Raw genomic sequence first — 72,089 nt, 5'->3', positions numbered from 1 at the left:
GAATGTTTTTTGGGGTGATATGGGGTTAGATAAGTTGAATTTCTTGGTTAACCCTTTAAGACCTACCATAGAACCAAGTCCGCCAGAGCTTATATTATATTTTTACATAGTGTGGTGCCATTTTTGGGAGCATTTCAAGTTGCTATACATCAATACAACAATTATAGCCCAGATTTTTATTAATATGTATTCATTAAGTGCATAGTAATTACATAAATTGCAAAAAAGTGCAATAAACTACAAAAAAATTGAAAATCATTACAAAAAAGTTGCACAAAATAGTTTCCTACCATAGGAAATTTATTTTGAGTGTCTTCATAGTTTTATTTTTGAAATACACCAATTTTTATATACTGCAGGAAAAACGAAAATAAATATTATACTGCAAATTTGCAAAAAAGCAGCATATGCATCAAAATAAACTATTTCCAGCAGTGCAATATGAGTCCTAAGCATCCCAGAAACGACACAGAAAGTCATAAAGTCAAAGATAACTTTTAAAAACACCAGTATAGGCCCTGAGGCCCTGATGGTAAAAAAAAACTACATTTCCGCGAAAATGACGTCACTTCCGGTTTCGGGCAGGTAATGGCGGACATGCAAAAGTTCGCGCTGACGTCTATTCCAACGTAGGAAGTGTTATGAACAGCTGATCGGATCGGCAAAGCGTGTTTCTGGAATATTATGTTTTTGTTGCTGCAAGTGCTTTTCATGCAGTTTTTGCAAAGCTTTATGTGGAAGGAAACTGTGACCTAGGACAAGCCGATGGCATAAGATGTAAGTACAACTTCTCCGGTTTCATATGCAAAAAAAATTATTGCCCTAGCTTGGTTGCAGTTCTGCCGGGATTTAAAAGTAGTTGCGCAAAACAGAGCGTGCCTGCTCCGACCGGCTCTAAAGGGTTAACTTTATTTCTTTATATCCAATGGCATTTTGTGTTAAATTGGAGTGAATGTATTTGAGGATTTGGAGTGTCCAGTATGTTGGTTGGATTTCCACCAGCTGCCAGAGTTATTCCTATGAGTTCATGTAAACATATTTATGTTTTTAAATTAAGTAATGGAAATTTTGATACTGATAACTCTTCATAGTCATATTCTTCTGTATTGAGAATGTGGTTATTGTTGTTGTGTTTTCTGCACCCGCATGTACAAATATTGCAGATGATTACACAGTTGCGGGACAGGCAGGATTGATGATTCATTGTCTGTAGGATAGATAATTACATTCATAGTGTTTTATGTTTCCAGTTTTTAAACCAAGAAAATAAAGTTTAAACCAGAGTTAATCATCAGTCACCAAAATAAGTAACTTATTCAAGTCACTAAATAGCTGGGTGACATACCATTTAAAACTTCAAAAGCAGGTAAAATAATCTTCAGATCAATTCAAAAATGGACAAGGGGGCATTCTGATCATGCTCTGGTATTCAACAGAGCCGTCCAAAGGATGATCATGCTACAAACATGATTCATGCCAGCTCTGTAGGACTGCATCCAGTGCCAAACAGGTTACAGGCCCGGCCAGCAGGTACAAAAGAACAGGAGGGCCAGCAGGTGGGACCCGGTGATGACGTCCAAATGCTGGAGAGTAGAGAAAGATGGCAAGATGGTAGTGGTATGACAATCAGTCAGGCCAACAGATTTAAGGTAAGTCTTGATGCATATCAGGATTCCATCTTATTTTCCTCGTCTTTTTGAGTGTCTCCTACAGCGAAATGTGAGTGGTACCAAGCTTAATCTGGGCATTCACTCTGCGATTTTTTCAGTCGCGTTATTCAGCTCCTGCTCAAACTGAACGACTGAATCACAGGGGTTAGAAGTTCATAGGTCACGATGCGGGGTCTCACACTATGGCCTGATGCTCTGATGCGAACTGAGTGCTCACACTGTGAGTCCATAACATGAAGGTTATAACAGAAAATCTGTCTCTCGCTCTCCCTCTCTGTCTTTCACTCACACAGACACACACACACACACACACACACACCACCATCAACTTTGCTAAATTGCTAATGAAAAACATCGACCAGACAGCTGCAATCAAGCAGCAACGTCCATCCAACTCTTTTCACGGTTGCTGCGGTCGTGATCATTTTGGTAGGCCATATCGAAAAGGGTCGGATGAGCTTGCCAAAGTTCTACAATTTGGGCCTCCATCGCTTGTGTCCAGATCACACGCTGCACTGCCGTGCTACTCTGCCTTTGTCACTTCCATTTCTGTTTTTGCCCGTTAACAGTGTGAGAGGCTGCGTTAAATCAGCTCGTACCACTGCTTCAACAGTGCGATATTCTCACGAGGGGTGACCAGGATTTCAAACAGGTTTGATTTTCATGCGACAATTGCTGATCGGGAGCTGGTCATGAGGTGTTAATCACTTCTCATTACCCCATGTATACTACACGATGCAGAACACACGATTAAGGTGAAACTCAGGCTGATCCCCAAAACAGTTGCACAACTGAAAAATCATCTCAAAATGGGCCAAAAATCGTGTATGCCCAGCTTCAGGCAGACAGGTCTATCTCCCACTAGCTGAGTAAGACTTCCTGGCTTGTTTCTCGTTTCTCAGTTTACCTGGTTTAGTGTTTGGCAATCATGGAAAATAGAGCAGAGCCATTAGGACAACATAAAAGAGGAAAAATAACAACAAACAATAGGAAGAGAAACTGAGACAGAAGGCTTGTTGTCCACACTGCTGCCATCTTAGATAGAAATGGAAACGTCAAAGAGGACCAAAATCTTTTCCTTCCTGAACTCTCTAGAAGCCAGCAAATTGACCTCTGAATACTACAAGGGTAAAAATAAGACGCTGCACACTTATTGATGGTTTGCGCTTCAATAAAATGTCAACAGCAGGCTGCTGCCAGTTTCTCACAAACAAGAATACTACAGCAAAATAGTCTGTGTGGCCTGAAAGAGACTTGGTTTCTAATCAATACAGCAGCCTTCTTAAAATGCAGGACTCAGTCTTTAATGTGAACCACAAAGTCAATATATGATGGATGGGACAGATTTATTTGGACACTGGTATTTCACCTGCAGTGCTGGCATGTCAGGGGAGGTCCAAAGCCTCCAAACCTAAAGGGAAAATTGCATTAACTTTAGACTGAATAAAGGACAATTACTCTTTCACAGAAGAATGATTAATGCAAATGTTTTCAGCAAATCAAGAATCTACCTTAACACCAGTGTGCCTTCAAAGTACACAATCAGTTATGCTGTATGAGTTTTACTGTCCTTTACAGCATTGCTTCTGTTCATTTAAGTTTGCAGACATTCTTAAGGTCTGGACTTTAAGTGAGCGATTGCGACGCCTCGATTCTTTTCTTGTTCAGCCATTCTCTCTGTGAGGTTAAACGCACAGCGACTGAAAAAACAAACAAACAAACAGATGGCCTTACATTTACTTACTTCAATTTAGTTGTATTTATCTAGCGCCAAATCACAATAACAGTTGCCTCATGGCCTTGTCACCCTGGAATACTTTGGTACAGAGAGAAATTTATGGTCAACTCAATGACTTGAAGGTGCCCTGGCTGTGAGGTTAAAAAAATCAGACCAAGTCGTAGTCTCTCTATCACTGTGCCTGAAGTTGGTATGAGATGTTTCATGAAATGTGACACTGTGTATTATAGCCAAACATCTTCACTTTAGTCTGATCTGTCCCCCTAAAATTGTGTTATTTTCCAGGTGAAGGAAGTTCTGAAAAAGAAGAAAACACACTGGGTCGAAACCAAGTTTCCATCAGGAATATAAAATCCCACTCTGAAGAGGGAAAAAGTGATTTAAGACTACGGCCATACCACCCTGAGCACGCCCGACCTCGTCTGATCTCGGAAGCTAAGCAGGGCTGGGCTTGGTTAGTACTTGGATGGGGGGCGGCGACGTCTCAGCACTCAACAAGTGCTGCTGTGTTCTTTGTAGAGAGAAGACCCTGTCTCCTGACAGCACGTCAACAAGTTGTGCTTGTTCTGTCTTTTCCTAATTTTACTGTCATGAATTTAACATGCTACTTAACATGGTAGCTAAACAAGGCCCGTAGAGCATTGTGTAGTCGGGCTGTAGGGTGAATATGGTGTGACATCCACTCCTGGAAAGATTGTGGCATTGTGTTAACACACGCATAAATGCTCCAGCAAACTGCCAAAACCTCTTTTCTGGAGATGGTCACACTTGCCGATGATCAGTTAATCAAGTGCATAGCACCTGGCAGCTACTTTCCATCTTCATTTCTATGGATGTACATAGTGTTTCATATGACTGCATCTACTGCCTATGAAATTGTTTTTCACATGACTGTAGATGCACTCTAGGGTCCAAATATGTGAAGCACAGAGTTTACACATTTTAACTGGGTCAGGCACTGCCACAGGCCTGTTTGACAGTGTGGCTAAAGCCCATGTGGATCCAAGTGGAATCAAACAATAGCCGTAATATGTTATATATTTTGTTTGAATGAGATTCTTTATTATGTTAATTGCGTTACAGTTTTACTGACTGTACAACGTTGTTGATCTATTGCCTAGTTTGACACAGAATGTTTTTTTCTTACTCTCATTTTCACCTCCTAAAATCTTTATTTGTTCTATTTTTTGTACGTATAAATGAATTATTTTTAACTTCAGTTTGTATTATTACATTCATTTTAGTACATCATTATATTTCTGCTTGACTGCAGCTGCTTGTTGATGGATGGGCACAACATACTGCTTGCTGCTGGCTCACTTAGTCTATTTAGTCATGCCTGGCTGTGTCAGGGCATTTTTTAATAAACTCAATTTACAAATCGTGGCATTGGGTAGGTTTTCCATGGCTTCATCTCAGATCAGGTCCAATAGTTTAGAGCTGAATAGAACTACTAGTTTTGCAGGTTGTGATTTACAGGTTAAAGGGATGCAAACACCAGAGTACAACTTCTAAGCAATTTTAGACTAAGTTCTTCATAGTGTTCTCACATTTATGGGCTCAAAATAGCAAGTGCAAGTATGGAAATACACAGTTTGAGACACAGCATGAGTTTGGAAGGAAAGTAGCCATCAGTATTAGACAAAAGGTCAGGTGAAAATTTATTAATAGCCACTGTTATTCTTTCACAGTTTCGTATTGGGCCAGTACTTTCCCAGTTATTTTGTTCCAAGGTATGATTGCACTAACAGTCCCAGCTAATAAATCCATAGTCTCCACCTTTACTATTTTAAAGGTTTGCTTTTATTTCCTGTTTATATTGTAATGACAAGTAAAATAAAATCAACAGTGTTCTTTTGGAGTTTCATTGTTTTTATCTGATCTTGCATTTCGGTGATGAGTCAATGCAAGTTAAACATGTTACAGCTTTCATTACTTGTCATCTCTCTTTCCATAGAATTTCCATTTGTACAGTTGGCAAGAATGTGTCTAAAAGACTTAACGAAAAGTGTGTCTCCTCATATATTTTCTCATTTTAACTTTTACTCTAAATGCATGCAGGTGTGAACAAAATATGTTGTGACAGAATGTTTCTCAGAGCAATGCAAAGATCAGAGCTGTGATATTAAGGGTTGAGGGGGAATGCTGTAAAATGTTTGGCCAACAAATTTAGCACTGTCACCCCACATGCAGCAGTTAATCAAAGTATGCCTGTATTTGGCAAAGGGTGGTAATACATAACAAGATTATCAGAATTAGCATATACATCAAACAAGTATTTGTTGGTGTCTGCAGAGCATTCACCATATAATTTTATTAACACCCTCACTCATCATCTACATGTATACAACCATCTTTTCTCTTCCACTCATGCCATGAGTAGAGTCAGAAAACTATTAAAAATGTATTTTATTTTTTTTGTTTTAGAGATCTTACAACATGACATGACATACATGGACATACACTTATATCAAATCTGGGGTGGGATCTGGTACAAAGGCCTTGGCTGGAAAAAAATAACAGTAATATAAAATCTCCCTTGTACAATATTTCTGTGGAAAAAACATATTTGCCATTCTATTCAAATTTGTTAATTACATCACAAAATTTCACTCTTTGGGGGGTGGATGGCTTGGTTAGGAAAATGAGCTACATAGATGCTTTAATTTTGGGTGTCAGTGGGAAACGTTTTAGCTCAGCTGATTGGAAGAAACTTTTTTTTTTTTGCTGAAGGTGCTTGTAATCAATGGAGCCCTGGATTAATAAACTGGAGCTCTTTTTGTACAGAAAAAAAGAATTAGCTACTGCCAAGGCTGAAATTTCTCTCCACATCATACATGATTTGGGACAATGAAGATGCAGAAGGTTATCTGGATTAGTTGTGATATTTTCTTGAGAACATCATGAAGATTTTTGACATTTTTCTTATTTCATATCCATGAAATAACCTGGGAAAGTACTAGCCTAAAGCTCTGTACAATAAAATGAATGAAAGCTACAAATAATCACAAGAAAAAAAACAATAGAAATGTATAATACCATTAATAATGATATCATGCCAAGTAAAAGGAAGGCTGGTCTTCATTCTTGGATGAAGAAGAAACTTACGAAACTATGAGCCTACAATCAGAGACTGCAAACAGCAGTGCGTTCAGTAAGAAGCTAAGTCTGGAGCTCATTTACTGCTCTATATGTACAGTGAGGGAAATGATTATTTCATCCCCTGCTGAATTTGTATGTTTTGTTCAGTTTTTACTCTCATGGTAGTTTCACTTTAATGGATGGAGAATCCAGACAAATCATATATTTATATATTTTATATATTATTTTATATAAAACTTGCATGACACTGAGTGAAGTAAGTCGCCTACAACCCACCCAGAATTCTAGCTCCTGCTGACTGGTTGTGTGCCTGTGGCACATAGAATCAATCAATCAGTCAATTACAATACATCATGCACTGTCTATAACCTTTTAACCAAAGCTGCTAACAAAAAAACAATGCTGTGTTTGTTTCTCAGAGCTCACCATCAGTTCAGAAATATTTCGCTTGTGTTTTTGGTTATTGTTGAAATTCTTTGGATGCTGCACAGCTGGGGCTAGAACTCTCAAACTCTCCAAGATAAAGATGATTCATGACTGCAGATTTCAATAAGAAATATTCAGTGAAGGATGTCCTCCTGCAGGTGCTGTCTTACAGCTTAAATCATCTACAAACAGCTCCGATGCCAGACAGCGTTTTGTGTGAGTAGGTGTTCACATTATATTCACTTTTGCACATCCTTCATGTATCGTGTATCCTTCTGATCTGAGCAAACATATGAAACCAGACATGAATAAAGGTCATTTATTGCCAGCTGTGCCTCACCTACAACACATAATCACACGTCCCCTCCCTGCTGCACCTCTTCAGCCTAACGTGACACAGCAAAGAAGGAAAAACACACATTTGACCTTGTGTTTGCTGGATGTGGGCTGGTGGGGACACTGATGCATCAACACATTGTGCCACAATAGTGTAGACTGATAAATTGACACTGAAAAGCCAGTAAGCATAGCCACCCATCTACAATGACTCTCAAGGATTAGATTTGCAGTCTGCTCAGTCTGGGCATTAAAGAATGCTTTAATGCCCAGACTGAGAAGAGATGCCATTAGTCTGGACTAACACAGACAGAACTATATGTCTTCCTATATATTTTTAAATAAATTTCTCTGTCAGTACTTTTATGTGTACTTCACCGACTTGCAGGCTGAAATTATCTTATTGAGTCAAGCTTCAATAAAACTGAAATGCATTCCCTTCAAATAGCTCTCCTCTGTAAACACATTTTTCTACCTATTTTATCTGCAATCATTCAGACACAACTGAAAAGGCTGATCTCATATGAACCAGTCAGCAATGTGGGGAAAAAAAACAGCACCAAGATTTCTGCCACTATGAACAGTAGTTTTCTTTTGTTGTTGTTGTTTAGTGGAATAAAAAACACTTCAATACAACTATTCATCTTTAAAAATATTTCCATATTTCTTTAATGAAAATGAAAAATATCCGTTGCAAGCTGCTGCAGCTCTAGCGTCAGTGCCAGGTGATAATCACTTCAGTGACACAAATACTTTATATCCCTTGCTATCAACTTAAGTGAAGCATTAAAAACCATTTAAACTTTTTAGCAAATTTCCCTTTGTTCCAGATCATTTAAGACAGGGATGTCAAACTAATTTTACATACTGGACCACATCCAGCCCACTTTGATCTAAATTTGGCCGGACCAGTGAAACTGGTTTCTTCTGAACAGAAACCCACAATGCACAATGGAAAAATGTTGTGTTGACAGTTTAGCATCAGTCACACAGGCCTAGAGAGCAGTTGGAGATATGTGCGTAGGTTCTGGTCATAAGGGAGAAATGTGCGCTTGCAGACCACTTGGCGAGCAGTTCCTGGACGTTGTGTGTGAAACTAATGACAATGAGCCTGCTGCACCAAAACCCTCTTATAAGTCTTCTTCTTGCAACATCTCTAGCTTATTGATAAGAATGCCTGTTTTTTGCATGTAAGATGCTGACTTGTCTGCACTCAATAACCACATAGTGACTTCAGTGATGTGCAACACGAACCAGAAATGGAGACCATTCAAATTAAAAGCTGTACCTTATCACTGAAATCAAAACATTTCAAAATCTGCACGTTTCACTCTGAAGCTGGTTTGCATCTCACTCTTTACAGTTTCTCAACCATTCCACTCAACCGGTTACACATTTTTCCCTAGTGACTAGTGATTGCATGGGGTCTCTAACCTGTCTATACTTCTCATCTAGGACAGCTCAAAATAAGACACTGTAGTTTTCACCAGGTTTGACATATGTAAGGTGATAAATGTGAGGTGATCTTGTGGTTCCCTGGAACAGACTCCATTATATTTCTTTCTCACTCATACATTTGTGAAGCCCAGTATAGTCTTTTCAAAATTAAAGGATTTAGGAAATTGCCTTTTTTTTTGCAATGGTTAACTAACCAAATTAAGTATTTTAAACCATCCAAATAATGACATGGATCATTAGGATTATAAGTATGGGTACGGTTTTAAAGGAACCATTTAACGATCCCTTGAGAATATCTCCTCTGGGGGGGATTAAATGACTCCCAGAGCTTTACATTTCAGCAGTTACTTATATAACGACAGAAGTTTATGATATATAAATAATATTAATGAGAATCACTTTAGAGTTTCTCTATTGTACCCCCGTGTGATGTTTAATTAGAAAAGGAGCTGTTGTAGCTATTTATTATTCAACATTTTATTACAAAAGATCTGCTTTCACGTCGACTTCTTTCTCTGTCCTCACCATTTCTATCTCCACTCTTTATGTCCTTTGTTTTTTGGATTTGGACATTTCATTTTCCCACCTGTGTGAAAACACTACAAATTTCTTTGCAAGCTCCTTTGACTACAAATTGTATTAGCTTTGTGCTCGTCTGTTTTCTAAGCACACACTGCGGCTGCTCTGCCACACGGAGCGTGCCGCTGCTCTCATCTTCAACATTTTCCGGCAATAATGAATTAAGCTTAAGAACCAAAGTGCAGTTTTACAGCTAGATGGTCCAACATGTCCTTTCACAAATGTGTTATAAAAGTCAGAAAAAAATCACTCAGAATTTTATCAAGCTAAAGTATCACTCAACACAAGGGCTCTTAAACTGCTTCTAGCCAGGGATCAAAATGAAATTCAGCCTGGGACCAAAAGAAAAATATGATTCTGTCACCACAGCACTCTGTCTCGTTACAATTTATTAGCTCTCGCATCATGCGGGAGCACTGCTGAAACTACAGCTTAGGCAGACAATTACAAGCTTTTTCAATGGGTGAGCAGGAGTAGCAGTTTCAATTTAAATGCACTGAATTGTACAACAAATTCAAAACACAATATATCTCTTCAATAATTAAATTATGGATTTATAAAACAGAAGAAGAAAAACACAAGGTGTTTTTTTATGATTATGGATATGTTCAGTTTTTACTGGTGCTTCAGTTTTTATTACTGGAGAGACAGTACATCACAAGTATCTCATATGTTTTCAGTTTAACGGAACAGGTGACTTTGAAACCCACAGCATACGATTCACATCATTTCCAATAAACCATTCAGTGAGTCACGGTGGTTTTCTCTGACCCTAATCCCCAGATCAGATGACAGCTGGCTGTCTGAGTGGGAGTTTTGCTCTGTGTGATATCACTGAATGTTTTTCCTTAACTCATCTCATTTCAAGATTACTGTATTTATTACTGTGATTACTGTGGCTCCTATATCCTTTCTCTGCTCTCTTTCCTTTCACCCTCAACTTGTTGCGGTGGATGACTGCCCCTCCCTGAGCCAGATTTGGCTTCTACAGTTTCTTCCTGTTAAAAGAGAAATTTTCCTTCCCACTGTTGCCAAATGTTTGCTCACACGGGGTCATATTATTGTTGGTGTTTCCTTCTAATATTCTAGGGTCTTTACCTTACAATACACACCACCTTGAGGTGATTGCTGTTGTGAATTGGCGCTACATAAATATAACTGAATTGAATTGAGCCCTTGTGTACAGAGGAAGGAGGTTTTGTCAGTCTGAAAGAGGACATCCCCTTCAAACTGGATTTGATAATAATATAAAATGATTCCTAACAAAAACCTGGTCTTGATTTTCTTACCCTTCCCCTCCCTGTAAATGTCATGGTTTCAAGAGTTTTGGGGGATTTGTGAAAAAAAGAAACAAGCAAATGTGGTGACGATGCATTTTTTTGTTTGCTCATATTAAATTTATCTTTGTGTGTGATCATCTGGTTCATTTAACCAGTGTGCTCGAGTACAGTTAAACATATCATGCACTGGACCACTTGAAACGATGAACCCAGGTGCAGTTCACCTGGCCTCTATGCCCAGAAACACAAGTTCAAAGCTACCTTGAGGACAGTTGCATCTGTGAAACTGAACTGCAAACTGGAAATATGTAAGGCTTGTGAGGCAACCATGTTTAGTCACTAAAAGCAACCCCAATTAAACCAGAAAACACATAAATCCAAAAACCTCATCCTCTGTGAGAACGCCTTTCAAATCTGTGTGTGCATGAGAGGAGATGCTCAGGATAAAGGACACTTGAGCTGTGTCCCAAAACGTCGGCTGCATCCTCCGGAGGCCGCATTTGAAGGCCGATTACGTCACAGCCAGGCGACAAAGGCTGTCCCAATTCGTCGACTCCTTCAAATGCGGCCGACAAATGCATCCTTCATTTCCCCGAATTTGAAGGATGGGTCGGGTGTGTCCTTCGTGGCCCACCATATCCCAGAATTCATAGCACGGCCCAGCCAAATTTCAGCTGCCAACAATGGCGGCCGCTACTAAGTTTTAAAATTACTCCTATCAATCTTTCTGGGCCACAAAATAAACTTTTAACATATTTTAAGGCGAGAAAGTAGCTGTGTAAATTACAAATATCTGCTTGGTTGTGCCAACGTTTTCGGAGACGTCTGTTACCCACCAGCTTGATAGCAAGCCGGGGGGTTCAATGGTCACTCCAGCCGGCGAGAGCAGCGGACTCCTGGCTTCATCGTTTTCAGACCCCCCGCTCTTTCACTACTCAGGTTAAACATGATATAAGTCACTCGGATAACTTAAAAATGTAATTGTTTGCCTTTTTTCTGTGTTTTATTTGTTCCGGAGTAAATCGGTTTGGCTGTGATCAAAGTTATTAGATTATTAGATTAAATAAAACTTTATTAATCCATCGGGTGGGTTCCTCCGGGATTTTCACACAGCTGAATAAACGTTAAACAGAAAACTGATTAAACAGAAGTGTGAGACGGTCGAGAATTTACGCCAGTGTTCTGTTATATTTTAGATAGCAAGGAGCAGACGGCCGAGTTTATTAAACTCCCCCGACACAGCGGTGACGCAAATCTGAAGGCTAGACCATCCCATTTCACAGCCTCGCACTTCTGGCCTTCTTGGTCTTAGAAGGACCCAGCCCACGTAGACCGCGAAGGCCGGGTCCTTCAAAGGATGCAGCCGACGTTTTGGGACACAGCTTTGGTGTGACTTGGTGTGGTAGAGTATCACTTCCTGTTCCTGCTCAAACACAGTGGTGTTTCTGAGTAGCTTATCTGCTTAGCAATTTAATTAAAAACTTTTTAATTCATTCTTTTTTCATAGTATAATCTTCACGTGCTTCATCCGAAGCACACTTTCTGTGTACTCACTGCCTAATTTATAGCCAAAGTATTCACTCATTGTCTCTGTACTGTTTCGCTAGCTTAGCTTAGATCGTAGCCGACTCGTTAGCACCATGGCTACTTCACTTCACTTTCTTGCTCATTGTGTCAGATGTTTAGTTACTCCTCGGCCTCCTTTAGCACCCAGCCAACATGTATATATGGGCCCCACCTGGTTTTTGCTCGGGCTGGATGGGTACCATGTGGGCATGGTCTCAAACTGGGCTTTTTGTATGGGGCCTACTTGGGTTCTTCACATTAAACCCATATGGGCCATCCCAAGTGAGCACTTTTAGTAGGTCCTAGCTGGGTCAAACATGGGAAACACTTAACTTGGTCCAAAATGGGAAACACATGTTGGACCCACTTGGGTTTTCCACCTGGGATAGAAATGGGCAAACACAGTCATTTAAGGATAGGCTGTTGTTGTGTGCCCCAGGTGGGGCAAAGTTAGGTAATCAATATATGTTTTAGTATCGATGACACAGGTGGGGCCCACCTGGTCGAACTACATGGGCCACACATGGGCAAATGCAAGTCAGACCCTGCATTGAGCATTGAGAACCAATTTCAGCTCCAGAAGTGTGTGCTGAACCACGTCAAAACTTTCTGCAAAGATTCTATTGCCTTTTCAAGGTTTGAGCCAAAGGAATAAATAACTCTCTTTTATAACCTGCAGACGGCACCCATGGGGTACCATTCTCTAACAAATCACCCTAACTTTAACATATTTGGCACAACCTCAGTCTATCACTTTTGCTACCCTTACGCACAGTCAGATGTTCTTTACCCTTCATTTTTGACCCTCTCCGTATTTAGCCTTGGCTGGCAAATGTACTCAAAGTCCACACTGAGACCTCAAGATGTTATGTGTTATCAGACACTACAACCCAGCTGTCAAGTGAGACTATAGGAACTTTGGTGTTTTTGAACATTCAATGTTACTCAAAACACTCTGCACACTATTCCAAATAACTGGTTACTTTTTAATTTTAGATTTCATTTTAAGTACTTAATGTGAACTTTCAGCACTCTGCATGGTAGGCTGCATGGTGAGGATCAGATAAGATAAAATAAGGACTTCATAATTCTTCTTAGGTAAATTCACTTGTCACAGCAGCAATAATAAGTGATTAAAACGGACACAAGAGTAGAAAAAAAGAAAAGCAAAAAATACAAATAAAAAACCTAAGATAAAAGTGAATTACACAGACAAAATCCAGATTTTGCATTTGCAAATTAAGGATTACTGGTTGTTCAAACAATTAAGACTATTTACTTGAGCAAACATGCAGTTGAGGATTTTTAGTAGATCAGACACACTCTACTGTATTAGAGAAAAGACAGTTAGCTACATGGAAGATGGAAGTTTTGGTTAATCAGATCCAGTAAAGCTCCTGAAGTATATTACCAATCTGTTAAAATGTTACTCTTCAAACTTGTGCCCTCAAATTATATAACCAGAAATAATTTATATTATCTTTGAACTAGTGGAAAGGAGAGGGAATGGGGTCTTTCAAGCAGTCACACTTCAACTGTGAAACTCCCTTGTCCTTATGGTGTATTGACACTATTGAAACTTTTCAAAAGCAGTCTAATGTTAGAAGAGCTTTTAGGTAAACTGTTATTCTTCTTCTTATCATTATGATATTTTTATTAATTATATTTTTATTATGATGTTGATTTGGGTGACAATTTTTGATAAATATTATATATTAATTTTTTAAACATATTAACCATCCCTATGCTTAAACTTTTAAAAACAAAATTGTTCTTTTAAACTTGTGCATTGTTTGACTTTTAAAATTTTTGTATCAGGTGTAAAACGACTTTTTAAATAAAGTTGTTTTTAACGTGAGCAGCTCCTATTGGCTCGTTTAAAAAGAGGGCGGAGCAGATTGCACCGCCTAGCGTCTAGTCTTCGCGGTCTTTCGTCTGTTGCGGCCTTTTCTCTCCCTGGTGTTTGAGAACATGGAGGACAAAAGGATACCAAAGAATCGAAAACTATGACAAAGGTAAATACTTAAAGTTTGATACGTTTTCATCAATGGTTATTTTAGTAACTTTCTATAGTCGTCCTAAACGGTATAAGGGGGAGAAGCATAACATCTTTAGTTAGCAGGTAGAACTGGGTTAATTTACTGCATTGTCTTTGGCAAACATAATTTAAAGTTAATTACAAAACTCTTACTGCCTATGTCTGTGAAGGTTCTCAGTTATCCAGGTCATCGTAGTCAAAGGAGCTCTTTGCAAGCTCCTTTGACTCTTACTGCCTATATTCTACTCAATAAAGTTCATCTTATCTTATTCTGTTTTCATTGCACCATTCTCTCTATACAGTTTTTGAATTTACACACTATAACGTACACGGCAGTTTTTTTTTCTGTGCTTCTGCAACTGTTTCTTAGGTTTTCCTATAAGGTTTTTGTAATTAATTTAAAAAATGTATATTATTTTTTGGCTTTAGTGGATTCCCGCTCAGCTAACTCGGCCATTATGCACTACCCAGTAAACAAGATGGCTGAACAGTATTTTAAATGTCTGAACATGAGCTAGTCATACCATGTTACATAATATTCATGTGCAGTGTAGCAAGCTCACCTTATAGGGGTGTAAAACATGAGGCGTATGAGGTGATTGTTTAAATTACAGGAGTAGATGTCTGCAGCTGAAACGGTTTTCTGATCTGAACGTGAACCTACTGGTCACGTTTACGGTAATGTTACCAGATATGCATTGTACTATAGGAAAACGGTGGTGGATCAGTGTGCAAAAAGCCCCCAAAAGAAACACACAGCTTCTTTAGCTCAAACACTGTCTGATCTCTTAGATACTGTGCTGTTCCATCTAGGTATTGGTTACTGAGAAATGTTAGGTCATTAATTAATTAAGAGAGTGCAGCTGTTCAGATCAGATGGTGAAGTAGGAAAATGCAGAACATGAATTACAATTACAAAGCTTAAGTTTAAAACAATTATTATATATTAAGCATTTTTTTTTGCTCTTTTTTAAAAAATTCTTTTTGCTAATAATGGACTCAATTTTATTATCAACTTCAAAGACCTATTAAACTTTTAAACCATTAAATCCAGGAAATTAGATGCCCGTAAATGTACAAGACCCTCTTTATGGCTTGTATCCCCAAATATTTAATAATCCTTTCTAAAAGTACACAAATTTTGTTCTTTTCAGTTAAATAGTGCATGTTTAATGTATTCTTGAGCAGGTAAAAAATCCACTAAATTAGTTTTTGCATATTTTTAAGTATAATCAAATTTTTATAGTTTGCAAGTACTTTTAATTTGGAGATTTTGCCACTTGATTTGAAGTTTGGATAGTGCTTTAGTGTATAGTGGATAGTGTAATTTGTAAATGTTTTGAACTCATCTGGATTCTTAATAATTTAATAAAAAATTAACAAGCCATGTGATAATTTGAAAACCACTAGGGACCACGTATTACTATGTCACCAATTTTTTACTTAAAGGAATTTAGGATTTATGTCTGTCAAGTCACTTGACAGTCACCATGTCAAGTCAAGTCATAAGTCACCATTTTGATATATCTTCCTGTGACTTTAAAGTCTGTCAGCTAGTTGGATACATTTTTGCACTGCTAGTGTTTGCTGCTTGAATTAGTCAGTTTATCATATAAACACATGCAGTGCCTTTCAAACTTTTAATTACACTGTTCATTTTGTGCATTAGTAAGAGAATCTTTTATATTGAATTATCCTGGGAAAAAACAAAAATGTTTTTATTTTCTCATGCACTTTCTTTCATTTCCTTATCACGTTTAGATTCTTCAAGATCACAAGCACCATCTTTGACATGTAAGTAACTTTCATATTATTTGTATTACTTATTATTATTATTTTTGAAAAGTGATGGTCTTTGGGGCATCCTTTATTTTATTTTTTACTGGTATTCAATGTGTATGTATGTATATATACATATATATATATATATATATATATATATATATATATATATGTACACACACACACACACACACAGGTGTATATGATCAATTTTAAAATTTAACATTTATTTAAATTTCCATCTTTTATGCTAACAATAATGCCAACAGTGTTCTCTTCACTTGTCCCACAACTCTGACAGTTTTGGTCCTCTGCTCTCCTCACAATTGGCTGATTTCCATCTGAGCTGCTACTGTCAACTGCATTAAACTGATTTTACATTGCCTTGTTATTCTAATCTTTATCTGCGTTTTGGACTCCAAACATTCACACCTGCTGTTAGTAACCAGAGCTCACAAGAGTGTAAGGCGTGTTGTTCAATAAAGTGATCGATGTGTTCACTAGCTGATTTAAATAAACCGGTAACTTATTAAATCCATATTTTATAGGAAGTACATTACTGATAAAAGTGGTAATAAACACGGTGACCAATAAAAATTAAAATTTCCTGTTATAAAAAAAAATACTGCTGTGAGCTCGGTTTTCTAACACCAGGTGTGAACATCTACAGTCTTTAAGCTCTGGTAAAGATTTAAAAATAAAAGCATTCAATAACATACCATTAAACACTAAATTAGTTTGATGGTGTTGACTGCAGCAGCTCAATGTTAATCAGCTCATGGTGATGGGAGCAGATGAGCGTTTTTCATCATGGTTGTTAGTGATGTGTTGGTCAAAATGAAACGGCTCTTTGAAGTGAATGACACAAGCATGTGTTTTTGTTTTTTTCTCTCACTCTCTCTCGCACTTTTTCCCCCGCCTCACTCCGCAGCAAGCCTAGTGCTTTGTGCTGGGAAGAGGGGGGAGGGGCGGTAGTTACACACGCAGTAGCACAGGAACAGAGCGGGAGGGAGAGAGACAGAAAGAGAGCCAGGGACAACAACGTCACATTACAAAGGTATAGTGATCATGCACAACCATTTTCAATTGCAGATGATAAAGGACTCAGAAAGTTTATTCATGCAGGCCCATATGACAGAGAATATGCATGTTCTTTTTGTTTTCATATTATAATTTATATTTGTGTTGTGGTTTGCAGTGTTTTGTGTTGTTTCACTTTAAATTAGTTTAAAAGGAAAAAGCTGAAAATTTAAATAGTTAAAAGTTGAAATGTAAATAGTTGTTTTTTGTATTATATGATTTATTTATTACATTTTATGTGGAGAGAATAAATAAAAGTATATTTACGGTGCCCGATAGAGACAAAGCACGTACAAACCCCAAAACATGTAAAAACTCTATAGCATGTACAAAACACAACAGAAGTGCTCCAGGATGCTAGGCACAGTGTTGAGCTTTTGTTACCTAGTGGCTACACAAGCCAGGAAGTACCAACGACCGGATTTGGTGTGTGGTAGTAACAGGTAAATGAACAGTTTTTGGAATTTTTTATGAATATATATGAGTGCTTGTGTATAAATACACAAACAATACACATATGATTTCAATTGTGTAAATTAAGTGATCTAGATAGCTCTGTTTTGGAAGTTCAGTTAATGCTAGAAATGGGTTTTGTAGTTTGTACATGCTTTGTCTCTAGGGGCCACCATATACATTTATATATAAACATATATAAATAAAACCACGTTTCTTTTTTTACGTTAGTAATTCCTTTTGTGCATAATTTTATATTGTTGTTAATAATAAATTAATTAAAGCAACAAAACAACCTGAAGAGCCAGTTGCGAGCCGAAAGAGCCGGCTTTCTAAAAAGAGACGAAAATCCCATCACTAGTTGTGTAATATGCTGGTATTGATATGATCAAAAATGAACTTAGTTGTTTTGTATTCTATAGAATATACATCTATACATCTAATTATTAACGAGGCTTTCTGCTGATGTTATCAATTAAAAATTTATTGTTTTATTTTTAAGCAACAACTTTTTAGTATGCAATCAGTCCATGCTGTACAGGACAGATTTGTAAACTGTGCATACAAAAATAGACTATTTTACAAAATTGCTCTTTCAACAAATGTAAATCACAGCAGATTTTTTTTTGTTGTAGGTGCACTGTCACAACTAGAAATGTGGGGGGAAGTCCTCAAAATTGAAGGCAGAACAGGAAAATACATGGAAATAACAATTTTCCTTTAAGCACATCAGTAAAGGTCGATCCAGATACTTGATAACTGTTGGTATAGGTATGACATGAATTTGAATCTCCATTATCACAGGTTTTAATTGGGAGGCAACATGCAGATATACAGGAGGATTATAAACAGCAATTCCTATTGCATACAACTGTTTTAGAAAATACCAACAACACTGTTAATTTATCACTTGCTGGTCTATAGACTTTACAGTGTGGATGGAGGGAAAATCCATCTGGCTCCACTCTGGCTGAATTGGTGCTACAAACAACTCTGCGCTCGGCTTTCCTAGCTGTGTGTGGATTTAAACGTACACATCCAAATTTTGACCCTATTTTTCTTTCTTTTAGCTGATTGGTCAATTTCATGTCAATCACCAATTAAACAATCCAACCAGAGAACATCTCCAGAAGTTGATTCTGTTCATCTGGACGTAGCATTTTCAGTGGGAGAAAATGCTGCAAGCGCTACGTCCAGATGAAGAGAATCAACTTTTGGAGATTTACTTACCTGGATGATTGAGCATGCATCAAGACAATCAGAGAACAGATAAGTTTGGCTGTTGGAGGGCTGCATTACGGAGCTTCAGGTCATGGAAGAATAAATTCCCTTTTACATACCAGAGCAGCATTTTTCTTCATTAGCTCGAAGTAAAACAGTCTGTGCGTGTCAGAGTTCAGTGGTTTTTGTGTCACAGGGCTTATGTGTAAAAATCTGGCCAGGGACCATCACATTACACTGCTATCATGTTTTTCTGTTGCTATCATGTTTCTTTTCTGAGATGTTGTTACTTTTATGACAGATGTAACGAGAAATCTTCCAGAAAGTTAAATTTTTTTTATGGTAATGGTAAATGGCCTGCATTTGTATAGCGCTTTTCTAGTCCCCAAGGACCCCAAAGCGCTTCACACTACATTCAGTCATTCACCCATTCACACACATATTCACACACTGGTGATGGCAGCTACATTGTAGCCACAGCCACCCTGGGGCGCACTGACAGAGGCGAGGCTGCCGGACACTGGCGCCACCGGGCCCTCTGACCACCACCAGTAGGCAAACATGGGGTTATTATCTTGCCCAAGGATATTTGGCACGCAGCCAGGAGGCAGCCTGGGATCGAACCACCGACCTTCTGATTAGTGGCTGACCTGCTCTGCCACCTGAGCTACAGCCACCCCTTATTCTAATATTCTAATCAAATATTTGATTCTGATAACAGATAAAGATTTTTTTTTAACTTTTGTTCTGCTATTTCATAGTTTATACAAATTTTGGCCAATTCCTATTTATTTTATCCCTTTAGCCCCCAAAAAGTCGCCAGCGACAGGTTTTTCCAAACCTGTCTCGTCAAACCTGAGCTCTGCCAGGGGCCCAACACGCCTGGACTTTTAGAAGAAAGGAGATGTCCGAAAATAAACCACAGGGTCAAATACTTGATTTTGTTCAATGTTTTAGAGTTATAATTTGAATTGACTAATTTAAATATTTTATTCATGTACATTTTGATTGCCTTTAGTAAAAATGGCAAAATTTCAATTTTTTTTTCCCTGTTATTAATCCTTGATTACATTCATATAGTATACAGTAGAGGAAAAAACCTACCAGACCTACCAGTTATCCTGCGTAATATTATTGGGGATAAGGGTTAAGGAACCGCAATTAATTTTTTTTAGTTTAGCTTGTGTTTACTACCATATTTTTTTATTATCACCACACAGTAAACATTAAGTAATATGTAAAGCGTCCATTTATCCTCCATTCCGGTCCATTATCTTAAGCTTAGGCTGTTGCCCCTCGACCCAATCCGGTACTAAGTATAGAGGCCCAGACTTCGCTCTCTCCAGGCACTTGGCCCAGCTCTTCCGGGGGAATCCCAAGGCATTTCCAGGCCAGCCGAAAAACATAGTCCCTCCAGCATGTCCTGGGTGTTCTGGGTCTCTTCCTGGTGGGACGTGCCCAAAACACGTCACCAGGGAGGCATCCTAACCAGATGCCAGTATCTAATCTGTCCTTTTTGTATGTTCCCCTCAGGTTGCCATGGTAGCAGATACAGGGGAAACAAGTGTAGACGATGCCACAAGAAGGATGATGAAATTCCTCATATCACCTGAGCTGGCTGTGGAGTACAACATGCTTGGCCGACATGGGAAAAAAAAGTTCAGAGATTTGCGTCTTTTTAATGTTGTGTATGGTAAGTTAGTTTCACTTGAGACATTTGAACTTTAGAAAACTAAACTTTTTTAATAAAGTGTTTGAAAGTGTAATTGAGAATGGTTATCATGCAATTTGTATATATTTTTTGAGGCAATAAAGTGAAATAAACATTGTTCTTTGCAAATCATCACCAAATGAAGTAAGCTAAGATTAACTTTACTTTGGCTTGCCCATCTTTCTTCTTCTTCATTTGCAGAGGCACTGAAGAATTATTTAACATCAAAAGTCAACTTCAAGAAGCAGAGAAGGCTCTGTCCAAGTGGTTCACTGGAGCTAAAGACAGAGGAGGACCGAGGGCTGCAAGGGTACAAAATAGACTTACGGCTCTGTAAAAATACAAAACAAGAAACCCTGCTGATTCAAGATAAGCTTTTGAGTTTTCCATCTGACTTTTTCCCCATGTTGCTACAGTTCCAAATATCTAAGGAATTTTGCTGTAGTTTGACATTTCTAGTTTTTAAACGTTTACGCACTTTGGAATACAGTTACGTAAAATCACAGTTGTTGGACAAAATAAATGTGAAAAATGTTGTTTTGTGTACCCTCGTGATTTTTGAAATGGTTTTATTTACAAATTAGATTTTGTTTGCGGTCAGCTTTAATATATTTGGTGTCTTTGTGTCACAGAACCCGTATTAGCCGTCTAAAAAATTGATTTTGTGACTGTTTTACTACATGGGGCCCACTCAGTGCCAGAACTTAGTCAATTCAAACTAGAAGTAAGATGCAAATACAGAACCTACTGCTAATGCCATTCCAACTTTTTAGCTCATGTTTTCCTCATGTTGTACCCACTAAGAACTTGAAAAATGGGGCCTAGGTGGGTTTCAGTGTACTTTGCCCAGTTGGGGTTCATTTAGTTCCCAGATTTTACCAATATAACACCAAAATGGGCTTATAAAATGGGGCCATTATGGAACCCGCGGACAATCCCACTTAAAACCCACTTTTTAGCCTATGTTGTTCCCACATGGAACCCACAACAAACTGAAAAATGGGGCCCAGGTGGGTTTCTGTGTACTTTGCCCAGTTGGGGCCCATTTAGTTCCCAGATTTTCCTAACATAACACCTATATGGGCATTTAATGTGGGGCCATTACGGAAACCGCGGACAATCCTATATGGGGCCCATTTTTCAGCCCATTTCCAAACCATATGGGCCCCACATATAAATGTTGGCTGGGCAGTAATGATATCTATAACAAATGTAGCATATTTGCAGCTCTGGAGGCCAGGATTACTGAATTGGAGACTTGGCTTCGCACCGTTCATTCACCTGTAGCTAGCCAGGCCCCTGTAGCTGGTGCAGCTAAAGATAGCGTAGGCCCCGCTAGCTGTTCCCCGGCAGACCCCAAGCAGCTGGGGAAAGAGAGCGGCTGGGTGATGGTGAGGAGGAAGCATAGTCCTAAACAGAAGCCCCAGGTACACCACCAACCTGTTCATGTGTCTAACCGTTTTTCCCCACTCGGCGACACAAACTCTGGTAATTGGTGATTCTGTTCTCGGACATGTGAAGCTAGAGACACCGGCAACCATAGTCAATTGTCTTCCAGGGGCCAGAGCAGGCGACATTGAAGGAAATTTAAAACTGCTGGCTAAGGGTAAACGGAAATTCAGTAAAATAATAATTCACGTCGGCAGTAATGACACCCGGTTACGCCAATCGGAGGTCACTAAAATCAATATTGAATCGGTGTGCAACTTTGCCAAAACAATGTCGGACTCTGTAGTTTTCTCTGGTCCCCTCCCCAATCAGACCAGGAGTGACATGTTTAGCTGCATGTTCTCCTTAAATTGCTGGCTGTCTGAGTGGTGTCCCAGAAACGATGTGGGCTTCATAGATAATTGGCAAACCTTCTGGAGGAAACCTGGTCTTGTTAGGAGAGACGGCATCCATCCCACTTTGGATGGAGCAGCTCTCATTTCTAAAAATATGGACAAATTTATTAAACCCCCCCAAAATATGACTATCCAGAGTTGGGACCAGGAAGCAGAGTTGCAGTCTTACACGCCTCTCTGCAGCTTCTCTCCTCCTGCTACCCCCCCCCTCAAAAAAAAAAAACCCATCTCCATAGAGACTGTGTCAGCTCCCAAAAACACAAAAAACTAACTAAAAACCAGCAATAAACAACTTAAACATAAACAATCACAAAGAAAGAACAATACAGTATCCACATCTGAACCAAAGAGTAGAACAGTGAAATGTGGATTATTAAATATTAGGTCTCTCTCCTCCAAGTCTCTACATGACTTAAAAATTGATCAACAAATCGATTTACTCTGCCTTACAGAAACCTGGTTGCAGCAGGATGATTATGTTAGTTTAAATGAATCAACACCCCGAGTCATTCTAACTACCAGAAATCTCGAAGCACAGGCCGAGGGGGCAGTGTGGCAGCAAAGACCAAGACAGACTTTTAATTCATTTGAAAGCCTGATGCTTAGCCTTGTCCACCCCAGCTGTAAAACTCAGAAACCAGTCTTACTTGTTATCATCTATTGTCCACCTGGGCCTTACACTGTCAGGCTCAGGAGAGACTCGGAGCCAGACCGTCACTTAAGTTCACAATTTATTTACACACAGACACCAGGTGCGGATATATACAGGTGAGGGGGCACAGGAAGAGGGTCTCCGGGGAACACAGGCACGGGAAGGGGACGGGCTATGTACACAATCCTTCACTGAAGCTCAGGTAGCTCGGACTCCGGCTTTTAGCTCCCCAAACGGCGGTCCTCAGGCTGGCAAGAAATCTGGCAGAGGAAGGAAGAACAGGTAAGTTGCGGCACGAAAGAAACTCGGGAAAAAGCTCAGATTTGCAATGACACTGACGAGTGTTACACAATAATCCAGCGAAGAAGCACTCTCAGCAGCCGCCTTAAGAAGTAAATGAGATGAGACGATTGTTTGCAGGTGTCCGAGCCAGGGGCTGGAGCCGTCATGACTCCGTCCCGGTAGAGTGCAGTGCGCGGGAGGGGAGAGAGAGAGACGCAGCACAACACAAACACTTGTAGCCATACAGAGTCAGCCGAGAAGGCACAGGGTCATGACATACACAGAGTTTCTGTCTGATTTCTCAGACTTTTTATCTGATTTAGTTCTCAGCTCAGATAAAATAATTATTGTGGGTGATTTTAACATCCATGTAGATGCTAAAAATGACAGCCTCAACTTGGCATTTAATCTGTTATTAGACTCAATTGGCTTCTCTCAAAATGTAAAAGAACCCACCCACCACTTTAATCACACTCTAGATCTTGTTTTAACATATGGCATAGAAACTGAACATTTAACAGTGTTTCCTGAAAACCCTGTCCTGTCTGACCATTTCCTGATAACATTTACTTTTACAATAATTGATTACACAGCAGTGGAGAGTAGACTTTATCAAAGTAGCTGTCTTTCTGAAAGCGCTGTAACTAAGTTTAAGAATATAATCCACCCTCTGTTATCATCTTCAATGCCCTGTACCAACATAGAGCAGAGCAGCTATCTGAACGCTACTCCAACAGAGGTCGATTATCTTGTTAATAATTTTACCTCCTCACTACGTACGACTCTGGATACTGTAGCTCCTGTGAAAACTAAGGTCTCAAATCAGAAGTACTTGACTCCGTGGTATAATTCTCAAACACGTACCCTAAAGCAGATGACTCGTAAGCTGGAGAGGAAATGGCGTGTCACAAATTTAAAAGATCATCATTTAGCCTGGAGAAATAGTTTGTTGCTTTATAAGAAAGCCCTCCGCAAAGCCAGAACATCTTACTATTCATCACTGATTGAAGAAAATAAGAACAACCCCAGGTTTCTCTTCAGCACTGTAGCCAGGCTGACAAAAAGTCAGAGCTCTGTTGAGCCAACCATCCCTTTAACGTTAACTAGTAATGACTTCATGAACTTCTTCACAAATAAAATTTTTATCATTAGAAAAAAAATTACCAATAATCATCCCACAGATGTAATATTATCTACAGCTACTCTTAGTACCATTGATGTTAAGTTAGACTCTTTTTCTCCAATTGATCTTTCTGAGTTAACTTCAATGATTACTTTCTCCAAACCATCAACATGTCTTTTAGACCCCATTGCTACAAAACTGCTCAAAGAAGTCCTGCCATTAATTAATTCTTCGATCTTAAATATGATCAACCTATCTCTAATAATCGGCTATGTACCACAGGCCTTCAAGTTGGCTGTAGTTAAACCTTTACTCAAAAAGCCATCTCTAGACCCAGCAGTCTTAGCTAATTATAGGCCAATCTCCAACCTTCCTTTCATATCAAAAATCCTTGAAAGAGTAGTTGTCAAACAGCTAACTGATCATCTGCAGAGGAATGGCTTATTTGAAGAGTTTCAGTCAGGTTTCAGAGCTCATCACAGCACAGAAACAGCTTTAGTGAAGGTTACAAATGATCTTCTTATGGCCTCTGCCAGTGGACTCATCTCTGTGCTTGTCCTGCTAGACCTCAGTGCAGCGTTCGATACTGTTGACCATAATATCCTATTAGAGCGATTAGAACATGCTGTAGGTATTACAGGTACTGTGCTGCAGTGGTTTGTATCATATCTATCTAATAGACTCCAATTTGTCCATGTAAATGGAGAGTCCTTTTCATACACTGAAGTTAATTATGGAGTTCCACAGGGTTCAGTGCTAGGACCAATTCTGTTTACATTATACATGCTTCCCCCAGGCAGCATCATTAGAAGACATAGCATACATTTTCATTGCTATGCAGAAGACACCCAGCTCTATCTGTCCATGAAGCCAGATAACACACACCAATTAGTTAAACTGCAGGAATGTCTTAAAGACATAAAGACCTGGATGGCCGCTAACTTTCTGCTTCTTAATTCAGATAAAACGGGTTATTGTACTCGGCCCTGAAAATCTTAGAAATATGGTATCTAAGCAGATTCTTACTCTGGATGGGATTACCTTGGCCTCCAGTAACGCTGTGAGGAACCTTGGTGTGATTTTTGACCAGGATATGTCCTTCAACGCACATATTAAACAAATATGTAAGACTGCTTTCTTCCGTTTGCTTAAAATCTCTAAAGTTAGAAATATCCTGTCTCAGAGTGATGCTGAAAAACTAGTTCATGCATTTATTACTTCCAGGCTGGACTACTGCAATTCATTATTATCAGGATGTCCAAAAAACTTGCTGAAAAGCCTTAAGCTAATCCAAAATGCTGCAGAAAGAGTCCTGACAGGGACTAGAAAGAGAGAGCAGATTTCTCCTGTTTTGGCTTCCCTTCATTGGCTTCCTGTTAAATCCAGAATTGAATTCAAAATCCTGCTCCTCACATAAAAGGTCTTAAATAATCAGGCCCCATCTTATCTTAATGACCTTGTAGTACCATATCACCCTATTAGAGCACTTCGCTCTTGCACTGAAGGCCTACTTTTTGTTCCTAGAGTATTTAAAAGTAGAATGGGAGGGAGAGCCTTCAGTTTTCAGGACCCTCTTCTGTGGAACCAGCTTCCAGTTTGGATTCGGGAGACAGACGCCATCTCTACTTTCAAGATTAGGCATAAAACTTTCCTTTTTGCTAAAGCATATAGTTAGAGCTGGACCAGGTGACCCTGAATCCTCCCTTAGTTAGTGAGTGAGTGAGCAGCTTCCGGTTCCTTGGTGTACATCTGGCTGAGGATCTTACATGGTCAGTACACACAAACAAAACAGTGAAGAAGGCGCAGCAGCGCCTCTTCTTTCTCAGGAGACTGAAAAGATTCGGCATGAGCCCCCGCATCCTCAGGACCTTCTATCACTGTGCCATTGAGAGCATCCTCACTGGATGCATCACCACCTGGTATGGCAACAGCACCGCCTACAACTGCAAAGCTCTCCAGCGAGTAGTGCGGTGCTCTGAACGGATAATTGGAGGTGAGCTTCCCTCCCTCCAAGACATCTACAGGAAGCGGTGCCTGAGGAAAGCGGGGAGGATCATCAAGGACTCCAGTCACCCCAGCCATAAACTGTTCAGACTACTTCCATCAGGAAGGAGGTTCTGCAGCATCCGGTCCCGTACCAGCAGTCTGAGAGACAGCTTCTTCCACCAGGCCATCAGACTGCTGAACACTTCATAGACACCTCAGCTTCACTACTGGAACTTTAACATTATGCACTCCATACTGTACAGTAATGCTACTGTTTTGCACATGTCTCAACTCTGTTTATTTTTATATATTTTATTTATTGTTTACTCTATTTAATTTGTAAAATATGTGTACACACACACACACACGTAGAAAAATATTTAGTATACACATCCAGAAATGCATATACTATTATATATTGTACATATATTTATTAGTTTCAGATGTAGCCATTCTTGTATTTTGCTTGTTTACATTATTGTATTTTGCACAACTCTGTTGCTTGTGAAGCTCGCACACAAGAATTTCACTCACATGTGCTGTACCAATGTACCTGCACATGTGATGTGACAATAAAAGTGATTTGATTTGATTTGATTTTGATTTAGTTATGCTGCAATAGACGTAGGCTGCTGGGGATTCCCATGATGCATTGAGTTTTTCCTTTCCAGTCACCTTTCTCACTAACTATGTATTAATAGACCTCTCTGCATTGAATCATATCTGTTATTAACCTCTGTCTCTCTTCCACAGCATGTCTTTTATCCTGTCTTCCTTCTCTCACCCCAACCGATCGCAGCAGATGGCCGCCCCCCCTGAGCCTGATTCTGCCGGAGGTTTCTTCCTGTTAAAAGGGAGTTTTTCCTTCCCACTATTGCCAAAGTGCTTGCTCATAAGGTCATATGCATAGCTGGACTGGCCATCGGGCATACTGGGCATTTGCCCGGTGGGCTGATGGTGATTTTTCGTTTTTATGGGCCGATGGGTTTTTCTTTTTTTCTTTTTTCTTTTTTTTCCCGTAACGGTATAAACACTGAGAGGTGGTGGATTGGCCAGATGCTGGGAGATGTGTAAAAATAACTCAGTTGTTTGGTGGTGGCTATTGCGGAGCTTCCACAGATTCAGTAACATTAGCAAGTGGTGGAGGCCAGCAGATGCAACACGCTGGCAGGTGGATGACGGAAAGGCAGGAGGAGCAGAGACCTGAGGCGGTGAGCTGAACTTCAGGTAAGAAGTTATGACCTGCAGTCTATCTGGGTCAGATATAAACCAAGTTTAGGTGGAGTTTATTTTCGTTGTGCTGACTTTTTACAGTCAGTTACAATAACTCGTACTGCATACTAGCTAGCATGACGGAGTTTATATACTGCTGGGTGGGTGCCATGATATTATTGATGTTGAACTTGTTTTATCTTATTTTATTTGTGAGGTTAGTTATTAGAGTTGCCAACCGTCCCGTTAAAAGAAGGAATCGTTCTGTATTCAGAGAAAATATTGCGCGTTTCGTATTGAAGTGAAAAGGAACACAGTTTGTCCCGTACTTCAGCTAGAATGAAAAAGACACAAAGCTGGAGTTATTCTGTGTCTTTGCTGCACAGCTGCCTCTTCTTCTCTCATTCTCTCCCCTCCCTCTCCTGTTTCTTACTTCAATCATGAAACTGATCAATGATCAGCTGATTGGCTTTTCTCTCTTGTTTGTTTATCGCCCACTTTGCACCAGAAAGAAGAAACCGCCAGATGTCGCATTAAACAACAGCAGCATGTTTAAGCTTGATCAGCTCTTGTTAGAAGATTATTTAATATTAATTTCTAGTATCAGCTGATGTTTGCTGGAGCCACAGCTGTAAAAGCTGCTGGTCATGATATCGGTTTGGTTATCTGGTGAGAGGGAAACATGAAGATGAAATCAGGAGATGTCCTTACTGGATCATCAGAGCTGAACAGGTGATGGAGAAACAGGTTTACCTTTTAGGTGACATGAATGAGTTGAAGGGAAGTTATGAACTGTTTCTGAGAGACAAATAACACCAGGATCCTTTTCTAAGTAGCTGACAGCTGGTAACTGTGCAAAGTTTTGCCAGGGGGCCAGGTTGGGCATTAACACGGAAAGGGGGGCACAAAGAAATACTTTTCTTTCTTATTCTCATTTAAAATGTCTAGCTTTTAACAAATAATTATCTGAATCTTACAACAAATGGTTTTCATCTGATGTAAAATGTATAGAAATCCATTATTGTACATAGTAATTTTTTCGAGGGTCCCAACATAATTTCTTCAGAAGTAAGTACTGTATAAGATGCCAGTATTTTCCCACATTTTCTAGATACTGTACCAGTACTGTGTGTAAAATGCCATCAAAAAGTCAATTAAGTTTTATTCTTTCTCACCTGTCTTTCTCTCCTTTCACTTTTTAAAGGTTGCCATGTTAGAAAAAAATATTTTGCCCTGCCATGCTGTTTATTGATGTGGCAAATGAATGGTTTATGAAAATATATCTAAATCTGTCATCAGTAATCAGTAATGATCATGTCTCACCTCTAGTCTTCTCTGTCTTAATTTCAGGTTTTCACCATGTGTTCTAGATAGTTCAGGAGGTTAACTCGACCAAGCAGTCTACTTTCAGGTACTGTTTAGAATACCAGAATAGGGAGGATGGTGTAGGTTTAAGTTTATTAGATTGATACATATATACCAACAAGACAGTGTACATCACTGTGACAACAGCGTTTGTTTTCATTCAAAGGCTTTATGGTTTTTCCTATAATACCTGGTGGGCTGGTCTCTAGTCAAAATGCCCAGGCTGATTTTTTGTCCCAGTCCAGCCCCGGTCATCTGATTGTTGGGTTTTTCTCTGTATCTATGAAGCACTTTGAGGCGACTTTTGTTGTGATTTGGCGCTATATAAATAAAATTGAATTGAATTGAAAGAGAAAAAAGAGCAATTGATTCAAATATAGGACAAAAAAGAGGAAGTGAAATCCACTCAGACCCAGAATGCGCAGTGTGAGTGCAGGCTTTTACAGCATTGATGTAAAGTATTGATATTTGGTGCTCAGACTCTGACCTCATCTCTCCAACCTGACTACAGCAGGGAATGGTGGATGGGGCCTCTTCCTACCCACTGTTTATAATGTACATTTTCAAGTGCTCACCAACAGCATGTTCACCTGGGGTCATTGCATGCTATTTTACATTTTTTTCAGTTTTCCATAGCATTCATTTTTCAATTGCATTGTGTTTCAATTTAAAGTGTATGTCTATATATATTAAGTCAAAAATGAGAATAAGTTGAAAATGAACCTATTATTCCGTCCTATATACGTTTGAGTACAGATGTTAATATGGCCAAAGTTTCTAATAATCAGGTCAGCATTTGTGCAAGCAATGTATGTGAGCCAGAAGCTCAGGCATCTCATTTCCACATTTTGCTCTGTATGTAATAGTGGGTATCATTAAGATCAGCTAAACCATTTTGGCTCGTTGCGCAGAAGTCCCATCCACCTGCTGACCAAAGCTTCTGTTTTTAGAGACCAGCCAATGATAAGAGAGTGGAAAACGGAGAAGGGGCCTAAAGCAGCTTATTTTAAACTGTGAGTCATGCAAAGCTACTCTAGAGTCCAGGAACAAAAATACAGAGCTGAAAATTAACATAACAGGTCCACTTTATAACTAGGGCTGGGTATCGATTTTGATTTCTGTAACCGATTCAGTTATGATTGACAAGGTCCCGATTCGATTCAATTGTGACTCCAACAATCAAAAATATCATATTCTGATCATTTATCAGTACGTATCCATATTTCTATATATCTATGTATAACAACAAAGCTGACACTCGTGAGACTTCATCAGAGGTGTAAGTATTACAGCAGATGCCTTTGTGTCAAAGTAACTATGGATAAAACACCTGGCCTGGCTTTTTATAGCAGATAACTACCTTAAAAATATTCTGCAGTATCAAACCATGAACCAACATATGAACATTACCTGATGCTGCTGAAGTGAAGCAGAGCAAAGTTACAGAGGTTTGATTAGAGACACGGTGTTTTGCAATTTGGCGTCATTTAAAAAGTTTAAAATTTCTTGCAGAAATGAGACTTTCTCATCGGAGGTCATTAAAAAGAGATGGGAAACTCTTCTTGAAGTACACTGAGAGCGAGAGAGAGCTGCGCAGGAAGTGTGATTTTTATCGTGGTGGAAGCAAAATGGCAAACCTGTCCATGTACGTGCCGACGAGTGAACGATTTGCGCTTTGTGTTTACGTCTTTGCGCAGAATCCATTTACCTGCTCTCATTTACTGTTTTAACTGTTTGGTGGTTGTTGAAATAGCTTTGTGAGCTTTAACCTGACACTCTGACTTTTCGGGCAAAATATATTGTATCAGGATATAATGAATCGATATCGCTTTATTCAAGCTAAAATCCATTTTAATTGGAAAATTGATTTTTTAAGTCGACCCCTATTTATTACCAATATTCTGCATCAGCAGTCCATCTAAACTAAAATTTCCCAAGTAAAGTCAAGAATGTGTAACTATTTCAATTGGACAATGTTCTTAACGCTTTAGACGTAACAGTTGTTTAGAGAAAAATATGGGGGTTTTTTGTTTTGGGTTTTTTGGTATGGTAGAGTCCTTCTCTTTTAGTAGTCATTCTTTTGATACATTTCTGAAACCTGTGACAATCACAGAGTAAACCCCCGCACAGCACCACATTCACGGCATATGTCAAAACCATTAAAACAGCGATCCTTCAGTCTGTCTGCTCAAGAAATCATTTTCATCCGTCTGTTTCTCTACCACATCAGACAACTCCCTCACTCCCATTTCTCATCTCATCCATTTCAACATTTCCTCTGCTTGACCCGGCACTTTTTGTTGTGCCCTAACACCACACCGACTGTGAGGACTTAATATAGGTATGTTTACTCTGAGGCAAACAGCAAAAACATGAAAACTCTCTACCTAGACTAAGGCAATGACGATTTAGGTATTTTTGTAGCCCTGTTGCACATAATCTGCATTACTCTTAAGGCCTGGTACACAGCAAAATCTCCAGTGTTAAATTAACACTGGAGAGTGTCTATATGGGTCCACACCTCTGAGTGTTAAATACAACACTGTTGAGTGTTAAATTAACACTTTTGACAGTGTTATATGTTTAAAAGTAACCTAGTCAGTTTTGAAGATTAACAATGGCTAACACTGAGCAGTGCTGATTTTCTAACACTGGAAAATAACTCAAAATGTTAGAAATATTCCAGTGTTAGAAAATCAGCACTGCTCAGTGTTAGCCATTGTTAATCTTCAAAACTGACTAGATTACTTTTAAACATATAACACTGTCAAAAGTGTTAATTTAACACTCAACAGTGTTGCATTCAACACTCAGAGGTGTGGACCCATATAGACACTCTCTAGTGTTAATTTAACACTGGAGATTTTGCTGTGTAGCAACACAAACTGTTCATGTTCATCTACGCAATCTATTTGGAACAGCAGCTATACAGACTGTGAATTAGCTCTGGTTTGAGTATCTCAGTGACCAGAAATCTGTTTTTGCCAGGTATGGAGAGAAATACCAGTGCATTCACTTAACCTGTGCTCAGATTTTATGAATTTAAAGTACAACACACTGCCTGGTTGAGAAAACTAAAACGAAACTATTGCTGCACAATAGTTTCAGAAAAATAGACAGACAGGCATTGTGAGGTTGTTTATTTATTACCATTATGGAGGTACTTTATTTTCTCTGAAATGAGTGTAAATGTTATTTCAATAAAGAGAGACTGATAAATATGTAGTGTTGTAGAGCTTAAGTAATATATTATTTAGTTTGTTAGTTTCCCCAATAATGGTCAGAGATTGGACAGGACTCTGGTTGTGGTAATTCTGGAGTAGATGGTAAACAAAGACTGTGAAAAGACTTTATGTGGATAAAGTGGTCCTGGAAAGGTTATAAGAATTAGATACTAAAGGGGAGAAAGCCAAAAAAGCATTAAGTATTGAGGAACTAGTATCAGAGAGTATCAGATAAGGCGGCCAAGAAGAGAACTGAATCAAAATGATGATGGCAGAATGAGTGGCATCATGGGAAAGTAGAAGTGACAAAAAGATTGGAACAGAAGGAATAGCCTAAACATCCAGAACTGCAGGTCGATGAACACTGGTTCTCCTTACAAGTGCAAAGGGTCATTTTAATATCCTTTTGACCACCCACATACATGCAAGCAAAGCAGATTAGACCATCTTAGATATATGTCTGGAACCATGACCGCAATGTGCCTTAGAACGTTACAAAGCTTGCAGTCTGTTGAGTATGATCAGATGAATCTAAATGTTTCAGAAGTGGCAGTTCAGCCTGATAAAACACCACTGATTGAAAGAATCCTGGAAAGCGTTCCCTTCCAATTACAGTGTGGTATAGAACATTTAATATTAGGGTTCAGTTGGAAATGGTCACTGTATACAGGATAATCCTTTAATTATAGTCTGCCTACCCCTCAGCTTTGACAGTCTCAGCTTTAAAGCAGCTATCTTGAGATGCTGACAGCTGTCATTCCTCAATCAGACAGTTGCTTTGAATGTTAATAGTCCATTAAATGGGTATTGTCAGATGACATCAATCAAGTATGCTTCAGATTAGGAAAAGTGACCCTACCAGTAGGGTCCTAATTGATAATGGGCAATAAGTAACCCGCATAGGTGTAGGTGTGTTTTGCAGTTTTTTAAATAAATTAATGTAGTATTACAAAAAAATAAAATGATCCTTTTATAAGTATAGTAATAAAGTGCCTATAACTAACCACACACCAACTGAAAATAAAACTCAAAAAAACTCCAAAGTTCCACACTGTGCATGAACCCTAGACTCCTGGGTAAATGTTCAGAAGATGATTTATGGAACCAGTCATCCCAATGTCCAGTGCTAACTATTGTTTCTCTTTTTTTTATCGAGAGCACACAAATATGAATGCTTTTTTTCACCACCACTATTTAATAAAGTGATTGTTGTCTACTGAGTTGCTACTGGAGGATTCCCCTATTTGCATGTGGGGTTCCTGACCCCCTATTGACAACATTTTGGGTGGTGCATCACATCCATGCAACCTTACTGAACTTCATTCACCTTCAGCTTCATTGTGACCAATGTGCAAGGGGATACAAGTATACCCAATGCCTTTCCTCCAGGTCAGCTCCAGTTTTTGCCCCTCACCAGAAGGTTGATTTCAGATCTCAAGCTCTGCATTGCGATTTCGACTATATTTAGCCAGGATCTCTCAAACTCGCACCCTAAAGGCAACCTTGACAGTTAGCAATTGGATCACCAGGGTCTGTGTCTACTGGCACCCAACCCCTATAGCACTGGGTGGTGGGCCCAAGTTATTAATTCAAGCTGCTCCCGGCTGGGGCCCATGTACTAATGTCTGGCCGCCTGGTTTTCCCCTTGAGTCCCCCCCTGTTCATGGGTGCTTTCCAAAATGCTATCTGTCTGACATCTCAAACAGGTCAGACAAATAGCAGGGAGACCCTATCAAGTCCAAATTGCCCCTGACAATACAGCTCCTTGGATCATAAGGGCACACAAACCCCGCCATCATGGTAAGGTGGCGATTAAGGCAGAAGAAATTACATCCTGATGTAAGAACTGCTTCGATATTGTTTAGCTTTTTATTGATGGGCATACTGGGTTAAAACAATTTAATTGCTCTTTAAGTCTCACCTGATTAAATTAATTGCAGTGATTTCATCAAATTAATTCTACAATTTGAAATGCTGATGAAACTAGACCCATAATATTCCTATTTAGGTTTATTATTTGCCCATTCACAAAGATTTCTGCAGGCTCTCTAGTGTTACCATAGTTTACCCTGCTTTGCCCTTTGCTTTCGTTTTCTCTCTCCAACACACCCACACATTCACGCTTCGGGTACAGTTGTCTTCAGTGGCCTGTGATTGAGTTGACAAATGTGCTGTGGAGAAGCACTGACAATATATACCCACCTGGTCTCATGGTGAAACCTGCAGGCTTTTCTACCCAGCACTCCTTCACCCCATCAATCATAGCCGAAATGTGAGGTGGCTATCATTCTCAGTAAAAAATAAACAAAGAAAAGGCTGGCTCACAGTCATCATTATGTGCATCACTCTCTATCATCATTTTCCTCACTGATGCTATTAGGTGATATATTTAGATTGCAGGTGGGTCTCAGTGAGGATTAACTTTAAAAATATACTTGTGAAATAGCCTACCGCTTCTACAGCAGCTGTCTTTACAGCCGATGCTCTTTTTTTTTCCAATTCATGGAACATAACCAGAGCTGGACCAGTCCTGTCAGACTCAGACATGGAGAAAATCATCCTCACCTTTGTGTCTTCACGCCTGGCCTGCTGTCACAGTCCTCAGGCAGGCTGCAGTAAGGCCACTGCACCAGCTGAGAATGCTGCCTGCAGGCTTCACCACAGCTCCCACATCACTCCCTTCCTGATTCTACTTTCACAGGAATGAGTTAGATAACCCTTCACAAATCGCATATCAGTCATGCCATGGTGTTGCTCCAAGTTCTATACAGGAGTACCAATTATGCACCTTTAACCTGAGGTCATCTAAAGATGGCCTTCTCTATTTAGGTTCAAATCAAAAGAAGATTTAATTCTTTTGTGTGAAAGAAAGAAAATTTTAAGCAAAAAAAAACAAAAACTGACTGGGTTTAATCTAATGTTAACTATCCTGTCCACCTAATATTTTCAATCTTTCAGATGAACTGCATATGAAAGATGGACATAGCTTCAAAGTCTACCTTGTGACTGACATATTGCTATTCTATGATGGTGACATGTTTGTCGGGTTCTCAGACAGATCCACCCTTTGGTTTCAAAACACAAAGACAGTGACAACAAAAGCCATCAGCTCGAGCTGCTTGGACCTCAGGTTGACTACTGCTAAAAAAGTATATTTGCATAAAATCCATAACTTGTTCCTAATTTTGCTTCTTTCTTTAAAAGGCAAATTATTTTCACAGTGGTGGACTGTTGCCCGATAGCACAAATCTCAGCTGGGCCTTTGTGTGTAGAGTTTGCATGTTCTTCTTGTGCGTGCCAAACATATGCATGTTAGCTTAACTGATCATTCTACTTTAACCACAGATGTGAAGTAAATAAAGTGCTCTATGAATGTATGCTAAAAATATGTCTTGTAGTCTGAAGCGCTGTATAAATGAAAGTACATAACACTGAAGTAAAGATTTCTCACCAGAAGTTCCAGACTGATCTCCATTAAGGAACAAACCACAGGAGTACAAATAAGTACACTCTGCAAACGGTACAATGCTGGTACATCAGAGCGTAAAGCTCCAGTGAAAAGCCATTTTAGCCTGAAAGGCATAAGCTAGTTTTTCTAACATGAAAGTGCTTGAAGGATTTGGGGAAGCAAGTTTTATGTTACTGGACTTCACAACTACTTGATGAATGAAAAGAATAGAGCAACATATGGGTGCATATAATGTACTATTACACTGTTTAGCATAATTAAAGGAACACTTTGAAAACACATCAGATCTCAATGGGGAAAAATCCTACTGGAATCTATACTGCTGTGACTTTGTAATGTGTTAGGAACAAAAGGATGTCACATCATTATGTAGAAATAAAACTAAGTAGTTTGTATGGCCCCAACATGCTTCTGTGCATGCCTGACAACAGTGCATGATCCGAATAAGCCAACAGATGGTGAGATTTCCTTCCAGATCTGGAACAAGGCATCACAGTCTGGACAGTCTGAGGTACAACCTGGCGACATTGGATAGACGGAAACATAATGTCCCAGGGGTGTTCTGATGGATTTAAGTCAGTCGAGCATGGGTGCCAATTAGTGCTATCAACTCCTACATCCTCCAGGAATCGTCTGAATACTCTTGTCACATGAATCCCGAAATTGGTGTGCGTCAGGAAGAACCCAGAACTCACTGCACCAGCAATGGTCTGACAGTGAGTCTAAGGATTTCATCATGATACCTAATAACAATCAGGATGCTGTTGCCTATAGAGGTATGTGCATCCCTTCATGGATATGCCTCTCCAGACCATCCCTGACCAACCACGAAACCAGACATGGTGCATGATATTAAAGGCAGCATAACCTTCTCCATGGCTTTTCGAAAACATTTCACATCTATCACATGTGCTCAGGGTAAACCTGCTCTCATGTATGAAAAGTACAGGACTCCAGTGGTGGACCTGCCAATTCAGGTATTCTATGGCAAATGCCAGTCAGACTCCACAATGCCAGGCAGTGAGTACAGGGTCCACTAGTCTGTGCCAACAGGAACAGGATGAACAAAAATGAAACAAAGGAGCAGACAAAGGTCCTGCTGATGGGTTAAGGACATTCTATGGCCATGTTCAGCACTCCCAGAGTTTAAAAAAAAAAAACAGTCAGAAAAGAAGGGGAATAAAGAACGGCAGTGGGTCCCCACCTGTAAAAGCATTCCTGTTTTGGCAGTTGTTCATTAAGTTTATTTTATGTTAATTGGTGTTAATTTCATTAACACCAAAGCAACTGAAACTGATTAACAGTCCCTCTATGATATAACTGAACAGATCAATATCCCAGAAGTTTCACTTGCTTGACGCTGTACTCTGATTAAAAATTGTTCCTTTAAATGTTTTATATTAATCTCTAATGGGCTCTGTTAATTAGAATAATTTCAATTTTTATCTGAGTTTACTTCTTCCTGACATTAATAGCATCTCTGCACAGTAAAGGGGTGTGTGAACATGAAAGCAACATACGACAAAAGAAAAGTAACAGTGAGAAAATCATGAGACACATGGAGATTGTAAAGAGGCCTTTCCTGCCTCCTAGTGGTGTCATGGGTAACATATACATATATTCAAAAAAGAAAGCTACAAACGCATCTTCTCGTGATAGACAAAATGATTTCTGTAATTCAGTTTCTGTATTACTCCATTTACACTTTTTGCACGTTTTGCAGGTATACACCGTCATTGCATTTGTATTTTCTGCAGTACGGGTAAGAATGCGCTGAATGCACTTTAAATTGTTACAATTGTGGCTTTTAAGTGATATTGTGTAACAGCTTCCAGTTTGAACTTACTTTGAAAAGTAATCTTAAACTTTAGAGAGCAGACCCCCCCACCCCCAACTTCCATTTCTAAAACCACACACACACTGATAAACTTATAGCATCCCTTATTTCTAGCTAAAACTTTCTCCTTGTTTGCAGAGACAGGAGTAGAATTCGCATTCACTTTGGGAAAAGATAAGTTTGCTATGCGGTCGGAGTCAATAAAAAAGACGTATCGTTTTGCGGGCTGCTGGTTTCCTTCTCAGCCCGTGTGTGTGTTGACTGTGTAGGTGACGTAACGGCCCCATGGGCTCCTTCCTCTCTCTCTCAAACACACACGAACGCAGTCGGGCAGCAGCAGCAGCAGACGCTCAGTGCTGCTCTCAGTGTGCGGAGCGGAGGAGGAGGACAGCACAGGCTGTAGTTATGTCTCAGCTCCGGGAATATTTCTCTCCTGTACTTCTCTTTCAATCACAGCGCTGCTTTTTCTCCTGTTTTCTTTCTGCGAACTCACTTTTGCCCACCTCTTTTCTTTGAAAGGGAAAGCGAAGAAAAAGAAAGAAGGTTATAAGGACGGCCAGTCGTGCGTCATGGTGCGTCTTTGCGCAATTTTTCTGGATCTTTTTTTTAAGTGCTTTTTCCTGCCTGGACTATAATGGAGCGCCTCTTCTGCGTGGAGTGGAAACGAGGCAGCGTTTCGCGGCCACTGTCTCCCTGTGAATATTTGGCTGCAGCTTCTGCTGATCTGCGTGAAACCGCTGAATAAATCGGAGCTCTAATAAATCGGGTTGCAGTAAGCGGCTTTTTTTTTCTCTGCCTCTGACAATGTGCCAAGTTCATCCAACAAGCAGGATCCCGGCGATTCGCGGTGGTTTGTGTCTTTTGCTTGTCAAGGATAGATTACATTTGTGAGGGATTTAAAACAGTTTTTGGAAATCATCGTGAAGGTCAATGGAAAGATTTGCGCATCCCCTGTGCGTCACGGTCCCATTTTTTTTATACCAAATAACGGCGGTGCGCCTTTTCCCCCCGCGCGCCTCTGAGCTTGTATGAGCGCGTGTTTGTGTCCGTGTGAGCGCCTCTACCTCCTTTTTTCTCCCCTCTCTCCCTACAGTGAGGACTCACTCCCAGTCTTTTTTCTTTTTTTTCACACCCCCATATCTTCCATCCCAGGCTTGTGCAGCAAACTTAAATGCTGGATCTATATTTCAGCGACCTTTCCTGGCTGTAAAAATGCTGAGCGGCGTCCTCTTGCTGAGCGTCCTCACGGTCACCAGCCTGTCACCGTCCGAAACGGAGAGCCGCAAAACTTCAGCCTCCAAAGATATCTGCAAGACGCGCTGCGTCTGCGAAGAGCGAGAGAACATCCTGAACATCAACTGCGAGAATAAAGGATTTACCACCGTCAGCCAGTTTCAGGCGCCTCCCAATAAAATCTCCCATCTTTTTCTGAACGGAAACTTCCTGTCACGGCTCAGCGCAAATGAGTTCGTCAATTATGGCAATGTCACCTCGCTGCATCTTGGAAATAACGGCTTGCAGGAGATCCGACCGGGCGCTTTTAACGGGCTCCGCTTCCTGAAGCGGCTCCACTTGAACAACAATAACTTGGAGGTGATTAAAGAGGACACGTTTACAGGATTGGAGAGTTTGGAGTATTTACAGGCAGATTATAATTATATCAGTGCCATCGAGCCTGGCGCTTTCAGTAAACTGAACAAGCTCAAAGTGTTGATCCTCAACGACAACCTGCTGTTGTCTCTGCCTCCTAATATCTTCCGCTTTGTGCTCCTCACGCATTTGGATTTACGTGGTAACCGACTGAAGATGCTGCCCTTTGCGGGGGTCCTGGAGCACATAGGTGGCATCATGGAGATTCAGCTAGAGGAGAACCCGTGGAACTGCACCTGTGATCTAATCCCCCTCAAATCCTGGCTGGACACCATCTCTGTGTTTGTGGGGGACATAGTGTGTGAGACGCCATTCAGGCTGCACGGCAAAGACATCACACAGCTCATAAAGCAGGATTTGTGCCCCCGCAGGAACGCAGGGGAGCGTGTTCACCCTGCCTCCGACTCTCATTTTCCAGGGGCCCTGGCCCCGACCTACCACCCTGGTATTAACACCCCCACCCGAGCCCCAAAAGCTTCTCGCCCTCCCAAAATGCGCTACAGACCCACCCCTCGCCTCTCAAAGGACAAACACGTCTTTGGGCCCATAATGGTTTACCAAACACGCTCCCCTGTGCCCATGCTGTGTCCCAGTGTGTGCGTTTGCACGTCACAAAATCCAGAGAGTGGACTGAACATCAATTGCCAAGAGCGGAAGTTACACAACATTACTGAGCTTCACCCCAAGCCCTCCTACCCAAAGAAACTCCACCTCACTGGTAACTATTTACAAATGATTTACAGAACTGATCTGACTGAGTACAGCTCGCTGGAGCTGCTGCATTTAGGGAATAACAGGATAGCAGTGATTCAAGAAGGCGCTTTTGAGAATCTCACAAACCTCAGACGGTTATATCTGAATGGGAATTATATTGAATCACTCTCTCAGTCTCTCTTTGCTGGTCTGCAGTCTCTCCAGTATCTCTACTTGGAATATAACATCATCAAGGAAATTTTACCACAAACATTTAACTCACTTCACAACCTTCAGCTGCTGTTTCTCAACAACAACCTGCTGCGATCCCTCCCTGACAACGTGTTCGGGGGCACCATGCTAACAAGACTCAACCTGCGGAATAATCATTTCTCCTACCTTCCAGTTCGCGGTGTTCTAGACCAGCTGTCTGCATTCATTCAGATCGACCTGCAGGAGAACCCATGGGACTGCACCTGTGACATCGTCGCCCTCAAAAACTGGATGGAGCTGTCCAGTACCAGCGTGGTGGTTAATGAAATCACCTGTGATTCCCCCTCGAAGCATGCGGGGCGCCTACTGCGCTCCCTTCGCAATGAGGCCATCTGCCCTGAGCCCAGCGAGGTGCCCCCACTGCAGCAGGCACCCCCTACGAAAGCTCCCACATTAATCAGCCCTCGCACTGAAGCCCCCACCCCCTCTTCCTCTTCTTCTTCTCCCACTTCTTCCCCGTCTTCTTCTTTCAGCTCAGTCAGCCCCACTGAATCCCGCCTCCACACCCCTGAGTTACACCCCGAGGTCCCCCTTTCAGTCCTCATACTTGGGCTCCTTGTGGTTTTCATCTTGTCGGTCTGCTTTGGCGCTGGCCTCTTTGTTTTTGTTCTAAAACGGCGCAAAGGGGTCGAACATATCCCCACAGGTGCTAACAACTTAGATCTCAACTCTTTCCAAGTGCAGTATGGCTCCTACGCTCCTGAACCAACCCAAGACAAAAGCTCTGAAAGCCACGTTTATAACTACATTCCCCCACCCGTGGGCTCCATGTGCCAAAACCCCATTTACATGCAGAAGGATGGTGAACAGGTGGCTTATTACCGCAACCTGAAGGAGCTCAGCTTTGGGCCTCTGGACACAAAGAAGGACGACATCCTCCACCGCAGCCCAGGGGCCTACACCATCAGCACAGTGGATTTTATGGATAAGTCTCCAACGTCATGTGGCTTGGTCACCCCGGAGCCTCCTGAGATGTTGTATCAGAACTTAGGGGAAAGGCCCAACAAAGAACTCCCCACAACGGCAGGCATCCCTCCATTCACCTACAACTTTTGCACTCTGCCTAAGAGACCTTGCATCGTGCCCCCTTATGAGGCTGCCACAGCACGGAGGCACATCAGCAACCAGGACAGGGTGAACAAAACTGTGTTGTATGGCACCCCGAGGAAATACTTTGGGCCCGAACACCCTTCTAAAAACGAGCACCCACTCCTGCTCCCTGGAAAGCTAAAAGCAGAACCCGACTACCTGGAGGTTCTGGAGAAACAGACTGCCATGAGCCAACTGTAAGATAGTGACAACGGCCGCATTCGTAATAATCACGCTGTTACTGTAATAATAGCCCTCTATATATATCTATCTTATCTATCTGTGTTCAATCCTACATGACAGACTGGAAGTGAACAGAAGCCTCTGATGATCTTTTTTTCTCTCTCTCTTGCTTTTCTTCTCTCTCTTTTTTCTTTCCAAGATGTATAAAAGAAATATAAGAAGTATATTATTATGCAGGTCTATTTTTTTCTTCTGGAAGGTATAAATTATTTCTTCATTTTTGGAAAAAGGAAATTCTAAAAAAAAGAAAAAGACTTTGATGACAGCAGGTATCCAAAATGGGCAGGACTGTGTACAAAAACTGTATTTTATTTTCCCAGTGACAAAGACAAAAAGAGTTATTCTTTGTAGAAGAGGACTGACATTCCTGTACATATTTAGCCTACACAGATAAATGGTGAGTGTTAAAACCATCAAAGAAAACCTTTTCAACATCCGACAAATGGCGAAATCATACGATACTTATCCCAGAAAGTGCCTTTGCACTCAACTATTTTAGCAACGATGCTCTCTGCAAACTGGAATTGTCCTTTTTTTCTTTTTCAAAGTGCTGTATTTTAAAGAAATCTTTATGTAAAATAGAAGATTTATTTGTCCGTTTCAAAAGAAAAAATGGGAAAAAATGAACTCGAGACTGGGTGTGAAGTTATATGTTGGTTCCTGCCAGGGAAGACCATATTATTTTGCTATGTGTCTTTGGAGCTGTACAACTTCTAGACAACATTGTATGCTATAGGGGAGCAATACAGTGCGGCAAAGCAGCGCAATTAAATTTTCACTGAAGCACTTTGTCAAGATCCTGAGCTGGGAGTGAATTTTGTTTCCACTGTGCATGATTATTTTTGGATGTGGCGTTACGCTGTGCCGACTGCTGTGTGTGTGTGTTTGTGTGTGTGTGTGGTTACAGCCAGAGAAAATGAAAATAGAGCCTGCCTGCAGCTCCTCCTCCTCCTCTCGCACTCACTCTGTCTGTAATGAAATGTGATGGGCCCTCTAATGATTGACGAGATTTCTTTTTTCTTTTTTTTCCTTTTCTCCTGCAGCTGAAAGATATTTGCTGCATTCCTACCAAGCAGCAGATGTCAGTGAATGTCGGCTTCTGCTCAGTTATCATTTGCTTGTCCAGGGAGTTTACAGAGGTGTTGGCGAGTCATGTCCAAGTGACCCCTAAGACATTTTTTTATTTTTATTTTCTTGACTGTCTGACCAGATTTAGCGCAAAGATCTACATGTGTTTCTTAGTGCTTTGGGTCTGGGTTCAGGTTTGCTGGCTGTCTTGCAGATGTACTGAAGTGGAAAACTGGCTAATCATGTCTAAGGCTGTCAGACTATAATCCTGACTGAAAGGGTCAGGATTATAACCTTGATATCAGAGGGCTGAAGAATTGAATATGGTTGAAAAGTGAAATGGGAAAAGTCGTCATTGTAAAACAAAGCTTGGATCAATTCTTTCAACCTTGAATTGTGTCTATGGGGAAGTTTTCTGTAGATTAAAGCTTGAAAAAGAAATAGTGGATAGTCAAATTAGCCATGTACTGCACACCAGGCAGATTTTAGAGCAGGGGAAAACTGAGTTAAATTTTCTACAGACATGATGGTTTAGACTTTTAGATCATACCTAGCTATATTTTCTGTGTTTATAGAGCAAACAAATGCAGCATTTGATCAACCTTTGTTTGTCTTTGAGATGGCAATCATCATACAGCTACTCATCATGTACAAACCAGTACTAATGGGTGCTTTAAAAAATAGAATATTGTTATGTATATCTACATATAAATGATTCTTTCTATTTCATGGTAAAATTTGCTTGAGACTGTCTCACTCAATATATATATTAATGATGTTAGTTTGGAGACGCATGCTCGTATTTTTGAAACACCAACATGTGATGCACGTATCTCTCAGACTTTAAATTTTGAACCAACTTTAGCCTTTATTTAATTCTTTCTAATGTGCAGAAAAGATTTTCAACCAAATTTAGACATAAAGGAACGCTTCTTTAGAGGTCACGACTAGATTTATCCCTAAAATCAACATCCATGCACTTCGAGGGCTTGGTGGACAGGATTTGTAGCAATGTGGCAGAAGAAGGCGACCTCTATTTTCCCTTTGTGACTCAATATACTTGATGACTTATTTTTCTAAAAACCTTTTCACCTTTCACTTTATAGCCTCATAACATCACCTGGTGGCTGGCAAATCACAGGGGTAGAGTTAGGGTTGGACTGCATTCTTGGCAGTTTAGAAGACATTATCTTCTGAGTCTCTTACATACATTTTGACCTTATACATCTTGTGTCAGGAAATTTCTTTTTGGGTATTGCAAATAGGTGAAACTTGCACATAAAGAAGTCAATGTAAACCAGCTCCAGGTATCAACAGGTCACCAGCAATCATGTGGATGTTAAGAGTTTAACCAGATGTCAGTGTTTTGTAGTTGTCTAGCAAAGCTGCCTTTTTAAGTTATTTTCAAGAACCTTTTGCAAGGTGGGAGCTTAGCCATTCAACACTTCCTTGAAAATCCATCCCCAGTGTGGGTCACTACAAGGTTCAGTTTTTTCTTCAGCAGGGTCAAGGGTTTGTCCAAATATCTCTTAAGTGCTGCTTGTACTGTCAGAAAAGAAACCAGCTGGACTTGAGGGAGGTATGTAAATAGAGAATGTGGCTTTTTCTTTTAACAACTGCTCCTTCTTGAGCATTTTAATCTTGCAGGAGAGAAGAACTGTCATTAATGTTGCAATTAGAAGTAGTAGGTAGCCCCTTGTGAGTAAGCAGTAAAAGGAAACTTGAAATAGAGGGCAGGCTGCAGTATGCAGAGAGCTGACAACATTTCTCCACATGTAATGCCAGCTATTTGGGTTCTATTTGGCTACTTTGTGAACTTTGCATTGAGTAGAATTGTTCTCATGGTGGGGGTACCATTTCGAGGAGCAGTAAAAGAAAATGTGCTGCACAGCATTAAGAGGTCTGATTTTCCATGACAGCAAGCTGCTGTTGGAAAATGACTGCTGTTTGTGTCATCCCCCTCTACACTTTTTGGCCTGTCCTCCTCTCGTTCCCAGGCGTGCGACATGGATGAACTCTGCAGGCCACTCTAATGCTAATTCTGTTTTCTGCCCTTCAAGTCCTACCCAAGTTGACATTGGCTCTTTGTATTCTGTGTGAATGGCCTCCCAGCAGCCGAATGCTTCTCTTCCCCCACTTCTTCCTTTTTTATGTCCCTGGCTTGCTGCCCTCCTTCACCTCCTCCTCTGTCTTTTGTCCTTGTTTTCCTGCCTCTGCTGGATAACTCCAGGCTATTGTGTTGCTGTCCAGGGTGCTGAAATGTTGTCGGTAACAGGGCCTCGTTCCAATCTGATGGCTGGGACCTGCAGAGAGTCTCACGCCAAGGAGATGAGTACGTTTATACTCCATTTCATTGAAACGGTTGTATTTTCCAGTGTTCTTTTTTTGTCTGTTTTAATTCAGTTAGAAATCCTTGCTCTAAAATAGGTCTGCTTAAGCTTAAAGGCATTGGGCGAGCCGTGCATATTGCATATGTACGGCTACATGTGCTGCTTTGAACTTTTGTGGTTTGCTACAAGATGATCTGGTTGCACTGAATCATATGAGAAACTATAGTTTAGAAAAAAACACCTTTCAAATGGAAAGCAGATTTTCAGATCTTTTTACCACATCTCCCAGTCGTTCAATGACAGAACTATGGACTTTCTTTTTTTGCTTGATTTTTTTTTTTTAATCTTGTATGCTTGATGTCTTCATCAGTGAATGAATAGTGGCATTGTAAAGCACTTTGGGTGCCTTGAAAAGCGCTATATTAATCCAATCCATTATTATTATTATTATTATTATTTTTATGGTGAACCTATGTCACTTTCTTTTTTGTTCACCAATCAGTTGTTGGCCCTCGTATGGCACCAGTTCCACAGGTCTGTGCTGTTGACTTTTGAATGATGTAAGGCGTCTTTATAACCTGTGCATAGGATGAATTCTTACAACAATTCTCTTTGTAGCTACACAAATGGACTCAAACATGTGACCATGAATCAAATATCAGCTGGCTGCAGCTTTCAACAGTAGTTTTGTCAGAACATTAGTGCTCTGCTCAGACACACACAGACCTGCAGGTTCGGCCCTCCTGGTCCTCTCCTGAACCTCCAGAGCATAACCGTGATGTTCACCATCAACATAAGCTGGTGGAGTTTGAGTTCATCCAGATGCAGAAAAAGAGACTGATTGGAGAAACAGCTGCATAAAATCTAGGACTACCACAACAGCAATCTGGTCAATAAACCTGCCAGTTGGGAAAATGACAAGAAAGTCCTGGGTTGGCTTGTTACCAGTGACTGAACTTTCAAAATAATGATATGAAAACCAAAAATGGTCATTTACTATATGAGTTAATATACCTGGGCTAAAGAACAAGATCATCATAGTTCAACATTTATCCCAGCAAAAGTAAATGAACTGGTACATAAATAGTGCTTTACTACTTTATTTGAGCGCTCAAAGCACTTTCTTATTTCAAGCCTCATTCACACAAGTGCTTTTTACCCAACATTCACACACTCACACACGAGAACTACATCAACTGGCCATAATTATCTATTTGTCCAATGAGAGTTGAGCTACTTACATCACTGGACCATTGGAATGCAAAGTTCCCGTATTATTTTTGTAAACTAGTATTAGCAGGCAGGAGCCTGACTTTCTCTCAGTAGGCAGTGTTTTGAAATAATATGGTTTGCAGCCAGTTCCTGAGCAAACACACTGCAACCCTGAACAGGTAATAATAATAAAACAAAGCTCTCTCTTTTTAATGTTGTTCTGCTATTCCCACTGAAACACCTCATTTACTCCAAATCCTCACATTTTCTCTACCCGTTCCCCTCTCTTTCTTCTTCCTCCCTCTCTCGCTCATGGCCCCTTAACTTTTCTTTTTTGAGACAGCGTATCGAGTTGCTTTCATCCACGGTTTCTGGTGCAAAGGCGCACGGCGTGTGAGAGGGTAGGGGAATGCTGCGGTAAGCAAAGCTGTGAATGCTGTCATGCGGGCTTCCTTTTTAACAAGCTTCACCATTTCAGCTGCCGCGTGAATGGGAGGGGAGAAGCAAGAGAGAGGGAGAGAGAGGGAGTGCTGTTCATTCCTCTCCTTTTCTGAAAATGGAGTGATTTTCCTTCCTTGGGCACAATAGGTCCTCTGTGTCTTTTTAGTAGCTGTGAAGGAAAGAGAGGGAATGCTAGCACGCGGACATGAACACACACACATGCACATACACACACACACACACACACACACAGAGGGGATAGAAAGGAGGGTTGGAACATGTGCAGCCTTGCACACCAATGAGGAAGCTTTCTCCCCAGAACACTCTCCTCTCTTATCTTGCAGCTCTGGGACTACTACTGTGTGTGTGTGTGTGTGTGTGTGTGTGTGTGTGTGTGTGTGTGTGTGTGTGTGTGGTGTGTGTGTGTGTGTGTGTGTGTGAGACAGAGAGAGAGAGTGTATTCATATATTCATATATGCCAGGAGTGAACATCAGTAATTTTTTTTCTGTTTCTGTGCAATTCAAATGTATAAACAGGTATTTGAAATTCTCACTCTCGCTCTCCCTGCCTCTCACTCTCTGTCTGCCTGCCTCTCTCGCCCCTCACCTCACTCTGTCCCCTTGTCTCTTTCAGTGATATGATAGAAGACTATAAATTGGTATTCCTATAGTGCGGCTCAATGAGTGGATAAGCGATTCAGAGATGACTTTGAAGCATAAGGGCTGCTGCTTTGAGTTGATTTATAATAGGCATTTCAGTGGGACTTTTCTGTATCTGTGTGTGTCTGTGTGTGTGTGTGTTTACTTTTTTTTCCTTTTCTCAACTTTTGTGCATGACTTCTGCTTTCACATACAGTATATGTATGTAAATGCAATCCATTTGGTTTTCCTACTCTGTTTGTGTGTGTGTGTGTGTGTGTGTGTGTGTGTGTGTGTGTGTGTGTGTGTGTGTGTGTGTGTGTGTGTGTGTAGCCCTTCTCCATCAGTCTGTTTAGCCATTCCACTTTACTTGTACTCAATCGTGTTCACGTTATCCTCTGCTGTCATTTGTCATTCACAGATTTGTGCCTTAATTTGAGTTACAGTACCATCGTTTCACTTCTTGTTTTTTTTTAATGTCGCCCTCCCCAATGCCTCGAGCTCTGAAGTTACCGGGGAGTCATATTTAGGTGAGGTGGATAGTGGGGAGGTGATTTATTTAATCTCTTCCATCTTAAAATGTGTAAAAGAGCGACATTAGTGCTGAGCCTGAAGCGTTTGTAGCTGAAGTATAGATCCAGCTCTGCTCAGAGGTGCCTCAGTTGGGACTACAGATGAGACACAGATGGCAGGAAGATTGCTGTGCCATTTTTCTGCTGCTTCTCATGGACTTATGTGAAATCAGGGCATTTTTGTGATTTTCTTGTGAGCGCATTACACAGGGTTTGTTTCTGTTTTACACTTTAATACTTTTCTACCTGTTGAGGTACAAAGGCTTGCCACTGGTCTTGCACCTTCTGAGGTACACTTAATGTACCCCACAAACAGGGGGTACACATTTGTAGCTTATGGAGTTTATAACATCAGGTGAGAATTTTGTAGCTTAATGTAGCAATAGAAAAAAGATTCCTTGCCATGCAGGGGATGCATTAAGCTGCTTCATATAGTGTTTTTCTGGTCATATTGATCTGTGCTAACATGCATGTGTCAAACTTGTCAAATTGTATTAATAGGTTTCCATTTATCTTAAATAAATTTGAAACAATAACCTTATGAGATCTAAGTACTCCTAAATCAAACTGCGTGTTATCAGATTATAACATTTGTGGGTTTTAAAAAAAAATTGTTCTCCTAAGAATTTACAATCAGGGGACAGAAGAGGCCAAAATCATCACTGGTATTGACCCAAACCATACCATATTTTTCTGTTGTAGAGGAAGGTGAAAAGGGATCTCTGGTAAAAAAAAATGTGAATAGTTTTTGAGGTGTGTCAGTTTGTGAAAACTTTGGAGGACAATTTAATAAAAATAAGTTCATAAGTTGCATCTTTCAATTGCAGTGTTAGAGACCTGGGTTATCATTGATGACTTACCCCAACTGCAGTTTTGCCCAAGTAAAACATAACATAAGTGTTATTATTCCACGTGTTTTGTATCATATTCCTAAAAATATTCAGCAAAGGTAATCCTAAAACTCCCAGTAACCTAAGTACAAAGTGTGGTCAGACAGGAAGACTTGTCTGAACACATACAGGAAGCACTTTTTAAAAAACATTTTCTGTTATCTACTGTCAATATGATATTTTTACTTTGAGTCCAATGGAAAAAAAACTAAAATTGGATGGATGTTAAGAATTATCAATAAAGTAAATGCCATTGACACAGTGAGCAGTAGAAGATCTGTTAGTTCAGCTTGATAAACTGAGTCAGCATGTTGAAGTCGGGTAAAAATGCAGCCACTTCATATCTGGCCTCAGGTCTCATTTAGCATTTCAAACAGGTTCAATCAGCTCAGATCTGAAAGGCACACTATTGTTGCGGTTCAAGTCTCGGTCTTAGAAAACACTTCCATGAAAGCCACTAAAATGTTGCTCTGTCTTAACTCAGGGGGTCTCAGTCTTTGCTTCATTTTTTCTCAGTTACTTTGTTTTTAAGTGAGTAGATTCACATGTAATCCAGTCATCTGGGAATGTCAGCAACAGATTTAAAATGCTCTAACACTCTGTTAACTGGAAGACTAAATTACCTTTATCAACCTAAAATAAGTTCTTATTCAGTGGAAGGACCTGTCTGACTTTTTTTAATGACTGCCATCTGGTGTGTGTATGTAGTGAATGTGAACAGTTTTGAAAAATAACTTCTTCAAGCAAGCAATGTGACATGTGTGCTCAAGACTAACTACTTTAGAAAGCATTAACATTGCTCAGTCTTAGCAACTTAAACAGGCACTTGTATATTCAATGTTAGCAGACTCAAGCCTGCTTTTGTAATTTGTAATTTCGAGAGGGAGCTGCAGTGTGCTGAGCATTCTTCAGTAAAACAGCCAAGAGCAGCGGCATCGTAGTTAACCAAGCAGGAGGGAGACATGCTCTGAATGCAAGGCACAGCCCACTGAGGTGGTTACATGTTATCAAAGTGTAATTACCTTGTTCACATGTAATTACAGAGCCTGATTAAATCCTAATGGAGCCATGATTGCCATTGATTAGATTATTGATTTGCAGTGTTTTAAAGGCAGTGAGTACACAGCCATGTTAACAGCTGTCTGGCTTAGTGTGTTTTAATGGTTACTGATCATCTTAAGTTGGTTTTAATACTAACAGTAGTTTATATGTAATGAGAAGAATATAACATGCCTTGTTTGTTGGGGGTGTAAACTTTATATATTGGACTTTAATAAAAATCTCAAAGAGGTTGAAGTCACTGAGGATTTTCAGATTTATACAATAGATCCATCTACTAGGCGACTGAGGGGCAGCACTGGTAGTACCAAATATTTTTCTTTTGTTTGTTTGCTTTGTTTTATTTTATTCTTTATTGTAAATTTAGTAACTGCCTGGCTGTTGCTGAGGAGGTAGAGCAGGTCATCTACTAATCGGAAAGCTGGTGGTTCAATCCCTGGCTGCTCCGGTGTGCATGCCAAATATCCTTGGGCATCAATTGCAGTGTGAATGCTAGACAGTAAGCACAGAAAAAAGTGTTTGCAAGAATGGGTGAATGAGGCATGTTGTATAAAGTGCTTTGAGTGCTAAGAATCAGTCCATTTACCAAAACCCCTTGTGACAAAGTCACTACAATTTTACACCTAAGAAAGTTAAGACAGTAGAGCAAGCTACAAAAAAGGCACATGGCCATGCAACTGTTGTGTGCGTAAACAAGTAACTCTGTAAATGTAGAATTTGTCTGGGGAGCTGTTTGACCCTTTTTCTGACCCTGCAGTAACAAATCGCTGTATTTATGGACCTGTGTGTCCAAATTTAGACAAGAAAAGCTGGGTTTGTTTTTGCTTTTTTTGACTTTATCGCACGATTTTAAATGACATTCAGAGCTACCTGGAGAGCTTGTTTACACTAAAATGATATTTCTGTTGTTTAAGGACTTTATACTGTACCTACCCTGGATATATTCATGGTAGGTATATGGTTTCTCGTGTGTTGTGCTAAACGACACAAAAAAAACACTCCCTCACCTAGTCAGAGGGGTATGACAGTGGGTTTTATCAGCTGCTCTTTGTTCTGAGTGTCTTCAGGCAGTGATGTTGTGTATATGACACTGACTGCAGCAGCTGATTTTCAGATTGATAAAAAAATGTTCAGCTTGTCTGTGTAAAGGGTTGAATGTCAGAAGTGTTTGAAGCAGTGAGGCAGATTGTGTTCCTCTGCAGTCTCAGGTCTCTGTTTGTCTGTGGTGTGTTAGCTGATTGTATTCTAACAGGATCCTGTGGGGAAAAAAACATTCTTAAAATTCACATTTGACTTTAGAGGTGACAGTAAGAGTTCAGTGGACAAGGTGATGTGTTAAAAAAGATACATAGAAACATATGGAAAGATACCAGTGACTAAATAACGGACACTGGTATACTGGATGCTGCTTTTCTGGAGATGAAAAGGTTGTGGCATGAGATAGGAGACTCATTTTGTTTCGAGTCATTCTAGCTCCTACATGCTGCATTACTCTAATCAAGGTTCTTGTACTTTCCCCTATCAGTCTACAGGATTGGATATCAGAGGTGCTGAACCTGGTTGTATCTTTTTCAGGGATGGAAGCGATACTGCTTTGATCCAAAATGCTTTGGTATTAGATGTCAGAAGTTGTTTGACAAGTTATATTGGATCGTGCCTGCACTGTGAGAGTAAAAAAAAAAGAAAAAGAAAAAACACCAGATTTTAACTCATAAATGACCCTATGAAAAAATGGGTTGATTGTTTTTCTTTTCCAGTTAAATTTTTTACTGTTTTGAAAAGAACAGTTTATTAGTTGTTTTTGAGGAAAGACAACTCAAGGTAATTCAGTAACAACAAAGGAAGCAATGACATTTCACCAGTAGGAGGAAGCAGTGAACCAAACTGTGTTGAATCTGCCAAATAGAAGAAGGATAGATGTTTGTGTTTGAGCAAGGTTCAAGGTTACTTTATTTATACCCCTAGGTAAATTAGCTTTGCAGAAAAATTATAGCATTTGGCATCCCTTCATAAAACACACACCTTTGAAACCAGACAGGCACATATTTGGTAATTAGATAAGATGAATCAAATATGTGCCTCTTCAGTAAACCTAGCAGCTTTCAAAGGAAAGGTTTTGCACTCTAATGGAGGGATATTTTCGCAGGCTGTTCTTTTTTTTAATGACCTGCATAAAACAGCAGGGTTAGAACAAAGAAGAAGAAAGAAGTAAGATGTGCATTTTGTAGTCCATCTTCTGCACATTGTAATTTCAACAAAGTGGACGTCCGGCGTAACATCGTTTAACCCTCTGGGGTCCAGGGTATAATTGGCCGTTTTTGACTACTTTTGATTTTACCTCTATATTTCACCTTTAAAAACTTTTTATCTTGCCTTGTTTGGTATCATTATTTTCAGCACAACCTAAAATATCTGAATTTTTTCATTTTGGCATACTATATTAGCCCAATTGATCTATATTCAGACAAAAAATTCAAAATCCGAGTAGAAAAAAGTTATATTTTTTTACTGTAAAACCCACAAACATGTTTAACGAATCATTTTCATAACTTGAAATGCAAATACAAAAGTTATATGGTACTATTTACCTAAAAATGCAGCCAAGGCCTCAGGTGTTTTTTATATAATAATAATTTAATAATAAATTAAATCTATATACCGAACAATCAGGTGTTCTGCATCAAATAAGAAGGCACACAAATTATTTGTGCCAGTCCAAAAAATAGTTTGTGTTCAGTATAAGACAGAGGAGAACAGCACAGGCCTAAACCCTGCAGGTCTGACAACAGGAGGTGTATCATCAATCCAGTTTTCCATGTGGGAACAGCGTTTACACTGGAATCTGCCGTTGATGGCTTTTTTGGAGCAAATGTGACATTCAGCAGTATAACTGACACACAATAAAAGACAATAACTACACAACACACTAACTATAGCCTGCAAACACACTAAACGTCACTAATGTCTCACATATGAAAACTCGCTCTCTCTCTCTTTCTTTCGCTCGCCCGCTTTCCTTCCCTGGTGTCACTCCTAAAACTTCCCCTTCTCCCTAAACAACCAAGTGCCACATGTTGCCATATCATTTTTTTGATTGGCTGACATGGTAAACTTTAACACCAATAGGGAAGGGGTGCTTTTTCTTTTTTTCACTCACAAGCAGAGAGTGTTTGCTAGCGCTGTCTGTAGAAAACACAGGTTTTACTGTTCTTCCTGTTGTAAACACCACTGTTTTGTTCAGAAAAAAACATAGCGTGTATTTTTTTACCATAACTCTGGTTTTACGTGGCCCATCGACACAATTCAAAAACTGGTATATAGTTTGAAGTCCACACTTTCTACCCAAGTTAAAATGGAGACTCTGAGTCTGCATCTTGTAGCTGTGTCGTCTTAAATTGGTCATGTGATTTTGATGCACTGGCACATCCCTCGACCCCAGAGGGTTAAGAATACTAGTATACATTTGTTTCAGTTCTCAGCGCACAGCTCCTCTCGTCTCCTCCTTGTGCGGAGGTACATTTGAAAAGCACTCAGTATTCTCTGGTCATGTCCGAAGATTGTGTCAGTCAGTGCAGCATACAGAGTAAAGACAAACAGAGTGCTTGGATTTTGAACATTTTTGGAGACTGATTTTTTTTTTAAAGAACAATAAGGTAAGTTATCAAACTTGTATTAAATGTTCAAATTTGTACCTCACTGCTCCTGACATTACCTAAAGTTCGTTAAAGTTAGCTCACTAATGCTAACTGACTTAGCTAATCGTTGCTACAATTTTGCCTCAGTCAGAAATATTATAATTCAGATCAGTACATTTACATATTTTTGTATCTATGAAAAAGGAAGCTGACACTTTCGAGACTTTATCAAAGGTGTAAGCATCACAGCAGATGCCTTTGTGTCAAAGTAGCTGAAGATAAAACACAGAAAAACATGAAGGTGATTTTCCTGGTCTGGGATTTTATAAAAATATTCTATAGTACATCAAAAACGAAAGAAAACCATTAACCACCATATGAACATTACCTCTGAAGTTACAGCGGTTTTATTAGAGACACAGCTAAGCGTTTAGCATTTTGCATAATTTTAAAAAGTTTAAATTTGTTCAGAAGCCTATTGAACAGCAGAAATTAGGCTTTCTTTTCGAAAGTAAGTAAAAGGAAAAAAAAAACATCAGCCGACAGCACTGTAAATAACGGTAGTCTTGTGCGTAACAACCAAGCAAATAATGCATCAAACAGATTTCGGGGATAGACGCGAAACTGTTCTTGAAATATACAGAGAGAGAGAAAGAGAGAGAGAGAGCTGTGCATGAAGTGTGATTTTATTGTGGTGGAAGCAAAACAGCAAAAGCAAGAGGAAATTCATGACGATGTTTATGTGAAGCTTAGTTTGGATCTTCTTTTGCTGCTGGTTCGGTCAATATTGTTTGGAGAGAGATCAAACTAACAGCTTTAGAATCAGCGCAAAAAGGGCATAAACACAAAGCGCGGACCCGCCGAAACATCAGAATCAGCGAGCTGACGGCTTTCAGCCCCGACCGTGTCCGTGCCATCAGGTGAGAAAGGCGACATCTCACTGATTCTGATCCGTTGGCGGGTCCGCGCTTTGTGTTTACGTCTTTGTGCACCATTCCGTGTACCTGCTCTCATTTACTGTTTTAGCTGTTTGGTGGTTGTCAAATTTTTGTGACGTTTCACCTGAGATTCTGGAATTTCGGGCAAAATACATTTATATTAAAAAATCGATTCAGGATTTTAATGAATCGATATCACGTTATCCAAGCTAGAATCGATTTTAATCAATTATTAAAACCCACCCCTAGATTTAACCATCAGAAATAACGCTATAGATAGATATAAAACTTACATTTTTTTTCTAAAAATGTAAGGTATATTTTGTAGAATAAATTTTAAAAGCCAAAACACAAATATTCAGATAACATAAGTTTAGTATAAAGGATTAAGAGGGTTAAGCAATGAGTGGTTTCATCCGGATGGAGTAGTCTCACTGGATCACTGGAAGTAATACATGCTTTTCCTGGATTTTTAGTTTGGCTTCTTAAGCTGTTTTTGGGATTAGGTTTCCTTTCAATCTTGAGTTTCCATCATGGTCAAAAAGAACCTAGACAGACAGATATTTCCTGTGACAGGAGGATGTGAAGCGGTGAATCAATTACGCTCAGACAGCAACATGCTGGGGAGAATATAGACTGGTTAAGACATAGAGAGGCTAGAAAAAAACAGCACAGAGCAGAGTGGTGGAGGCCCGGAATAAGGAGGAGTAAAAGGAAATGCAGAGGAGAGAATCAATACACTTGGTTCAATAGGCCGATTGGACTGGGTTTTGCTAAAAAGGAGACTTATTAATGTGTGTGTAGGAATGAATATGTGTACTATAGTGTGTTTAGACTCATGGTTCTGGGTAGTTGGGTGGATTATACAGGGTGGGCCATTTATATGGATACACCGTAATTACATGAGAATGGTTGGTGATATTAAAGTCCTGTTTGTGGCACATTAGTATATGTGAGGGTGCAAACTCCTCAAGTTGGGTGGTGACCATGGTGGCCATTTAGAAGTCGGCCAACTTTTGTTTCTTCAATAGGAAGAGGGCCATGTGACACATCAAACTTATCGGTAATGTCACAAGAAAAACAATGGTGTGCTTGGTTTCAACGTAACTTTATTCTTTCATGAGTTATTTACAAGTTTCTGACCGCTTATAAAATGTGTTCAATGTGCTGCCCATTGTGTTGGATTGTCAATGCAACCCTCTTCTCCCACTCGTCACACACTGATAGCAACACCGAAGGAGAAATGCCAGCACAGGCATCCAGTATCCGTAGTTTCAGGTGCTGCACATCTCGTATCTTCACACCATAGACAATTGCCTTCAGATGACCCCAAAGATAAAAAAAAAAGTCTAAGGGGGTCAGATCGGGAGACCTTGGGGCCCATTCAACTGGCACGACGACCAATCCACTTTCCAGGAAACTGTTCATCTAGGAATGCTCGGACCTGGCACCCATAATATGGTGGTGCACCATCTTGCTTAAAAAACTCAGGGAACCTGCCAGCTTCAGTGCATAAAGAGGGAAACACATCATCATGTAGCAATTTCAAATATCCAGTGGCCTTGAGGTTTCAATTGATGAAGAATGGACCCACTATCGTTGTACCCCATATACCACACCAAACCATCACTTTTGTTGTTCCAACAGTCTTGGAGGGATCCATCCAATGTGGGTTAGTGTCAGACCAATAGCGGTGGTTTTGTTTGTTAACTTCACCATTCACATAAAAGTTTGCCTCATCACTGAAAAAAATCTTCTGCGTGAACTGAGGGTCCCATTCCAATTTTTGTTTTGCCCATTCTGCAAAGTCTGTGCGCCGATCTGGGTCATCCTCGTTGAGATGCTGCAGTAGCTGGAGTTTGTAAGGGTGCCATTTGTGAGTAGCTAATATCTGCCGAAGGGATGTTCGACTAATGCCACTCTCCAGTGACATGCGGCGAGTGCTACGCTGTGGGCTCTTGCTGAATGAAGCTAGGACAGCCACTGATGTTTCTTCATTAGTGACAGTTTTCTTGCGTCCACATTTTGGCAAATCTAACTCTGAACCAGTTTCACGAAACTTAGCAAACAGTTTGCTAACTGTAGCATGGGAGATGGGTGGTCTTGTAGCATTGAAATCTGCTGCAATGAACCGGCTACTGCGTTTACCAGATATCAACACAATTTCGATCCGCTCCTCACGTGTTAACCTCCTCGACATGTCAATGGCTGTGAACAAAGAGAATCTTGTAAATAACTCATGAAAGAATAAAGTTACGTTGAAACCAAGCACACCATTGTGTTTCTTGTGACATTACCAATAAGTTTGATGTGTCACATGGCCCTCTTCCTATTGAAAAAACAAAAGTTGTATCCAAGATGGCCGACTTCTAAATGGCCACCATGGTCACCACCCAACTTGAGGAGTTTGCACCCTCACATATACTAATGTGCCACAAACAGGACTTTAATATCACCAACCATTCCCATGTTATTATGGTGTATCCATATAAATGGCCCACCCTGTATATGTGTCTCGTCACACATAAAAGTAGATGAGATAGAAATGGTTGTGTATGACTTCTATATAACCAACAGGTATGAGAGACAGATTGAAAGAGAAGAAAAGGGAGGTGGGCAGGATAAGTTTAAAAAACAAATCATTCAATAGCAACAGAGAGAGAGGAAGGGACAACAAATCAAGCCCACCCCGAGGCCGATTCAGTCATTCAGAATTAATTTTCTCTAATTGAGTCACATCTTTTTATTTAATATGAATCACTTTAGATCTGCTCTTACTCTTGTTGTTGGCTGTTTGTTGGAACTGTGTTTACATGGCAATGAAAAAATTCGTATCTGACCTTTTCTTATTGTAATGATGTAAATTAACCCAACTTTCTTTGCACTGAACTTGACTGAACCCATTTGCCTAACAAGTAACCCACGAGTGACTCCTAATCACTTGTGTTTATACACTGCTGTACATCCATCAGATACAGTGCAGGAAACAGATTGTCAGTAGCCATGTTCTGTAATTTATGTGTAGATAGTGCTAGGGGATTGCACTCCATCCTGCAGTCTTTCTTTTTTTCCCCTGTTCTTCTGCAATTTTTAATCTGGAAGTCTGGTGAAGAACCCCTTTTAATCTCTTAACATCCAACAGTGGACCACTTAAGGGTAATGGCAGGGTTAGGCTGCATTGTAGCCACCTATAAAACATGCATAGTTTGAGAAGCTCGACCATATCTTTCTAGTCAAATTTGAAATGCATTTTGACCTTTATTCTGCTTAACAATTCCTCTACTTTAAATATTTTCTATGGGTGTTTCAAATAAGCAAAAAATAACCCCAAAATCATATGTTGGGTTAGATCAGTGTTTCCTAACCACTGTGCCGTGGAAGATTATTTGGTTTCACCTGATTGGTACTCTAAGCCAGCGATCCCCAACACCCGGGCCGGTAACGGTCATTTGAGGCTCGGGTGAGAAATTCATGGTTTTCAGGGTTTTTAGCGTTACTTTTTTAATTGCTTTTAACTCGGTTTCCCTGGGTCTTTTCCTGTGTGTTATGAATAAATCATCTTCCTTTTGGTACCAGTTCTGGTTTTATTTTGTTGTATTTATCCGTGACACCTTAAAGGCCGTGAAAATATTGTTGGACATAAAATCATCTTCTTTTTGGTACCAGTACTGGTTTTATTTTGTTGTATTTATCCATGACACCTTAAAGGCCGTGAAAATATTGTTGGACGTAAAACGGTCCGTGACGCAAAAAAGGATGTGGACCGCTACTCTAAGCGACCAGCGTGAGTAACGGGCAGAACAATTACATTCCCTTCCACTAGAGGGCAGTACAACTTCTTGCTCCAGTTAAATGGGTTGCTAGCTGCCAGTAAATTGGAAGAAGAAGAAGAAGAAATTACATAGCCATGCTGCGAGTGAGACAATGCAGCACATAATATCGATAGGTAAATATTTGGGGGAAAAAAATAGTCAGTCTGACCTGATGTGTTTTTTGTGACATTTTTGTTTGGCGGTGTGCCGTGTAATTTTTGTAATGGGAAATATGTGCCTTGGCTCCAAAAGGTTGGGAAACACTGGATTAGATGTAAGGCTAATCCTTAAGGCTAAATAAATAGGTCACTACCAGCAGATGGTTGCAAAAAGGTTAAGCCCCTTACAACTGGTACTTTAGTTTTGTATATTTTCATATGTAATTAACCCGATTAGGTATAAGCCATCATTTATTAACCCAAGCCCAAGTTTTGAAGAAAAAGGTGCTTTTCTACACTGAGGATTTGGGAGAGAAATTTTCAAAAGCCAAATATTACATAGTCTGATAGTTTTAGGCTTCTCAGGATTAATGGCATATATTTCAAAATAGTTTAACCACTGAGTCTGTGAAGGTTCTCAGTCATCCAGGTCATCGTAGTCTAAGGAGCTTGGGAAGAAAAGCATCTGGACTTCTTTAAGTTGCTTGAAAACATTTCACCTCTAATCTGAGAAGCTTCTTCAATTCTAAGGTCAAATGGTGGAGAGTGCCAGATTTAAAACGCATGTAGGTCACAATCATCCAAGGTTTGAATTCATTGTGGAACCTAGCCCCACCCTATCATGTGATTTCCAAATGGCCCAGGATGTGACGTGGCGTTAAGGCATCTTGGAAGGGATCTCAAAACTGGATTATAGATGGCAGACAGTTGGTGTCGTAAGCCACAGAAATCTGAAACATGCCTCTAAAACATATAAAATGCAATGGATTGTTATCCATACAGATTACAAATAGCTTCTTAATCAATTCCCAAGACTATCAACCAGAGGACTCATGCGTTAATGAGATCTAGGCAACAAAACTATGGTGGGCAAAGAAAGGACCTTCCTCCAGGTCACCTCCAGCTCTACCAGAGGATTCAGGTAGGGTTCTATTTTAGCCACATGCTAAAGAAATTTGGCATTTACTTTATAGCTTTTCATATAATTTCCACCTTGTTTGGAACACCCAGATAAACAAACTTTTAACAGAAACTGTAGTGTGCAGCATCAAAGTATATCCTCTGCAGACCAGGGTTTTAATAGTTTTGCAATTTTCATTAGTTTTTATTTAGTTTTGACTTCAATTTTATATCAGTTTTAATTAGTTTTCACCAATTGTTTGCTAGTTTAGTTTATTTTTTATTTTTTTTGAATATCCTTAGTTTCAGTTTAGTTTTGATTAGTTTCAGTTATAGTTTTAGTTGTGTTTGCAATAATTAAGTGTAACAAAATCCCAGTTTCATCATATCCGTCATGCTCTTCTGCTTATCCTTGGGTATGTTGCTATTCCAGCTACCATACTGCACCCTGGACAGGTCGCCTGTCTGTCGCAGGGCTAACACACAGAGACAGACAACTCACATTCCCACCTATGGGTTCTTTAAATAAATAAATAAATAAATTGGGGCAGATCCCCTGCTCCCCTGCTCTTCTCCCTGTATACTAACTGCTGCACCTCCACCCACCAGTCTGTCAAGCTAATCAAGTTTGCAGATGACACCACCGTTATTGGACTCATCTCGGACAGGGATGAGTCTGCCTACAGGAGGGAGGTTGAACATTTGGTGTCCTGGTGCAGCCACAACAACCTGGTGCTGAATGCCCAGAAGACAGTGGAGATTATTGTGGACTTCAGGAAGCACACAGCTCCACTCCCCCCCATCATCCTGACTGACACCCCCATCACCTCTGTGGACTCATTCCGCTTCCTGGGTACCACCATCACCCAGGACCTGAAGTGGGAGCCCACCATCACCTCCGTCATTAAGAAAGCCCAGCAGAGGATGTACTTCCTGAGGCAGCTGAAGAAATTCAACCTGCCAACACGGACGATGATGCAATTCAACACTGCAATCATCGAGTCCATCCTCACCTCCTCCATCACCGTGTGGTACGCTGGAGCCACTATCAGGGACAAACAGAGACTGCAGCGTGTTGTGCGCTCTGCTGAGAAGGTGATTGGCTGCAGACTCCCATCTCTGCAGGACCTGTACACCTCCAGGACACTGGGGCGTGCAGCTCGGATCTCAGCTGACCCTTCTCACCCTGGACACAGTCTGTTTGACCTGCTCCCCTCAGGCAGGAGGCTCCGGTCCATTCGCACCAGAACCTCTCGCCATAAGAACAGTTTCTTCCCCTCTGCTGTTGAACACATGAACAATAACCGTATGACTGTTCCCACCACTAACACATGACCCTACGCTGTGTTCACTGCATCATTCCATGTTTGGCACTGATCACCACCTGCACTCATGTATATATCATGTATATATCTATCTATCTACTTAGCACTTTTAATTCTTATTCTCATTTTTATTTTCATGTCTATTTTAAGCTTAATTTATAACAGTATGTATAACAGTATGTTTGCACTGAAGCACTGCAGCAATTTCCTAATGTTGTAAACCCGCTCAACATTTGGCAATAAAACCCTTTCTGATTCTGATTCTGATTCTGAGATGAACAACCATTTGCAAAGAAAAGCGTCTGGACTTCTTTAAGTTACTTGAAGACGTTTCACCTCTCATCCGAGAAGCTTCTTCAGTTCTAAGGTCAAATGGTGGAGAGTCCCAGATATAAACCTAGTGGGAGTATCCCCCCACAGAGGGACAAAAGGACCCCCTGATGATCCTCTAATCGCCTGAGCCAAGGTGTGAAACTGGGTGTGGGTCCCAATCAGCCAGAGTTTCGGGTGAGTTCATTGTGAAACCTGGCCCCACCTTATCATGCGAATTCCTGAGATCAGATGGCCCAGGATGTGAGTGGGCGTTAAGGCGTCTGGGAAGGGATCTCAAAACTGGATTATAGATGGCAGAGAGTTGGTGTCGTAAACCACCGCCTCTGTTCAAAGATGGTCGCTCACAGTGGACATAGATGGCTTCTTTCACTCCTCTTTCAAACCATCTGTCCTCTCTGTCCAAAATGTGAACATTGGCATCCTCGAAAGAGTGTCCTTTATCCTTAAGATGCAGATGGACTGCTGAGTCTTGTCCTGTGGAGGTGGCTCTTCTATGTTGTGCCATGCGCTTGTGAAGTGGCTGTTTGGTCTCTCCAATGTAGAGGTCCGGGCATTCCTCGCTGCACTGTACAGCATACACCACATTGTTAAGTTTGTGTTTTGGCGTTTTGTCTTTCGGGTGAACCAGTTTTTGTCTGAGCGTGTTGCTGGGTCTGAAATGCACCGGGATGTCATGCTTGGAGAAAACTCTCCTGAGTTTTTCTGATACACCGGCTACATAGGGGATGACAATGTTGTTGCGTCTGTCCTTCTTATCCTCCCTCGCTGGTGTCTGATCTTCTTTTCTGTGCCTCTTTGCTGACTTTAAGAACGCCCATTTAGGATAGCCGCACGTTTTGAGTGCTTCCTTTACATGTGTGTGTTCCTTCTTTTTTCCTTCAGGCTTAGAGGGAACATGTTCTGCCCGGTGGTGTAGGGTCCTAATTACTCCAAGTAATGGTAGCAAGGTGTTTTGCAATGTTTTGCGCTGTGCACATTGAAGAGAATGGCAACCTCAACATCGAAGTTTACTGGAAGCCCACACACACGGACCAGTACCTCCTGTTTGACTCCCATCACCCGCTGGAACACAAACTTGGAGTAATTAGGACCCTACACCACCGGGCAAAACATGTTCCCTCTAAGCCTGAAGGAGAAGGAACACACACATGTAAAGGAAGCACTCAAAACGTGCGGCTATCCTAAATGGGCGTTCTTAAAGTCAGCAAAGAGGCACAGAAAAGAAGATCAGACACCAGCGAGGGAGGATAAGAAGGACAGACGCAACAACATTGTCATCCCCTATGTAGCCGGTGTATCAGAGAAACTCAGGAGAGTTTTCTCCAAGCATGACATCCCGGTGCATTTCAGACCCAGCAACACGCTCAGACGAAAACTGGTTCACCCGAAAGACAAAACGCCAAAACACAGACTTAACAATGTGGTGTATGCTGTACAGTGCAGCGAGGAATGCCCAGACCTCTACATTGGAGAGACCAAACAGCCACTTCACAAGCGCATGGCACAACATAGAAGAGCCACCTCCACAGGACAAGACTCAGCAGTCCATCTGCATCTTAAGGATAAAGGACACTCTTTCGAGGATGCCAGTGTTCACATTTTGGACAGAGAGGACAGATGGTTTGAAAGAGGAGTGATAGAAGCCATCTATGTCCACTGTGAGCGACCATCTTTGAACAGAGGCAGTGGTTTACGACACCAACTCTCTGCCATCTATAATCCAGTTTTGAGATCCCTTCCCAGATGCCTTAACACCCACTCACATCCTGGGCCATCTGATCTCAGGAATTCGCATGATAAGGTGGGGCCAGGTTTCACAATGAACTCACCCGAAACTCTGGCTGATTGGGACCCACACCCAGTTTCACACCTTGGCTCAGGCGATTAGAGGATCATCAGGGGGTCCTCTTGTCCCTCTGTGGGGGGATACTCCCACTAGGTTTATATCTGGGACTCTCCACCATTTGACCTTAGAACTGAAGAAGCTTTTCGGATGAGAGGTGAAACGTCTTCAAGTAACTTAAAGAATTCCAGACACTTTTCTTTGCAAGCTCCTTTGACTACGATGACCTGGATGACTGAGAACCTTCACAGACATGAACAACCATTGATACCAGGCAACTATAAATGGTATATCTTGGCCCCAATGAGACTATTAACTCTTGCAGCACCGGGTGTTCGTAATTTTGGTTCAAGTGAATTGATAAACTTTTTGAAGGCAATTGACTCACACAGTTATGTAGATATCCCAGTCCTGTTGTCTCGCGATGCATCACGCTGCCTTGCCTGGGGTTAGCTTCTGTTTCTGGGGATGAGGGTTGAGTGTGCTCCCTTACCTTCTCAAGATAAGCTAGGTTAGCCTTCTTTTGTGATCTTTTCAAGTGCACTTTAAGGTTTGTGGGATTTTTTTCCCTTTAGAAATGTCCCTCATAATTTGTCTCTTTCCACTACAAGACACTTGCTTTATCCAAAACGGAGTCATATTCAAAGTAATCCCAAATTGGACTCTGGCGCTTTCTCCTGACTTTTCCTGACATGATTCTGCGCGTGGACGGAGTAGCAACACAGACGACTCGACTAACGTACTTGCCACCTGCTGGCATAATGAGACACAGCAAGAAAAAAACCTGGAAACTAAACTTCATTTTCACCCTTGACTATTGTATGACACACACACATCAACGACAACTAAACACATTTTTGCTATAAATTCAGTTAATTTTAGTTAGTTTTGTGAACACTCATTACAGTTTTAGTTAGTTTTCCTTTTTTCGCAAAGTCTCGTTTTTATTTTTATTTCCGTTAACAAAAAGCTTTTTCACTTCTAGTTTTCGTTATTTCGTTCGTTTTTGTTAACGATAATAACCTTGCTGCAGACCCAATTTATTTTAAATGAGGGGTAGAGGGCAAAAAGGAAAGAAAAAGAGTGTTAGCGTGGAAAGAAAAAGAACAGCTAAGACTAATAGTAGTGATTTGCGACATGAAGAGAACACAGAGGATGCAAAATAAGAAGTGACAGTAGGGAGACAGAGGAATGAAATGGTAATTAATCTTATTAAAGAAAAATGAAGGACAACAACGGGTACCATAGTCCTAAAAAAATAACAGCAAGGAAAAAGAAAGAGCAAGATAGAGAAGAAAACAAAGAAAAAGTGAGAGATGAAATTAGTGAATCAGTTAACGGTTAAGAAGAAATGATGAAGGAAAGAAACAATGATCAGTAGAGGGATGTGTCACAGGATTCATTAACACTGGCACTTCATCCTGAGGATTGGGTTACAGTTAAATCAGCAGGATTTAAAGAGTCAAATAAAAATTGAAAAAGAAACATTTGAAACATTATATAATTACCTTATCACTGCTAAACCCATTTTCATAAGGAACATCTTTAATAGAATTATTACTGAGGCTGACAAGGACCACTGGCAAATACATTTCAGAATAATTATGCGTTTGTAATGAACACATGGAAGGAAGGGAAGGAGGAAGGTCAGCAGGAAGCATAGTTAAAAAAAAGAAGAAAAGGGGTTTTAACTTTCCTTCTCCGACAACTTATAGCCATGTACGCTTCTCAAATGAAGTTTGGAGCCCAGATTTACAATGAAAACACATTTAAAACTCACAATAAACCAATAAAAGCCTATTACATTGAAACCAAAGTAAAATGCTAAACTAATTTCCTCTACATGAACCTCCAGCTGCATAGAACTGCATCATTTTATAAAGATCAGAGCAGTCGATAGCTATTTTATTATTATGGGCTGTATGGATAGCAAATGGATGAAAGTACGAATGCATATCCCCCCTAACCCTACTTAACAGTCATTTTTTCCCTTCTTACTATAACTTCTAGGAAGTAGCAAGTTACTATTATTCACTGACTGATTCATTCACTTGTTTAGACCATTTTCTTCATTGCATAATGTTCCTGTTCCTGATTCATGTAGAGTCATTCTTCTTCCTACATCTTCTATGACTGAATTTTTGTATTGTTTTTAGTACTTTTTTGCTTTTTTGCAAGATCCAATCCATGTATATACATTTGGTGCATAAGACTATAACAAGATCTATGGAATCTCCTGGTATTCCTGCAGAAAGACACGAAATATTGTTGCACCAAGCTATCAAACTGTAGACTTTAATTAGCAAGGGATGTGTTTGTCTTATGAAATTGTGATTATGACTGTGATATAATAGACATCTTGTTATAGGTCATATAAGGAAGTGGACTGTGAACACATATTGACCTATCATCCCCAAGCCCCCAAGACAGAACTTGAGTAAAGCAGTTTTGCTTCACTGGTTATAGTTTGTGCATTTATCACACGAGAAACACAATAACTGGAGAAGGAATGACTGCACTGTACATTCTAATTACCTTAAAAAGAAAGTATGTAAACAAGTACAGTGGAATAGGAACTTATTTTGTACTAGCAATCAATGTTTATAGTACAGTTTACTTGCACTTAAGTTTTAAGTTACATTATGAAAACTGTACCGAATACTTTAATATTGCACTCTTAAAATAGTAACGACTACTCAGAATGACTACTTTTTATCAACTTACGTGGAAGTTTCTGCAACCAGTGCTGTTACGACAGGTCAAGCAAGACAGGCAGACAGTTCAATTCCATTTTATTTATGATTTAAAATCATTTTAAGAGCATCTGGAAACATTTATTTAGCTATGTTTAAACGTTTGATTTTGTAGAAGTCTGTTATTTTCTACCCCAGGCAGAGCATCAATCACTGAATAAATGTGACACTGTCTTTCATGACATTAGGGTTGTCCAAGTAAAGAAAGCATTAACAGTCCAGATGTACTGTAGCTTAATCAGTGACAGCAACACTAAAACAACAGCAACACTAGAAAAGCGCTATATGAGAACCAGTCCATTTACCATTTACCATCTCTGCAGTCAGTGCAGTCATTATTTGCATGGAGTCAACTGCTGTAACACCTGGAGGACCAAACTGCATTGAGTTTGTCAACTTCAGCTAAACATTAAAATTTATTGGAGTTAATATAATGTTTTTGGCCACTCAAGGGGGGGGAAAGGATAGTTATATTCATCCATAGATGAATGTGATGTTAATAGTCTTGCTGTACAGCAGCTATTAGTTATTACTTTGTGCAAATCCAGGGGCGCCTCCAGAATGTTTTCATAGGGGTGGCCATATGGGGGGCACTAAAAATATTGGGGTGGCACATCAAAAACAGAATTTCTAGATTTATTATGCTGTTGTGAAATATAGGTTACTTGGAAAAATAAGGCCAGTGCACCATCATCAATGACATCTCAGATCTTAAATGCTTCTAAAGAACAGTGGAGCAAAGAGGAAAGAAGCTTACCAAGGCCTTATAATTGAAACACATCATGGTGGGAAAAAAACTCTACATATAAGAATACTGTTTGCATTCATCAATTGTTCCATTTATTTCCGATTGACCAGTTGCATGCTGAGTAATTGTATGCGTGTAAATTTTGACTGTTTTGCTCATCTTAAAGTGATGACAACACACAGATCAAATTTGATCTGATTTAACATCACTTTAAAATGTCATGAAGCAAGAATGCCTCCATTGTTAAATGCCTTTTGCCTTGACACTCTCCCTTTGTGTCTCATCCTTACATCCTCAATTTGTCTCTCTCGGGTGAGCTTCCTAGGTGCAAAGAGAGGAATTAGAGCTGTGTTAATATTAATGTGTGGTGGGGAATATAGCCAATACTGTAAAGTGCTTTGAGTATAGATAAATAATAATATATTAATGCTTTCAGTTCACTCAATTATAAATCCAAGGATTAGATTTCTGGAAGTGAAAGAACATATGCAAGTAGATCATTTCTTTACCTACTTAACAAACAAGCTTTGAGGAATTGCTTAAAATACCAATGCAACCCACAAACTGCAGATCGTCAATACAAGAAATTCCGGTCAGGCCATGCTGGGTTATTGTGTGGAACAAACCTAAAATGCTATGCAACTCGAGTGTCGCTGTAATTAAACTAAAATTGCACAAACACAAAATTGCTTTAAGAAGTGTTTATTTTTCATGTTGAACTTTTTACATCAAACTGTACTTGTAAGTTCCCTTGAAGTACACGATACAGATTTGCACAGTTTCTTCTACAGTTTATGGTGGGCTAGCTGTATCCCTCATATGCATTTCTAAATGTGTCCCTTGACAAAACTCAGGCCAAAGGTAACGGGAGCTAATAAGAAGGTGAGTGCCGAGAGAGGCTGAGATCAGGACCATGGGAAACTGCAACAGAAGAGAAAACAATTACTTAACTGTGAGGAAGCAGTGGTGAGAAATGAGACAGAACTATGACGCTGCGGGCTTACTGTCTGAGCCAGGCTGCGGAGCTTGGAGGGGGGGGGCGTCTGCAAGAGAATCTAGAGAGGTGTAGTTACGTTGAGAGTGATCCAGTGGGCAGGGCAGGCAGGAGGACAGGCAGGTAGAGTTTCCAGTGAGCCAGACAGAGACCTGGGCACAAGGGAATTAAACACAAGCAACAACTATGTGAGTACAATTCTCAAGATGAGCCTTGGTTACCACCAAAAACGACTGAACGGACTTGCTAACGTGGGCGGAAGGAGTGCAGGTGTTGTTGTGGTACTTCTGAATCTAGCTAGTGCTAAGGAAGAGGAGGAAGCGTGAGGGGAGTGACCTTTTCAGTGGCAGAAAATTTCAAATTAAATGTTTCTATCAGCTCCAGTGTTGCCAACTTAGCGACTTTGTCGCTATATTTAGCGAGTTTTCAGACCCTCTTAGCGACTTTTTTTCTAAAAAGCGACAAATCTGGCGACTTTTTCTGGTGTTATTGGAGGTCCAGCTGCTGTATTTCACAACGAGAGAAACAAATGAGAGCTAACTTCACTCAGAGATGGAGAAAGATAAGAAAGACAGGAGAGGATGAAGACAGGTTAGATTTAAATGCAAGGACTGCTCACTGATGTTTGATAAACTGCAAATTTAAAGATTACTTTAATCTTTATTGTAATGTCACATTTTTTAATCGCATATTTGATGTGTCGACAGTCTGTCGCAGGGCTAACACATAGAGACAGACAAACATTCGCACTCACATTCACACCTATGGGCAGTTTAGAGTTACTGATTAACTATTTTCTGTGGCCTACACTGTAGAGGGTAACTTTGCCTCCACACCTAAACAGTAAAATGAGAACAGTCAAGGGTTACAGTGGGGTTTAGCAGGTGGGGGAACCCCAAGATCTGTGTAGTGGCTCAGCATAGGGACCCAGAAGATATTTGTTTAAAATCTTTTTTATTCCATGTAGGACAGGGCGATATATCGAGTTTTTAAATATATCAATATATTTTTATACCAGATATGAGATGTAACAATATCGTTTATATCGATATAGTCTATGTTGAGTTATAATTATACTTGTGGAACCGCAAGTTTACCTCTCTTTTGTCCACATTTGTGTCTACGCAACGTTATTCTGCCTCGCGTCTCTCCTTCACTAAACACAACTCCCCCTGCAGGCTTCACCTGCAGGCAACGACAAGATGGACATGGCAGTTATCAAAGAGGAGCTGGTCGGTAAAAAGAAAACATTTGGAGATTACTATTTTAGTGCTGCAGCGTTATTCTCGTTAAAATGACGTTAACGCCATAACTGCATTAACACGGCAGATCTCCGTTAATGAGTTGATGCCGTGCAGCTAGCACTACTAGTATTTTCACCATTTACAACAGCGCCATAAAGTGCAAAATGAAGAGTGTGTGTGAAAATGCTGTATCCCAGACCGTGAAGTCTCCAGCCTCCTGCCCCGAAACAAACCACCTTACAAAACTCTTATACCGTATTTTTCGGACTATAACCTTACACTAAAATCCTTTCATTTTCTCAAAAATCTACAGTGCGCCTTATGTATGAGTTCTGGTTGTGCTTACTGACCGCGAACCGATTTTATGTGGTACACAGCACTCAGCAATCTGTCAAAAATGTTTTAGTACGACTTTGGTAAGCTACGAAGCCGCACCGCTTGATGGATTGTCGGAGCATTACAGCTAGATATGAATTACGAGATATGAATTTTGGGTCATATCACCCAGCCCTAATTCCATGTGTCCTACATAACAGATTCAAGCTAAGTACATTAATTCTAATTATAATATTATTAGGGATGAATGAAATGTAGGTAGGATCCCCGAGTGTTTTATTCATTGTTTTGTAGGTGTGTGTGTAGGCATTAGTCTGATTATTCAGCTGAATGGGCACAGCAACACAGGTATCTGAACTTCTACTTAAGTAAAGAAAGTCTGTACTTTTGCCACCTTTGCTTAAAGTACACCTTCCATTTTTTCAACACTCTCTCTTTCCATCTCAATCCTTAATCATCCTATTCTGCTGTACATCCTTTACAGCTCATTGTCTTTGTCTAGACGGTAGATGAATATGCTCTTCTTTCTTGTCAGCCTCGCATTCAACTTTTTTTTTCATCTTCATGACTATCCCTCCCTTTTTGTTTGCCAACCTCTTCCTTTGAATACTTTCCTGTTTTTCCACATTCCACCATCAAGTCTCTTTGTCTTCTTTCTTCTGGCCAGAAAAACATCAGGTATGTTCTTAGCAGTTTTCCTCACCTCTTCATCTGTACTTTCTCAGTACTTTATTTGTCAGTTGCAGGTCTTTTGCCCACAACCGAGATGACAGACCTTGCCGACCGTACATACAATACACAAACATCACATTGGGGAGACAGGTCAGGCTAGGTAGCGAGGAAAAAAAAACCATCGAAATTTGTAACACAGAAGGATAATACAGGAATGCACAGATATCAACACACCATAGCACAATAAACACAGACAGCAACATGGGAAAGAGTTCCAGTGTGTACATCTGATCTGGGACCGCTGCAATCTTTCGACTGCGCCTCCAACTGACCCGATGTCCACATCAGAGGGGAGGTAAGCGTTGGAGGTGGCGTTGGATCCGGGGTAGGGAGGGTGATGCGTCAGTGAGTGCTTATCAGTATCAGTATATGTATGTGTGTGTCCATAGTTCAGCTGAGACAGTGTCCTACGCCCTGCCAGGCTAAGTAAACAGTCTTCCAGCCAACCCAGGTGGCCTTGCATTGAATGGGAAGGAACAGACTAAACACAGTCGTTATCAGGGTGTTTTGTTCAGCTCCGGCCTTGCAGCTGGCACCAAAGGGGATAAGTGATGGTATTTTTTATTTTAGTGCGAACAGCTCATATGAATTTCAAAGCAGTTCTACAGTCCAACACTGGTCTCTCAATCTCCCGTTGGAGAGCCGCGAGCTTCGCCATACTTGCGTTCTGTGATGTTGTCATTTCTTGTGCTCAAGGAGCCAATTTCTGAGAACTCACGGCAGTGTGCCTCCCCGAGATGTCATCCAATTTGCGCCCAGAGATGTTATTCCGGGCTAGCCCTTCCGAGATGTATCCAGTCTGCAGTCAGAGATCTTATTCTGAGTATTCACAGCAGCCGTAGCCTCTCCACGATCTTATCCGTGCTGACTCAATGAGCCCATTTTGAGAAACTCACGCCTCTCCCATCGTTCAAATCCCAGCGGGCAGCCTTGTGGGGGTTTGAACAGCCGGTTCCGCTTTCTTAATTCTTCGATAAGTCAGTGCCAAGCCAGCTCCGATCAGCCAGAACCCTGTTACCATGGTTCCGAATAGGTAGATATCTTCAGCACTCAGGCTCACCCAAGCCCAAACTTCTCGTTGAGAAAGGGGTGTCAATTGCATTTAGGGACCAGTTGATCCAATCCATAATTCCTCTTTTAGGTTTTAGAGAACAGACTGTGAGAGAGTGTTCCAGGGAAAATACAAAAAAACCCACGAGACTAGCAGGGAAGATAAGGGAGAGGATAAAAAATGCGCCCGCCTCCTCCGAGAGCCAAAGAAGAAATTTTTTTTTCTTTCTAGGCATCTCCACTGGCATCCAGTCCTTAGATGGCATTGTTATTGGCCAATAACAATTTATCAACAACAGAAATACATTTCACTGCAAATCATGAAGCATGAAAAGTGTCTCACGTGGTGTGTTAGCTAAAACTTCACATGTAAGTGCATTAGCCCAGGGAGCACATGTGGGAATGCTAGCATACTTTCCACAGGCTAACATAGCTAAGGGATCGTTAGCAGGTTCTACGACAAACATCACATTTCCGACAAACATAGTATCCTGACTGGTTTTATACTCAGAAACTGGACTGTGAATCACAAAGTAATCTGCAACTGTGAGACTCACCAGGATATTCTTCAAAGAAAACATTAATTCCGTAGCGCAACGAGTTACAGGACTGAATCTCCACACAGCTTTGCGCATCTAGCTCCGTGCAGGCGGATGCAGTGAAAGAAAGTCACCACGCACAAAACAAACAAAACTCAACACTAAACAAAAAAGTAACACTTAGAATTAGAATAAAAATAGAATACAATTGGCAATAAAATAACCATGGGTTAGATATGCACCTTCCTCTAACCTTCTATGTTCCTCCTTCCTAAAGTACAACACAGTCATTTTTATTCTTTTTGCAAATCCCACCATCATTTGTCCTTCTGCATTTCTCTCTTTCACACCATACCTAGCCAAGACCTCGTCATTACCTCTGTTCCCTTCACCTGCATGTCCACTGAAGTCTGCTCCAATCGCCCATCTCTCTACCTTGGGGACAGTCTACCACTTTATCCAGGTGACTCCAGAATTCCTGTTTGTCTTGTAACTGACATACAGCTTGTTGTCATTATTGCTATATATACAGTATTTCAGAGTCCAAAAGTCTGTTTTGTAACGTAGCACCTCAAGTATAAACATTAAACTCTACATGCAGTTTCTCTTGTTTCAGTCTCACCTACCCTCCACTATTCCACAGGCATCTGATTAGTCTGCAGTTTACTTTATCTCAATTTACATAGACTTCACATTGCTGTAAATTGGACTGAATTCATCTGCAGTGATATTTTACAGGCAGACCTTCTATTCATTTTTAGCCTATTTACACTAAGATTAGGTGTTTTCGCTCCGTTTGGAAACAATCCCATCACCCAGGATGTGCACTGATTGTGATGAGTTTGGGGGAGAGGAAGGGTAATGATGACAAATAGCAAAAAGAGCTGAGAACAGAGTTTCTGAGTTTGTGTTTGCCACACACACCTCAGCTGAGCTCCATTTACAGTTCATCAAAGCATACCTCCATCTTATTTGCTCCTAATAAGCAGCCATGTTTCAAGACTTTTCATGTTTTTTTTTTCCAAATGTTCAATATGATCCTGCCTACATTAAGCTCAGGTTTGGGGGGAGAGAGAACAAGGAAGTGCTTCATGAACTCTTCTACTTCCTATTTTCTATTCTGTGCCACTCAGCTGAACTCTATTTGGATTGTATC

The 72,089-nt window shown here is 40.4% G+C and overlaps 1 protein-coding gene and 1 long non-coding RNA gene across 2 annotated transcripts; both read left to right on the top strand.

The window, feature by feature from the left end:
* Positions 1-13,963: 13,963 nt before the first annotated feature.
* On the top strand, positions 13,964-21,624 carry LOC120740736. The gene is made up of 5 exons (XR_005697481.1): positions 13,964-14,170; positions 15,955-15,987; positions 20,263-20,422; positions 20,642-21,265; positions 21,451-21,624. It is a non-coding gene; the product is annotated as an uncharacterized LOC120740736 (long non-coding RNA).
* A 16,102-nt stretch (positions 21,625-37,726) lies between these two features.
* On the top strand, positions 37,727-48,411 carry slitrk2 (SLIT and NTRK-like family, member 2). The gene has a single exon (XM_040043168.1). It carries the CDS (start codon positions 38,647-38,649, stop codon positions 41,338-41,340), a length of 2,694 nt encoding a protein of 897 aa, XP_039899102.1. The 5' UTR covers positions 37,727-38,646; the 3' UTR covers positions 41,341-48,411.
* Positions 48,412-72,089: the final 23,678 nt, after the last annotated feature.

The sequence above is a fragment of the Simochromis diagramma genome, unplaced genomic scaffold, assembly GCF_900408965.1.
Source record: "Simochromis diagramma unplaced genomic scaffold, fSimDia1.1 OVJJ01000433.1, whole genome shotgun sequence".
Taxonomy (NCBI): Eukaryota; Metazoa; Chordata; class Actinopteri; order Cichliformes; family Cichlidae; genus Simochromis; species Simochromis diagramma.
This window is presented reverse-complemented; position numbering and strand designations above follow the sequence as displayed.

What these genes read in the sequence shown, in the direction of transcription:
- slitrk2 (XM_040043168.1), top strand. Translation starts at nt 38,647, where the DNA reads ATGCTGAGCGGCGTCCTCTTGCTGAGCGTCCTCACGGTCACCAGCCTG.